Genomic DNA, 60968 nt, shown 5'->3' on the forward strand with positions numbered 1-60968 from the left:
TTTCCTTTTGATCAAAAACAGGATTGTTTATAAGCTCCTTTGTTGAAAAAGTGTTCCTTCGACCATCCAACTGGGCAAAATCTGTGAAATGGCCATTTTCATCGCTAACCTTTAACAAATATTTTGCTGGTATAGGTGCTAGACAAGAGGCAATCACTCATTTTATCTTTTCACCGCAAGAAAGATTTAGCTATGGGTTTGTCGTTTAAATTTCTTGTAGCCTTCAAATGATAAAAATAAGCTACAGCAAGCAAAGATAATATTGAGGGGTTCTTGGTGCTTTCTGAGCTTGGTTGTTTTCTTGCATACATTTCATTATCCAAACTAGGTAACATCATCAAACTCAGAGAGCACCAAGGACCCGGTTTCAACCCTGAGCTACAAATATTCTTCTTTATTGGCACAAAGATAATATTGCAATATGACCATGACTATGAAATTAGGGCATGTGCAACACTAATGTTTTCATTTTGCAGCCTGGGTTCCTCACAGGAATTTCTGGTTTTGTAGTGATAATTATTATGTCAAGACAGTATCATCCATCTACTGTATCCAGAAAAGGAAAAGCACATTCAGAACTCCAAGGTTTGCAGAAAAAAAGAAAAGAAAACCAGTCTTTTCTCAGAGGTGATTCCCCTAAAATTCACAATAGAATGAGTTTGCTGATTAGCTGCTGTAATATTAAAACAAGGGAAAAAGAAAAGGGAGGAATGGAAGACAGTGACTATAAATATGAACAGTACAATGTTTTGCTGTAAATCCAAGTTGTGCTCTGTTGTCTCAGGTGTTCAGAAATGTCTTGGCTTGTTTAGTTAAATAAGCATTAATGCATGTAGGAGGAGAATAAGAAAGGCCCCCCTCTGATTGGCAGAAACAATCTCTGCAGGAAAAAAAATAAGGGGGGGGGGGGACAGGGCAAAATAGTTGTCCATTTTGGTCAGCAGCCTTGAAATAAGTGTGAATGTGTCTATAAAGAAAATCGGATGTCAGAGGAATCAGATATAGACTGCAAAAAATCCAAACAACTCATAGCAGCAAAAACATACGACAGTCCTAATTCTGCTGCCATCCAGTAACCGTCCGTGTTACTGTTTAGAAATCTGTCCTTTCTGGGGAGAGGAAGTTGGAAGAGGGGGCAGCGGTGGCCTTGAACGGAGCGCTGCTTTCTTCGTCCTGAAACTTTGGGTTAGGGCACCTTATCAGTGGCCATGTTGGTCACTAGGAACGAAGGGAGGAGCCAAAATGCCACAGGCAATTCCCAGGTTTGCAGCAATCTCGGTATGGGGATATTGCGCCAAGGACCGGTGATGGTGGTATGTGGTTGCGAGACACCAGGCAGTTATAATAACCCTATTCGTGGCAGATGCCATCTTTTGACAGAACTGCAGGAATACCGAGGGTTCCTTTAGCACCGCTAATGCCTTGCTTTGCAAGGGCGCAGAACCCAGATCCATAAGTGCCAGTGCAAGGCAGGCAACCTGCAAAGCGTCGCGCTGCAGGATCCCTTCGCTTCACCTCCTTTCCTTGTTGGGGCGGCCGGAATAGCCAAAGATCCTGAAGCAATGCCCAGAAAACGGGACAAATCCGCCCGCCAGCGCCCCTGCTGCTGCAAAGAACATTCTGGCTCTCGGTAAAATAACTTCCTCGGGGTGGAGAAAAAAAGAGGATCCCCCGCCCCTATGATGGCAAATCTTTCGCGTGGCCTAGAAAAGGGGCGTCCGTCAGAAGAAGGTGGGCCAGAGGCCGACTCCGCCTCTCCGAAGGACCCGTGGCCGTACATTCATTGGTGTCAGTGCTGCCGGGAGGTTGGAGGCACCTCGCAGGGGGAGGGGAGGCTTCTTGGCTGGGCTCGCCGGGTCGCCGCTACCGCCGCTGGATCCAGCCCGCGCTCGGGCGGAGACTAGCCGAAGAGTCCCTCCTCTCCCTTCCTCGTGGCCTCGGGCTCCCCCGCTCGCAGCCTCGCCTCCCTTCTTGTCCATCGCTCCTCCGTCCCGTCTCCGAATTCGCGCACATGGAACTGCTGTGTGTGGAAGGGGTGATCCGGGCCAAGCGGGATCCGCAGCTGTTAAGGGACCGGCGGGTCCTGCAGAATCTGCTCAGCCAGGAAGAGCGCTGCTGCCTGCGCGTTTCCTACTTCCAGTGCGTGCAGAAGGAGATTCAGCCGTACATGCGGAAGATGTTGGCGTTCTGGATGTTGGAGGTTTGTGCCGGGGGGGGGGAGGCGGGGGAGATCGATCGATCGCTCGATCACCCACCCTCTCTTCTTGGGGGCTCAGCCCGGCTTACCTTTTAGTCGATCGCCTTATAAAATGGGGGGAGGGGGTTTCCCCTTCTTTTCCCACCCCCTCGGAAAGGAAGCCTGGTTAGTTTCAGTGGCATCGATATTCCTGCAAGTTATGCGTCGAGGTCTGTTAGGCGGCTTTATGGCACGTTTTTCTCCGTTCATTCCCTGGAATCTGGTTTCTCCGGAATCCGGAGAAGTTTCCCTAGAAAGAAGTGAGGCCTTGGTGTTAGCCTGGATGGAGCGGGAAAGCTGAGTCTAATGGTAGTGGCGGGAGGGATCCAAATTCAGGCATTTTTGGGGAAGGGTTTTGCAGAGGGAGAGGTCGACCGAAGGTGGTGGGAAGTGTTTGCGTTTGGGGGTGGGTGGGATGTGTGTGAAGGAATCGATGCTTAATAAACGGCAAGGCTATGGTGGTGGGGGGGGGATTGAAAAAGTAAATGAGGCCTCCAAGCCCCTCGGTTTTCGCCTTCTCGATTTAGGCTGATTAAAAGAAACCACCCTGATGGTGCTAAGCCAAGGGAAAGATTCTTATTCGAGGAGCGTTCACCTTTTCTTGGCAGTAAGGCGCGCAACCTCTAGGGGGTCCCGGTCACTAGTCCTGCTTGTACACAACGTTCAGGAACCAATCGAAACAGAGTTTAGAATCTGCAGTTTTTCACAACTAAAATACCCAGAGATGGGTGAAATGGGAGAAATAAATAGCCAACTAGTAAAGGACAAATTTTAACCACCCACCCCCTTCTCTACCAGAAAAAGAAACTTGTAAATCGAAATAGAATAACCTTTCCTTATCTTATAAATAAATTGCATTAGATAGTTGTACAACAAGCATAAATAAATTAGGTAGAGCTTTTTTTCTAAGTGAAGCAAGGGGAAAACACAGTTTTATTTGTTAAGTTTCTTCCTGTGGGAAACAAGATTTTGAATTAAATGGATTTGTAGTCTAGGACGGGACTCTTAACTTTTATATTGATAATATATTTTTACTATCTTCATTTGCAAGACATCAAAGCACTCAGGGAAAATGATCACTTTCTGCAATTCCTTTAATGCATTAGGGTTATTAAATTCAGGCTTATAAAATCTTACTTTCCTGATCATCTGTAATACCGGTAGGTAAGAATTGCTTTTGGGGAAAACAAAGTAAGGAGCCCAGAATGGAAGAGAGATTTGAATTCCTCCACCCATTATACCTTAGGCATGTCATAAATGGAAGCAGCCCTGTGCAGATATACTAGGACTGATTGTGAATTTAAATTCATTTATATGGCTTTAAACTGTTGAGACAGAAAGCAGTATCTTGAACAGGAAAGTTAAATGCATCCATTTTAAAAAGCACCAATTCCTATATGGGAAAGTCATTCAGTAAAAAATGAGTTTTTGTTAAAAGGGCTATAGTCACAGTTTAATTGTTAAGTCAATTTAAAAGATTCAGTTGGTGCAGTAATAAATCAGCATAAATAACTAGCCTAATCAATGGAGAAGATGGGGAAATAGGCTTTTTAAATTCTTGATTAATATTGTCATCATATGATGGTTTCTTCCATGGAAGTGCCATTTATTTCACTGGTATTTTTTATTGGCATGAGATATAAAGGGGTTTAATGTTCTGTAGTAAATGAAATTAGGGTAGTGAGATGCTTTTGAATATTTAGGATGCATCACATGATGCATCAGGCTAGACTTATAAAAACCAAATACTGATTCTGTAATGCAGATTTGACCTAACCAACTGTGTAGCAGGATCTAGAAGCAAAAACAGAGAACACATTTTCACATCCCCTATTCTACATATTAACTCTCATATGTTCCTTCATATTTACAAATACAAAGTGCTTTGATAAGGACTATTTTTGAAGAATTTATTTTCGGTATGGTAGGTGGTCCCTATTTATAAAATTCTTTCCATTGTTACTGATTTTTTAAAATCAGGTTTGTGAGGAGCAAAAATGTGAAGAAGAGGTGTTTCCTTTGGCCATGAATTATGTGGATCGCTACTTGTCCTGTGTCCCCACCCGCAAAAACCACTTGCAACTCCTGGGAGCTGTCTGCATGCTTTTGGCTTCCAAGTTGCGAGAGACCATGCCTTTAAGTGTACAGAAACTCTGCATTTACACAGACAATTCCATCACACCATGTGAAGTTTTGGTAAGTTTCCTTCATTATTAGATGTTATATTTCATATTTCTACAACTCAGCTTGTTCTGTTACTTAATCGTGGATGGGCAGTGGGCAATGTGGTTGCTTCTTAAGTATCATATGGTTTTCCTTTTCCTGCTACATCCTGATCTATTTTTTTCCCCTCTTCTACATGGACATCATTTTTAGACTCTTGATTCTGGCCTGTTGAGTGCAATTGCCCATAAATTATCTGAAGTTAGAAGTGAATAGTAAATTGCCTCTTTTTGATAAGCACATCAAATTTACTTTAAGAATGGATAGATATGAACTCCCAAATGGACATACTATGTAGAAAATGTTATTGGGTGAAACAAGACTAAAGTGATGTGCATGGGACAATTCCCCCCCTCCTCCCAAAACTGGAACTCATAAGTAAGAAGCATAGACTTTTGTACTTGTGAGCTTCCCTTTATGGTGACAATGTTTAGCCACAATGGGTACGAAATGCCCTACTAGGAAGAAATGTACAGGTAGTCCTCGACTTACAACCACAATTGAGCCCAAAATATCTGTTGTGAAGCAAAACATTTGTTAAATGAGTTTTGCCCCATTTTATTACTTTTCTTGTCGCATTTGTCAATTGAATCACTGAACCTGTTAGATTAGTAATACAGTTGTTGAGTGATTCGGGCTTCTCCATTGATTTTGCTTGTCAGAAGATCACAAAAGGGGATTACTTGACCCTGGGACACTGCAACCGTCATAAATATGAGTCAGTTGCCAAGTGTCTGAATTTGGATCACGTGCCCATGGCTGAAACAGTCCTAAGTGTGAAAAATGGTCATAAGTCACTTTTTTCAGTGTCATTGTAACTTTGAACAATCACCAAACAAACTGTTGTTACACTTGCCTAGCAGAGTGTTTCATATGTGTGCATAATCTAGTTATGCTTCTGTGAATCTTTGTAGTTATATTCTTTCCAAATGTACAATGTTTTCCTCCACCATTTTCTTAAGAGATGTGTTACAAAGAAATTCATTCCTTTGTTCATCTGCAATGAATAGTAATCATACAGTAAATAGTATTTGAAGAAAACACATAGATTAGCAATTTCTGTTAAGGGCAGAACTGGTCCTTTGATGCTAGCTATTTGGGGAAGGTTGAGACAAATACAGGTTTTTCAAATTTAGCAAAATCTCATTTAAAAATGGACAGTGAAATGTAGACATGATCGAAGAATAGCCATTTTTCATGGTAGTTATAGTTTCAAACCTGCAGAGTACACCAATTAGAAAAGAATGCCTGTAAATATTTTTTAAATATTTAAACATCAGCTCTCTCAGAAGGTATGGCCAATGTTATAGTACTTAGTCTGGAAACATGTAATTTTTCTATCAGGCAGTTCATCAATAGAATGACCTAAAGTTGCTGCAATCAGTTCTATCAAAAACAATTCACCACTTACATCACAGTCTTTGTTACCCTGTTACAGATTCAAGTTCTATGTTCATTTTTAATAAAGAAGCTCTTTTTAGTGAGACACTCCATATGAATGTAGTCTGTATGCTGAATGTTTATATAAAATATATTTTTGAAGTTCCTGCAGGGGTCTTTTCATTAGATTTCAGACTAGATTGAATATAGTACAGAATTTCTAGAAACCAACACATCTCTTAAGAAAATGGTGGAGGAAAAGTAAGCAAGATTATATATGCTGATGATTAGAACAGACTTATCTATGCTTACTATATTCAAAAGTAACCCAGGGTAATTGGCTTTCCAAGACCTTGGCCATTGCTCTGTGTCAGAGCACTTGTTTTTCATGCAGAAGACCCATGTCATCTCCTGACCAGATGGAAAAATCTTGCCTGAAACTAGCAAGTTGCTACCCATCACCCATGGCCTAATTCTGCATAGCCTAAGAAGCTTCTCCTATCGTGACACCTGGCCCACTAGTTATTAGGTCTCTTCCTGTACTTTACCTTTCTGCCGAGTCTTTCTTACAAAGAAGCAATCATCTCTGCTCCACTTGGGTTCACTTAATCCCAAAATTCTCACTCAAGACTCTGCAGATACATCAAATTACAGGTAGAAAAAAGAGAAATTCAAGAATGAATTAATGAGATACTTGAAGAGTTTGCCTATCCTGCTAACTGAGCTGAGAAATGTATACTAGGCTTTACCTAACTTCTCAGAGTAATAAATTGTGTCTATCCTTTGAGGAGCTTCTGCAGGATTCTTATCCATTGAATGTGACAAGCTCCTGTCAGCAGGATGGGTTGATTTAATTCAAAGGAATGTAATCTATCACTGGAAAATGGCCTGAATTAAATAATTGTTCTAAAACAGCTTTCTACTTTTTTACCCTCATATTTCCTCAAGGAATTTGGATCTGAAATGGTTGATATAAGGATATTATATCCTTATCATATGGATATTGATCATAGCAAGTTGCTATGTAGCCTCCATCCTGTCCCAGATGTCTGTTGGGTGTGGGGTATTTCTCGAGAAGGAGCTCCACTGGCAGTAGAGGGATGCCATGGATCTCCCTAGAAGTATAATTGAACTGTCAGAGCTTGTTTGCTTGTCAGGCAGTGGAGTTATCTCCATTTCAGCATCCATCAATCAAGGCATACAGGGGAAGAATTGCCCTGCCTGCTGTTTTCAATGATCAAAGTTAAATACCGCATAGATAAGTAGCCAAATAATAATAGATACATTGTGTAGCTTACTGTCTCATATATAATAATGTCTGTTCTTCAAAGCCTATTTCTCTTGTCCTTAGTTGCTTTTCTAGGTAAAAGAATGAAATAGCTTAGATTGTTTGACAAAGAGCTTTGGATTCAAATATAAACAAATATGAAGGTGTGTAGACTTTTAACACCTTTGCATGTATACTTTTTTTATTGAACATGTAATATTGATATTCTTTAAAGAAATCAGATTTAAATATATAACAAGTCAGATTTTAAAATTACTTTCCTTATCAGCATGGCACTGGTTCCTTCAAAGAAGCTATAGCTAATGCCTAATGTCTTTAGCTTGGTTGTACTATATGTCTCTTCAGCCCAGCGTTAGTCATGATTACAGAGGATTATGGAGTTGTAATGGGAGAGCAAAGGGGAGCGGGTCAGATATTCTCTATCACTCTGTTTTCTACAGGTGTTCGCTAGATACATTTTGTAGGCCAGGAGAACAGGAATCCTTTCTGAATAGCTATATTTTTTCTTAATGTCATTGGACATTTCATGGATCTCTTTTTTCAACTCCTCAAAGATTATTTACTTGAGCGTTCACTGTCTACTCCATTGGTTTGCATTTGATCAAAGAGGGAGGGAGTTGTATTATCATGGACAATTAAGAATGAAATTATCATTATTGTTAGACATTTTAGGTTTTCTATGAAACAAAAGTTACCCATTGCCATCATTCATTCATACATTTTTAGATTAGCCATGCATTTATGTAACCCATCTACTCATAGAGATCTCTGGTATTCCTCTTGATTTCAGATCACCAATAAGGTCAGGGCCTGGGTCTCATCCTGATTCCACTCTGCTCCTGTAAATGTGCAGAAGTGCAGGAAACTCAGTAGAACCCCAACTGATTTATTTAACAATAATGAAGTTTCAGAAGGAAAAGGTGATAACATCCTTCTCAACTCAGCCTCTAAACTTAGTTTCTTTCCATTTGGATTACATAACTGTTCTGATCAGTATGGTGAATGAAAATATATTTGTTGCCAGTACTTTGAATCTGGCCACCAGTTCTGTTTGAAATATATATACACAAAGGCATAAACATCAAATTGTGTTAGGAGTTTGATCTTCTTACATGGAAGAAGAATCCAAAATCATCTGTGAAACCGATATCCTGTATTCTTTGACTGGACTGTGGAATGCCTTCCATTCTGCTCTTTGAAGTTCACCAACACTAAGAAGATAGGTCAATTATTTCTTTGAGTCATGCAGGATGGCATCTGCTTTTGGGTTTGAGAGTGTTAATTCTTCACTTACCCAACCACTTCCCTCCTGTGTGCTAATAATGTCCCATGCTTCTTTCTTTCACAATTGGGCAGCGAGAGTGATCCAGGGAAAGAAGAGAGAAAGCAACTTTATCATGGTTTGGACAATGGCTGTATCCTGGCAATTTATCTGCCAGCTCCTGGAAGGAAAGCTATCTCACTTTCCTAGCAAGACCAATTTCCTCTTGGGAAGAAGAGGATGGCTGCTTGACACCAGTTCAGCGCTCAAAATCATGCTGAAGTTATTCTTAGTATAAGGAAATGATGCAACAAGGAATTTATCCCCTTGAAGGAAGCTGGATTTCCGTCCACGGGTATTATCTAAGCTGTTGTGCACTTCATTCATTGAGCCAATTTGCTGCATGCATGTTTAGCTGAAAAGATAGTTACAAAGAGTATTTCGTGTCAGCAGGTCACAAGGTCTTCAGCTTGATGGGATTTACTTTCAGCATTTGTTCATTAACCATCTGGCCTGTCCAGCACTTTGGACTGTTGATCTTGAAGTTGGTCCAGTCTGCTCCATAGATAGGGAGCTATTATTTTACAAAAGTCCTTAGACACTTAGCCAATCTTCATTTATGACTTGGGGAACAATAACATTTACCTGGCTTTTTTTCCCAAGGCGCTTTACTGGTATAAATTTAAATCAAAATAATTTTTGAATATTTTTTTAAATACAAGTTTTATTAATTTTTTTCTTTCATCATACATATTTTATGAACAGTGTTGACCGGGTCACATCTTATACATAATCATAGTTATAATGTATTTTAATCTTCCCATTTTTTAAATATCTCTTTTATATAGTCCTTTATCACAAATTAGTAATTTTTCACCCTGTCTTATTTCAACTTCTGCCATGTTCTCTTTCCATAATTCTTTATCATTTTCAATTTTACTTACAATAAGATCATTTTACGCCTTATATTTCTCCTCAGTTTCAATTATTCCAGTTACTTACCATCTTTCTTCATGTCCAGAAGTATGTCTCTAATTCCTTTTTCCCAATCATTAGCATTTGAATTATTCATCTTAATTTACATTGTTATCAAAATTAATAATGTTAAAGTACTTATTTTCACATTTCCATCTGCTGAGATTTATCACAAACAAGTTCTATTCATTCTTCTTTACAATAATAATCGCTTACATGATTTCAACATTGTTCTCTTTACAATTGACATTTTAAATATTCATTTTTACATTGTTATCAAAATTAATGTTATCAAATTACTTATTTTCATATTTCTGTCTGCTAAGATTTAATATAAACAAATTCTATTCACTCATCTTTTTGATATAATCATTTATAGTCATTTTTCACCATATCTTATTTCAACTTTTGCCATATTATTCTCTTTACATTCTTCTTTATCGTTTCATATTCAATGCTTTTACCTAAATAACATCAGAGTATATCCTATAATTCTTCTCTCTTACCAATACAATAGCAATTTAAATTCAAGACTATCAAACTCACTATTATTGTTATATTGTCTACTTTCCCATTCCCATTCATTAATCTACCTTATTATATATATTTACTAATATTTACCTCATCATCTTTAACCATCATCTCTCTATCTTTTCCCATTTTCTAATAGTTTTTTGCTTGACCTTTTATCTCACTCCAACTTCTCAATTCTCTTTTTTTCTTTTTCTATATGTTACATTTCATCTTCTGGATTCCTTTTATCTTTTTTTGTTGTACTTTTTGAGCATCCCTCACCAAGACTTTCCCTTGTCTCTCCCAGATATTTCCCTTTTCCCCTTTTAATTGTTTCTTTTTTAGGGGGAATTTTCCCCTTTTCCTCTCTACTCTTTTTACATTCCCAAAAATTTCTATAATATTATCTATCTGATTTTTATTTTTTAATATTTTCTCTTCAACATTGTTAACTTCTTGCTTCTCGTTTACAATTCTCGTTTACAATTATAATGAATTTTCTGTTTCTTTTTTGCCTAATAAAGATTTATGCATACTTTTAAACATCAAAATTAACTCTTCCTATATCTGCAATTCCATTTTGTAGCAATTTAAAAGATTATTAAGACCTCCCCAATTGTATCTCTTTGCAATTAGCCAAAATTTAAAGTCTATTTAATTTTCTTATATGTCCTCTTTTCTTCTTTTCCTACTTCAATTATTCCTTTGTTCTTCAAATTTAAAAAGATCTCAATTATTAATTGTCCAAATTCAGCAACAGTCAAATCCAATTAAAAGGCTATCTTCCATGAGAGAAGGGAAATGAAACAAAATCTCAGATGTAAAACATAGTCACTCCTTAAATGATCTCACAGAGTCCAAATTATCTTCTTCTATATGATCAAGGTCAGGGCTTCCAGCTGCTATTTCTTTTGTATTGTTTATTTAAGTAGAGTATTACAGTACTTTTTCTTTCCTCCAGCAGATGGCACTCTCCATTTCTATTCCATTACAAAATAGTCTGTTAAGTCCAATTAATTATCAAAATATCCAGAAATGTTTAAAATCCTCATATAAGTTGTTGTTTTTTCCCGAAAATCACTTTTTCCCCCGTTTAAAATATATTGCTTTTCCCAGTTTTCCAGATCTAAAACAACTTCTTAGGCTTTTTATATTACAGTCCCTGCTTTTTCTTTTTTCCGCATGTGTGGGGTTTTTCCCCAAATGCCAGATAGCCGCTAGTCCAAGCTCAGGAATTTCTTTTAAGACTCCAATTTCAATTTTTTCTTAGTATAAATTGGCAATTATCTCATCCAGTTCTAGCACTCTGTCCAAACGCTGCTCCAGCTCAATTATTAGGTCTGGTTGCCCCAGCTTCAAGGTGGCCACCACACGATTCCTCCCCCTCCCCCCTCCGCTGTCGCTTCGGGAGAGCTGTTTCTGTTCCAGCGAGGAAATTGCCAATTCCTTGCAGTCCACGAAACGCATCTCCTTCCTTCACCATCCCTGCAAGACGGCTATGGCTTGAAAGCTCCCGGCAGCAGTTCATCCAGCTGGATTTTGCATGGCTCATCAGAGCCCGCTATTTTCCAGTCCATTTCCACTGCAACATCAACTGGAAGTCCAAATATTTTTTAAAGATTATTTCTTGTAATAGAAAGTATTTTTTCCTCCGTGATTTGTTAGATTTTTTAAAATGTAGGGAACACTGTTCAAAAATGCTCTCTCTCTCTCTCTTCCCCCATTACAACTTGAGTTATTGAAGTCCAGACCACTAGCTAAAGAGCCCATCACCTCATTCTGGATATGCAGAAAGGAATTCAGTTCCTTAAAGTTTGACTTGTTGCTGTCTGCTGTGATCAATAGAACATTGCTTGAAATTCACCAAAGTTTCTTATTTACAGTATTGGTTCTTCCTAATTTTAGGATCTCCATTTGTCACTGAACAAATTTGATGCTAGCTGCATCTGTGGCAGTTGCTCTGCCTTTTTTTCCCTCAGCTTGATGTGGTAATATGCTGTTTTTCAACTGAAGGGTGAATTTTTCCATAAAACAACAGTAAAGTTGCAGTGTAAGAATTTCTCTGAGTCATGTGCAAACTGAGAAGATTAAACCCGAATAAACCAAGAAGGCTTCTCTCTGACCTTATGCTTGAAAAACCAGACAAAAGTCACTTTTGTTTCTCCCATGGCAATATTAAATGAAAGTTAATATCGATACTAGAGCCAATCGAAACCTGATTCTTACTTAAGGAAGAGACTGATAACAATTGCAGACAGTCAAATTGTCTTTAAAATTCTAGCTCTTGTATTTTGAAAGCCACGGTTAATATAACGTGAGGAATTACCTACAGAAAAGGAAACAGGGACATTTAGGAGGTGCAAAACTAGGACATTCCTCACAGAATAGAAGTCTTTCAAAAGAGCCATGCATGTTTCCTAGCAGTTGCCTACGAGTTGATAAAAGCAAGTGTTTATTGCAACAACATCAACAACAAAAAAGAAGATTCCTAATTGTGATCATTATAAAAAGGTCTGTCTCATTCTTGGAAAGTTACTGTCAGAGTGGGATGTCTATGACTTGGAGACCATAGCGCCTTAGCTTCTGGAGGCTGCTTGTACAGTTTTAGGATTGCACTCCTGGTTGCCATTTTTCCTTATTAGCATAAAAACAATGTGTCTATAGAATTCTAAAATTACTTGCTGTCTGAAACTGCGAAAAGTAAGGAAAGGTGAGGGAACAGGAATTAAACTAAAAAAGAAACAAGTGATTGGGAGAATCGGTTGAGAGCCTGTTCAGATGTGATGTGGCCCTACGGGCAGCCTAATAAGGAATTAAAGAAGACATTGCATGTAACCTGTATTTGAGGAGCCAACTTCAATGGGAAGATGTTCTGTCCTGAAAGAGCGAAAGAAAACAGGCTATGTTCAGTCTTTCAAGGAAGCTTGCAAAAAGCACATTGGGACTAAGTCGTAAAAATCTGCAGGCAAATCAGGGGCAGGCACAGTGCCACTTTTCCTCATATAGCTTTTCTGGTTAGTCCTTATATCTGTTTGAAGAACTCTGGGAGTTGAGAAGCAAGTTGTTATGTCTTGGAATCAGTCTTTGAAAGCTAAATAGAAGAATAGAACACGGGCGTGGTGTGGGGGAACATGCTTGAGTATGCTGCTTAAGAACAAGAACTTGGGGAGACAGATAACATAGGCAGTAGCTCTTCAGGGTTTAAAAGAGGAGTTGCTCTCAGCCCTACGTAGGGAGATGCTGGGTCAGAATCTGGAATTTTTGGCATACAAAGAATGTTCTCTATCTTGAGTTAACAGCCTCTGCCTAGTTATAAGAAGAAACAAATCTTTATATGTGTTTCTGAATTTGTTTGTTTTATACTGCTTGACCTGAGCTGTTCAATGTAAAAGGGGAAAATTGAGGTGCTGCCTTTTTTTTAAAGATAAATAGGATACCATTGCTCTTGTTATTCCATTTGCCAAGAAATCTGGTATTTTTCTATCCTATAATAAGAGCATTTAAGAAATTAGGAAGAAATGATTTTGGAAGATGAACCAGAGGATTAAAAATGAGATGGTCTTTTAGGCAAAAGAGGCATTAACAGCCTCTCTGAAATTGCCCTTAAAACACTTGGATTTTGGAAATTTTGGGCCAGATCAAGGCTGATAGGACTTAGAAGTTAATATATGGATGATGGAAGATGAAGAAAGATAAAGAATTCTGATAAAAGTAAGAGAAGAAGAAAGAAAATGGCACCCCTCTGCTAGAATGGGGAATTTATTGAAAATGTTTCCATAGCATTTGGCAAATAAATAGTATACATCAGTGTTTCTCAAACTTGACCACTTTAAGATGTGTATTTCAAATCTTAGAATTCTGTAGTGTGATTGCAGAGTTAAAATTACCAAATTTAAGAAGCACTTATACACGTTCCTTGCCTAGAAAAGGCTGTATTCAGTTGTCCCTGACTACACAGGAGAATGAAGACATAATTGACAGATGAAAATCCTGTATTGCTCTTTCCTCTGGTGTTTGTTTGAGAGGACAAATGCTGCATCCATCAGGTGCAATGACAGAAGGTTTGCATGCCCAAACTGCCAAGAGGCAAGTTTGGGGTGGAAACATACTGCAGTACAGGTATTCCTCAGCTTGTGACCACAGTTGGACCAGAATTTCTGTTGCTAAGCAAGGCGGTTATTAAGACAGTTTCATCCAATTTTATGACCTTTTTTTCTTAGAGTTGCTTTGCGAATCGCTGAGGTTGTCAAGTGAATCACATGGTCATTAAGCAAATTGAGCTTCCTCCATTGACTTGCTGGTCAGAGGCTGGCTTAGAAGGTAGAAAATGATAATTCCCATGACCCAGAATGCAGCAACCATCATTAATACATGCCGGTTGCCAAGCATCCAAACTTTGACTGTAGGGTTGCTGTGGCAGTCACAAGTGCAAGGACCAGTCATAAGTGACTTTTTTCAGTGGCATTGTAGCCTTTAACAATTGCTAAACAAACGGTTGTGAGTGAAGAACTACCTGTATACAGATTCCAAGGACCAGTAATCTTTTGCTGGGATCTTGAGGAAAAGGACAGTAAGCCTCATGGATTTGGCTTTTTTTCTTGTGTGATTTTTTTTTTAAAAAATAACTAAATAATTCTCCTGTTTTTCTTGCATAATCTCCCCTCCCTTCTCTCTTTAGGACTGGGAATATTTGGTTTTAGAGAAGCTGAAATGGGACCTGGTGATGGTAATAGCAAACGACTTCCTGGATCACATTCTCCATCGGCTATCGCTTCCTCAGCATAAGGTGCACTTGGTAAAGAAACACGCCCAGACCTTCATTGCATTGTGTGCCACAGGTATGTTTGTGTTTGAAAGGGTGAACCTCTCTGGAAGGGAGAAGCAGCTTAATTTATGAACTTTGAAAAAAGAGACCTTGTTTTAATTGATAGCTGTAGTAAACTGATTTCTTTCTTCAAAGAACCAAGGATCCCCCATTGATTGAAAGCTGGTTTCTGTCTCTGGAAAGCAAGGATGGTGAATATTTCAGGTTTAAGTGTACCATTATCTATAAAAATGAAATATGACATAGTAATCCCAAAATGATAGTTTGCAAGATAAGGATAAATTTAGTCCTAGAGGTTTGTTCACAGAAGCATTTGGCAATTGGGTTCCATGGCAGAGGGTTTTTTTTCCTAAAATCTGTGATCAACTTACTCTCACTAGCTTCTCTTCTATCACAAGAAAGACACATCCTATTGATCATTTGAGCTGGGCATTAGGTCACTGCTGAATTCTTGTACAGTCTTAGAGGGGAAATGCATCTTCTTCTCACATTAGGTACTTGTATATGTGCAGAGAGAGTACCTGCCTTTTCTTCTTCCAGGAAGAGGCATTTTTGCTTGTTGTAACATGCTATCAAAAAGAAATAGCTATGTAACCTTATAGATTATTCTTAGGTTAGTTAATGAAACATCTTAGATGGATTTCATGTCATACTGTAGGAAGCTGCCAGTCACTTCCAGTGATTTCATTCCAGTTTTTGGTGACTTCGGAGTAAATGGAAGACCTTTTAGGCAGTAATGGGTTCCTTCTTCTGGCAGATTAATCAAATACTAATGTCTGATATGCAATAGCATTGATTGTTAAAATACTGATGAAAATTGATCATGATGATGATGATGACTTGGAAGCTGGGATTTCATCAAATGAAAGCTTCTTCCTGATTCCTGTAAATATGCTGATAATTTTTGTTGCAAAATGATTTACATAAGCTAGGAGTATGCTGTTGTTCAATTTGGGAAGCGCTTTAAAATTATGAAAGTGTGTAGCGGTTGGTCACAGGCCGCAAAATTCTGAAATCTCAAGGTTATCTTTGAATTTTTAATGGAGCAAAAGAATATACTTTATAGAGAAAGCAGCCTACCATTTTTTCTCAACATCCCGTTGAGGCTTCATAATAATAGCAATAGCATTTAGATTTATACACTACCCCATAGTGCTTTACGGCACACATATTGCTCCCCAAAATCCAGGTTGTTATTTTACCAATCTCAGAAGGATAGAAGGCTGAGTCAACCTTGAGAAAACCTCCAGGCTGTGGACAGTGTTTGCTGCAATACTGCATTCTAACCACTGTTATTGTGTCACAATAACAACAACAAAATAACAACAATAATGCCCAAAATTACTCTTTAAAAAACTCATCTTCTCATTTTTTAAATTAGTTAATTAATTAACGTACCCTCCTATTAGGGACGCAGTGGCTAAGACGCTGAGCTTGTCGATCGAAAGGTCAGCAGTTCGAATCCCTAGTGCCACGTAACGGGGTGAGCTCCCGTCCTTGTCCCAGCTTCTGCCAACCTAGCAGTTTGAAAGCATGTAAAAAATGCAAGTAGAAAAATAGAGACCATCTTTGGTGGAAAGGTAACAGCGTTCCGTGTGCCTTTGGCGTTTAGTCATGCCGGCCACATGATCACGGAGACGTCTTCAGACAGCGCTGGCTCTTTGGCTTTGAAACGGAGATGAGCACCGCCCCCTAGAGTCAGGAACAACTAGCACATATGTGCGAGGGGAACCTTTACCTTTACCTTTACTCTCCTATTCCCATTAGAAGACAGTGAACTTAGTGAATTCCAGGAGAAGTACTGTGAATATATTGGTGGCAATAAGTCCCCATATCAATTGCTTCTACTGCAAGTTTTTTTTTTCTTATTTCAAAATTAGCATCCAATTCTACATTGCTGAAATTTTGAAATGAGCCATTTGGTCAGGAATAAGGCAGAGTTTAAATATTTTTAATAATGTTCAAAGAGCTAAAATGTTCTAATCCTTTCTGAAACTTGAAACTCTAATCTGTGCTGCTTAATTTTAATTTGCTTGGTCTTCTATCTTAAAATATCTGCTTAAGCTTTCTTTGTGGACATTTTTCTTTGCTGAATGAAATAACGAATGAATTCATAACTCTTCCTCCTAATACCTCTTTCTTCTTTATTTGTAGAGTACACCTTTGCTATGTATCCACCATCCATGATTGCTACAGGTTGCATTGGAGCAGCAGTCCATGGCCTCTCTACCTCATCTGACCATTTTTCTGGCGAGGCACTTACTGACCTGCTTGCTAGCATTACTGGCACAGAGGTGGTGAGTATCTTGCTTGAAGGCAATAGCATGCAAAATGGGAACTGGAGTTCTGGTAACATTTTCTTTCTTGAGTCAAGGAAAGCCATTGTAGCTTCTTCCCTTTGCATTCCAAATTGGTTCTTGTTTATAAGATGGTCAGAAAATCTGATATTAACAGATGGCATTTAGCATCTCCTTCAGAAACCACCAGGCTGTCAAATCATTTCTTAAGCCTCTATTTGATGATTAGAGACATCTGCCTCTTTTCAAAAGTTTCTGGTGACAAAGCTTTTGAGCTGCCAAATCTAAGCTGATGATCCAATATTACAGCAACAGCGACCTGGATAATAAAGACTCAAGTACTCACATCACAAGTTTCTATTGGTTAATCGAAACATCTAACAACAATAGCAAAAGAAAAATATACAATAATAATCAAACCTCAAATCAATCTATACGCCATAAAATTAGCCACACTAAACCAAGGCTGTCTTTTTAGGAATGTGATAGATGGAGAAAACATCTAGGGAAATAAAGAGAACTCTTTCAAAAGTCGTTTTGAATTATGATTACTGATACTGCTACACAAACAAAAGAAAAGGGCATGAACTAGGACTGAAACTTGCAGTTTATTTTTCTGCCTAAGGAACTTCTTGTGCTTATGACTATAGAGGTGCAATTCAGAGAATTAAGGGGAGATTGGGACAATATGCTGAAGAAAATAAAACCCATATTTACTTGTTAAAATCTTGCTGGTAGATTCATTCAACTATTATTTTCACTTTTTAGTTTAAAGTGAAACCCTCAGGATTCAATAGGAATTGTTGTGAATTACTCTTGCCCAAATCTGGATTAAATATACTTCATTCTATGAGGTATGTTTAAAGTATGGAAGTGGAGTTCATAAATTCCCACCTTTCCAACATATGGGTGTAAAAACAATTCTAAGTATAAAACATTACAATTACAAAAGATTAAAATAAACTTTTAAAAAACCCACAGTTTTTTGTTAATTGTGCAACTAATGGGCTATGCAGGGATAGAATTAGCTAATTTTGGTCTGACTTCCTTACCCTGCATGGAACGTTCACTTAGAATGACAGGAATTTAAAAATTCTTTGTATTGCAAAATATAAGGCATAGGTCCTCTTTACCAGCTTTTTTTTTGGGTTGTTCATCATGCCATCTTTTTATTAAAATAGATAGAATCTTAAGAGCAAGAGAATAGGTTCCTTTGATCATGTGTTCTGCTTAGATTTTGGACATAGTAGATCTTCCAGCTCCTTTTTTCCTGGTTATCCTGCCTGTCAATATTGTACAAGCCATTATGCTAAGTTTCTACAGTCTTTCCTCTACCACAGGAGCTGTTTGTTTATTTATTAAATTTCAGTGCCACCCATTTCACAGATAAAGTGACTTTGGGTGGCTGTTCAAAAGTTACATTTGGAAGCCTAGAATGAAGGCGTGTCTGGAAGAGCAGATGCATTATGAGAAGCCACAGATGAAAGGAGAAATGTTAATTCGGCAAACAGAAGCACCTAATTAGTTTCAGATTCTTGTTCTGAGCTCTGGAAAAGTTGTCACTCATTTTATACATATATAAGCCACCCAGTCGCCCCTGACATTTCAGAAATTACTTAATTTGGGAAAAGATTTTATATGCAGCCACTGACTGTCCGCCACATGTGACTATATTATTAATGTGTCTGAGTCTTGTTTCAGTTACAGCCCAGTGCAGAAAGCCTGTCATCTGCAGAAATGGAGGACAGTAGAGCCTTTCTTTGCTTGGCCAATGCAAAGATTACATGGCTGTCCCTGGAAGACATCTGCTCTCCTGGCAAGCTCCCTCTCCTTGCTCTGCATCCTTGGATTCCCAAGCCAGAGCTGCCTTTTCACTGTTAAGTCAAAACAGTTGTGACTCTGCAGTACTCAGTGGGGTTGCTATACAAATTGGCTGTTCTCTAAAATCCAACTGCTTTTTCTTGTTGTATTGTGGCAGCTTCAGACCTACCACTGAGTTCATGATTGCTGGATATTTGCAGATGGTTCTTCCATTGATTATTTACCTGATGTGCCAGATTAGTTATTTCTTCTTTTCTTTTGCACGTGTGTGTGTGTCTTTGAAAAACAGAAATTCATCCGAACAGATAGATGTTGGAGATTAGGTTGGTGAATGAGGACAGGCATGGAATTGGCTTAATTACTATTCATATGGGTCAATGTAGGATTTTTACCACAGGCAAATATGGAGTCTAGAGAAGTACACTTCAGGTGGCATTCCAGAGTCCTCCCGGGTTGCCTTTTCAGATTGCTAGGAAAAGCAAATTTGACATTCTGAATACTCTGTTACATGACTGAAACCAACAGGGAAAGCAGGAGCTGGTGAATTGTGCCTGTCTTGCAGATCTAGTAGTAAATTGCATGACAACCATGAAGTGAAGAATATGTTTGGTAAGGTTTTTGGCTTTTTGCCCCATGGATTCTGAACTGTCCAAGGTCAGCTGCTTGCAAGCTGCTCTATGAATGAGAATGAGTCTGGAAATCAGGTTTGAATGCTGAGCCTATGAGCAGAGTTGATGGAAAACAGTAAAGGACAGGTGGAAAGTATAGAGGATTACAAAAGACGAACATCTCATAAAGAGAAGAAGTGAGGATTTCAAGGCCCCATGCTGTAGTTAGTTCTTGCCTGAATTGGAATGCCATGTTTTATCTTGTCAATTGGGTTTTTTTTTTTTACTGTCCAGTGCTTTTTAGTTTCTTTCCCACTTTTTGCATTCTTTGAGCTTTTATCTTCTAACTGAAGCTTGTAAGATGCTGTAAAAAAAAAGCTGGTGTTTTTTTTTGCCCTAATTGATATTCTTACTAAGTTTCAGCTGAAGATTTAGTGGGTAGAGGCATCAAGCAGAGATTTGAATTATTTCCAGTTGTTTTGTTTTATTGAACCTTCCTGTTTCATTGAAAATAGCTTTTAAACCTGCTTTTTGCATTTATAGTGAATCTAGAGTGCCGAATGAGATTTATAAGAAGAGGGACATACATTCTTCCAATTTTTGAATGACAGTTTATCATAAAACATGTAATCAGGAACTAGTTTTAAAATTTTGTGACATTTCCATTCTTTTCACATACTTAATTTTTAGATTGTATAAAAATAGAAACAATGAGACAGATTCCAAAACAACAAAGAACAGGTTAGCATTTGGAGGATCTGTACATACTTTCTACCACTTTCATCTTTCACACCTGTCCATCCACTCCCACTTGCATTTAATTCTTAGAATCGCCCATGCCAGTCCCTAGTGTCTCTTGCATACAATTCACTAGATGTATCAGATGTCTAAGATTCTAGAACAAGAGTCGAGAATATATTGGTCCGTGATGGCGAACCTATGGCACACATGCCCGAGGTGGCACACAGAGCCATCTTTCTGGGCACGCAAGTTGTCGCCCAACTCACCTGCAGTTGCGCATGCGCCCCGGTGCACATGCACGCAATTCAGGGGACCTACCTGGTCTCCAGAGCTCTCCTGAGCATTCGCGCAAGAGTACTTTTACGCAGTAAACTCATGCTTAGACGGCATCCACGTGTGTGCAAAACCCGCATGAATGCGCAAATGGTGCAATTGCATGTGCAGCGCATGGGGAGCCACACAAAACTAGTGCATGCAGAGATGGTGTTGTTGCACAGCGCATGGGCGCACACACGAAAGCTGTGCGCATGTGCAGATGGTGCAGTTGCATGCGCAGCGCATGGGGAGGAGCCACAAGTGTGCAAAGCATGCAAAGCACGTACCTGTTCTGTACTCGGTGAGTAAAAGGTTTGCCACCACTGATAGAGGTGCTTTGAATGGGCATGATGTTTTTAAACAACAGTCCCAAGTCATGAGAATCTAGGACATGTTTTACAAGAAATAGACCCTTGATCCATCCAACACTATATTGCTGCATACTAAATGGCAAACGGTTTCAGATCAGTTTTTAAAACATACCCCCCCCCCAAAAAAATACCAGACATTGCTAGTGTTCTGGCAAAGGATCACAAGGCCAAAACATGAGGAAAAGAGAAGCTACAATTATTGTTGCAATGTTCTATTTGAGTATCATTGAAGTTCTTAGAGACTTGTGTGAGAACGTCTTGAAGTAGAACTGAAACACCATAAGATATTTGAGATTTAAGCATTATCCACAAAGGACCACAGCCCACCTGTACTGCTGCCTCACACAAATCCCTTCTAGTTCCCTCAATCCCTGCATGAGTAAATTTAAAAAAACACAAAGAGGGTCTATGTAAATCCTCCCTCTGCTTCAGCATTCCTTGCCTTTGTGGAAGTGGGGTTGTCATTTCAGTCCATTTATTTTTTTCTCTAGAGAGAGATTTTGTTTTGTCACTAAGCTTGATGTTTGACCAACTGAAATCTGGGTTATATACCAAAATAGGAATAATTATTTCCCTCAGAGAATTGTGTTCATGCTTGATCATTAAAGTTTTGTCTGTTGGAGCTAGAAGTAGAAACATACAATAATCCCTTTCAGAGAAGAAACTTATCATGAGACGTCCAACATTCTAAATTCTATAATCAATCCTTCCTGTATTTCCTTATCATCCGCTTGCAAGCTGGCCAAGTGATTTAGGGTGGGCTTTACTAAGCTTTTGATGGGTGTTAAAAGAGGTTTTAGAGGCCACGTTTACTGGAACTGTCTTGGAGGAAAAGAGCTTGGGTGTTGCTATTTTTACTTGCCACATCCTCTGTCAGATTCTAAGAACCATCAGAGGATTCTTTGTAAGATTGTATACAGTACATGGCAGGATCCTGCAAACTGAGCAGCCTCAAGGAGCCTGTTGAGGATCCACTCAAACCCCTAAGACCTGCAGAGAATCGTTGTGTTTTAGGCTAGAGCAAGAAGATGGTCCTTCGCTTTATAGCAGGAGATGCAGCAAGCTATACTTAGGGTTTACCACTGTGATTCATTGCAGAACGGAAGGGGTTTCCACGTTTCCCTGAGAAAAATTGTTGCTGCATATAGGCCCTCCCAAATTGAAGGTCAAGATTTTCCCTTGCATTAAGATAAATGCAGTAACAGTACTCTCTGGAGAACACAGTCACAGGCAATCTAGCACGTTCGAATTCTTGGGAGGAGGGAACTATTGACCATTTCAAATATTATGGTAGTACTTCTCACTAGATAGCTCACCAATAATGTGTATTTCTAGCAGTTTTTCCTCTCCAATCCTGTGCAAGACATACTTCAATACAAGTGTGTCTTTTCTGCAAACATTGTAGAAATGAGTTGCAGACTGTTTCTTGGCATGATTTCCTTAAAGTTCCCAGTACACCAGGAAATACTTCTTTGAGGGAAATAAATTAATGTGCACATAAATAAACGATTAAAAATATTTAACTGTAATCATGCTGAATTCTTGTAGTTCTACTTTTGCAACAATTTTTGATGTGTCCCTCAGCTGTATGAAGGCCAAAATAGAACAACAGTACCACTCCAGCATTCTTTGTTCACTGTTACAAGAATCAGACTTGATCTGGCTATTTGGAGTGACCCTTCTTCAGATGATAAAACCATGAATGGTCTTAGGTGGCCCTATGTTGCCAATTTCTATACAAATCTCTAGTTAAACTAGCTGGTATAAGTTGCATTTATTTGTCCCTGGTAGTAACTTTAACAAACCAGTCATTGATTGTGCTTCTCCCTTGGAACTTTCCAGTGTCAATGTACCTAACACAAATGTTTCAAATATTTGAAGATGTTTGGTTGTGCTGAAAAAAGGCACGAAGGGTACAAAATGTGGACATGAACAACTCTTCTTTGTTCCTCTCCTCTTTCAGGACTGCTTGAAAGCTTGTCAGGAGCAGATCGAAGCTGCCTTAGCTGATAACCTGAAACGAATATCTCAGCCTCAGCAAGAATATAGCCCCTCCAAGAATGCAACTTACCTGGAGAGCCAGGAAGTCAGTTTGACCAGCACACCTACGGATGTCACAGATGTCAACCTGTAACAAGTCCTCTTGGTGACCACCACCCAATTCTCAGAACGAAAAGGGCCCCTGGAACATTCTGCCATCACTGATTAACTGAGGGACTTTCCCCAGTAGATACCATATTTCTAATAAGACTGGGTTGTAGTAGACTTGGGTGGGACTCTTGCAGTAGGACCGTTTGTGTTGCTAGCCTGGGTTTCCAAGGATCAGGAGAGCCTTCTGGGGTAATTATATCAAACTTAAAACTTGGGAAGGATGAGTGAGCATAGCATCCGTTCAAAAGATTCATCAGTTTGGGTCGCTTCATTGGTGGGGCACTGCTGATATACTGCTACTTTATCTCAATCTTCGCTACATGCCTATTGCATGTGAGTCAAGGGAGAGAATGCACTTTCGTTGCCTGAATCACCTTCACCTTCCATAATGACTTGGTGACGTTCACCTGAAACTTCCTTGGCTAAAGCTGTTTTGCTCAGGCTGCCATTGGTGGGCATTATAAGAGCCCAAACAATATAGAGTACAGCACTGGAATCCCTTTCCAGCTTCACTCAGTGCCAAGGATGTCTTAATTCTTTGAACATCTAGAGTAGCACAATCCTTGAGCCCTTCATTTGAGAATGAGTGGGGGGTGTGCTTGCTTTTTGTAGGTGCTTATAAAGGTGCTGCTTGTCATAGTAAAAATGTGGGGAGGCCTGAAGGGATAAATTTTACTTGCACCTGGTTGCCTTTGCTTATTCCTGTGAGATCTATGAGCTGCTTTATTTATTGTAAGAATTCAATCTTGTAAAACTGCAGAATTAAGGGACATTAGCAGTCTGGTCTGTCCCATCTTGCCATATAAAATAGTGCCTTAATATTCTTTCCTCATTCTCCTTCATACCTCTGGGTTGCTTACTTTGATTAGCCATTGTAGAAGTCATTCACATTCAGAGTACACCCAACACTTGCTGCTATACTTGTATGTAAAATCCTTCTTGTCTATACTGCCAAACCCCTTTTAAAAGGCAGGCAGGAGAACTGCATGCAAAGGATGTATGGAGTGGGAGTAAGTAAAAAAAATATATAATGCAATTACCTGCATTAATAATGTAAGGGGGATAAAAGATGAAAAATGTTCCCCTAAGAGTTTACAATATGATGAGCTACAGACTGCACTGGTGTTGAGAATTGAATCCATGATTGTTCAGGAAAACTGTGTTGGGTTGTTTCCCCCCTAAATGCTGCTTTTATGAAAGATCACTTTGAGAATTACTAAGCATAGGTGAACTATAGTGATGGAAGCAAACTTTGCATTTGAGTTCTAGTGGTAGTCCATTCTTCAGTCCTCTAGCTTTACAAGAATAACACGAGTTGGAAGGGACCTTGGAGGTCTTGTAGTCCAATTCCCTGCTTGAGCAGGAAACCCTATACCATTTCAAACAAATTCCAATCTCTTCCTAAAAACCTCCAGTGTTGGAGCACCCACAACTTTGGAGGCAAATCATTCCACTGATTAATTGTTCTATCAAGAAATTTCTCCTTAGTTCTAGGTTGGTTCTCTCCTCGAGTTTCTTGTCTTGCCTTCAGGTGCTTTGAAGAATAGGTTGATGAAAACCGATGCATAGACATCCCCAGTGGGGAGAAGAGGCAAGTGACAAAAAGTATGTGGTGACACAGGTATGAAAGGGAAGAACTTGGATTATGAAGTCATGACATCTTTCACCATTTTGGCATTGTCATGATTGTGAATGAACTCAAAACACCACATATTTACCAAAAAAGGCTTTTTTAATTTTTTATTTCCCCTTTCCCTATGCTTAGCCTGGTTATGTCATAATCAAAGTGCCATCAACATTTCTGATAAATGGAAGTCTGTTATCTATTAGAACTTCATACAAGTTTGGAAATGAGGAGAATGCATTTTAGATATATATAGATATATATATGTTTGACAATATGATATTCACTGTCACTTGAAATTCTGTTGTTAGGACAATTTTTGGTATTTTACCATATTGCAATAAAATATTCTTGAAACTGGCTCGTTCTTGCTGTCTTTCCTGGGCATACTGGTACATAAAATACAATTTTAAAAGAACCAAATAGATCTACAGTGTGATTTGACTACATCTTCTAAAGAAGGCTGTTCCATGGCACTATTAAAAATACAAGCTGCTCTTGGTTTGTCCCTTTCAAAGACTTCATGTTATAATAACCATTCCAATAGTGCACATTTTTCAGCTATGGCAGCTAAAACCAGCAACAAGATGGTAAAAATAGCAACTTATAACAATACTATGCTTTAATATTATAAAAGTAAAATGCAGCATGAAATGAAGCAGGTACTAACTTGAAGATGTGTGTGTGTGGAGAGAAAATGCGTTACCACTACAATTACAATGGCTATTAATTAATTTCCATGCATATTAGTGCTAGATCCTTTAGATTGCATTGAAACTTTGTTATGACACCATTTCTTGTAAAGTTAAACTTCCAGAGTGGTTTTGTTTGTTTGTAGCATGGTGCGGTCAGTAATACTTGAGGTTAACAAATTCTTAATAGTTCTCAGGACTGTACAGAAAACAGGTCATAGTTCTGGACTTTTCCCTCCTGGCTGGGCTTCTGTAGGACTGCAAACATTACCCTTAGTGAAGAAAGTTGAGATCATGCCTGCCCAGTGGATAGCAGTGGGATTTGAGAGCATGTGGTTGACTTAAAAGTATTTTATTTTTTGTTTAATACTTGTATGCCACTCATAGCATGTGGAAATTAAGCAATGGAGAATATATAGCAAGTAAAAAAACACCATTAGCCTGCAGAACTCCACATTCACCATTCATCATCGCCTTTCACCACATCCCTAGTAATAAGTAAAATGAAGCGATAGGTTACAACATGGGGTTTTGGGTTATGGTTGGCCCTTCCTGTGTGAAATGCATTCCCCAGGAAAGTCAGCCTGGAGCCATTCCTGATGCTATTCTTGGCTAGATGTGTCTTTCACCCTGAACTGTTTTTCACATTTTAGCTACTTCGCTATATATTCATGCTACTAAAAAATTCCATGCCTTTTATTTCAAAAGGCAACTTTAGCTTAAAGGAAATACGGTTTAATGAGAAAGTTGCCATTAGCAAAATATTTCAGGACTGGGATTCCTCTGCAAACATCCTGGATATCATTTAAGGCAAAATAATTGAGATCAATTATTTTGAATGATGTTTTTTGCCTTCTGAATTCAGTACAAAGATCCCTGCACCTACTTTAATATTCAGCTAATCTTATTTCTGGCCTCTGAAATTTTAAATATTACAAAGATGGGTTTTTAAAATCCAAAATACCTAGTGGTCCATGCTGTAATTTTGTTTTTTCTACTAACATAACAAATCTGAAGACCAGGTGTAATGTAGCAAATGTAATTAAGGTCATCCAGTGGAAGACTAGTGGGTTTCCTTGTGCTTGGCCACTGTGAGAAGAGGCTGCTGAACTAGATGGGTCAGAGATACAATCCATAAGGCACTGCTTATGTTCTTATAGTTTAGGAAAACAAGGCATGTATTTATGAATCTCAATCTACTAAAAAGCTGCAGTAGAACCATCCTGGAATGAGCATCTCTACATTTCCTTTCAAACATAATACTCTAGAAAACTGGTGCACTCAATACATCAATATGTTAATGGAGGGTCCTTACGAGGAGCTTAGAAAAGCAGAATAAAGAACTGCAGGTAGGAATATATGAGCGCATTCACATTAATTGATCCAATCAAGCATGGCAAGTGAGTCTTGGAAAAACAAATTCTTAAAAAGCCTCCATAGCTGACTAGTTTAAGGGCAGAATGTCACCTTTATGATAAGACAAAATGCGGGCAATAGATGATCCTGCCTATGGTGAATTATGACTCAATTCACAGATTGCTGTTAAGCAGAGGACTTGAATGTCTTCCATGCGAATAAAAGGAAGCAAAACTCTAATGGACTAAGAAAAAATTCTCCACAAAAGACAGACTTCACAAGGAGGTACCTTGTGGAAATGTTTTTCTTTGTACCTTCTCTAAGGTATAGCAGAGTGAGTTTATCAGCTCAGAAGCCGCACCCCTCTTGGCCTTTATTTTTTAACAGATTCCTCAGCCTGAAAGTTTCTGAAACTCCATTCTATGTCATAATGTCATTTGCTTGATTTGCTATGCTGTGTGAATATAGTTAAGTGTAGTTTGTTCAGTAAATCTTGACTAAGCAAACGCTATGAGTGAACTTGGCCAATTATGTGATTAGGGTTAATGGAAACTAGAATTCAATAACTAAATTTTCAGATAGATTGATAGGTTCAAAAAAAAAGGAAATAATTATACCAGTTGCTCAATAAAGATAGCAAAAAGCTTATAGATAACAAAAGGCAGAGTTTATTTTGGCTTAAGCCTTTTCTGAGAAGAGGATATGTATTTCACAATATAACCGTGAAGAGAGATAAAGGAGCATGTTTGCAGATTTTGCTTGGTATAGACAATGCCTCTTGACCTTCAGTGAGGACAGATGACTTGTACCTTAACTATTGAAGGAACTTACTGATCTGGCGTGATCTTTTTTTTAAGAATGAGAAAACAGGTGATTGGAGGGCACATGTTTCAAGAAGGAAAGGGGAAACCTAGGAACTACAGACCAATGATTGATACCTAAATGGATGCTTTCATTTGGATTTCTGCATTGGGCAACAGGTTGGACTCAATAATCTAGATGGCCCTCTCTCTTTTACAGGTTGGACCACAAAGTATTGTGGGTTAAAGTGGGTTAACAAAACACAATGGCTGCATTCATGGAAAATGCTATGTCCAAGAAGTTGATATTTAGCAAATGCTGAACCACAAACAAGCCTTAGCCTATCCTACAGTTGTACAGAGGAAGCCTAACATTCTAAAGACTTAAACCAATTTTTCCTAAGATAATTTTAATGAATGTAAATGCAACCAGAAAACAGTGACCACGAGACACTGACTCCATTCCATTCACTTTGCACAACAATGTGTACTTGGTCTATTCGAAGCCTCCTGACTTGGTTCCTCTGCCTAGGAACATGTTCCAGACATTGCCTCCCTTTGGCTTGGCTTTACTGTTTTCACCCTTCAAGAGTCATGCTAGCAACCTGTTCTGAGTCAGTAGCAAAGAACTCCATCCACGGAAATGGTTTAGGCTGCATCAGCCATTAATTTACCAGCTCTATGAGGCATTAACAGCTTCAGCCTATGACCACTTTCACTGCCAAATAGATGGATGGGTGGCATGCAAAATTGTTCAGTAATCAGTGCTCTAGCAAGTGTCTTGTCCTAAGGGACGTATCGTAACACGAAAAGCCTGCTGTTCAGAGCAGCCACTCAACCAAATCTCCCCTCAAGCTGAAACCTATTCAAACCAATTACTCTTCCATTCCCAGCTGCTGCAGGAATAACCAATAAGCTTGTCCACAGTTCAGAAAAATGAGTTCTGCTTATCAATCGTGCCCAAAAGCATAAAGATCCTAATGCAGCCCTGGAGCTGCATCAGTTTGAAAAGCACAGGGGAAAGTGTCTTGCCGACTCCCTGCCAATAAGTAGGCACTGACCTTTGGTATCCTCACATCTGTGCTAATAATCAGTGTTAGAATAGCAGACCCCAGTTTGTAGTGGGAAGGAAATGTAGTATGGAAAGAAGTAATGTTAACAACCGCTACATCAGAACCATCACAGATGGCATCTGGAGCCAGCTGTTTCTCATAGTTAAAACCTTACATTCTACAATAGTGCCCATCCAACATTCCTGCGGCTTGAATGGTAGCTCAAATATATTCCATTTTGGCAAGAGGGAGCATAAAACAAAACAAAACAGCTGGACGTTGCTAGGGGTACAACATTGAAACAGCATTCTGAACAAATGAGAGAGAATTCAGGACACAGGAAGTATAGAGTACCAATTCTACTTCAGAAAGGTCTAATATTCACAAGTTTTAATACTTGTGGCCATTTGATAATCCTCTGAATCTTAGACTTTGGCAAAAAAAAAAAAAAGTGCCGGAAGGACCACATCATGCTTATTAAGAATATAGTAACAGGTGTGATGTGTAAGTCTATGCATTCAAAGCAGGAAAATTTCCTCTTCTGTCCTAAGGATCCAAATCCTTCTCACCCAAGTTGCTTGAGAGATGTATAGCATCTGCCCAGACCACAGCAAACTTTATATTGTCCTAGATACCTTAAGGGCATTTCTCTATGACAATATTAAGATAATCTAGTTTAGAAGTATTTTATGAAATAAGGCACTTTTCAAGGACTCAACAATAGTATCATTTCCAACTTTCAGTTGAGATGAATTTATTTGAGGTTAATTGTAATATTAGTCAGAGAAGCAAGATAGCGGAAGGCTGCTTCTCTTGACTTTTGAAAAGCACATGACTGTGTAGTAAGATGACCTTTCTGGTTGCATCTGTTAGCCAGAAAGAAAAGAGCAGCTGCAACAAGATTACTTATTGCTTTCCCCATCAGAAAATGTTTAAATGCCACTTGTCCTGTGACTGTACAACTGAAACATGCTGTAGATCTCAACTAGTGCCTCAAATGGCCCCGGTCAGGTCAGCTTCATGGTTGGCAACTACTGAACCAAAGTCGTATGTTCATACATGTGCATGTATGTTTGAGGCAGGCAATCATTTCATCGTCATACAAAACTATCAGGATTCAAAACACTGGCTTTCCCAGTGACGGAAATTGAGAAGAGAAATGGTTATTAAAAAGTGGTGCAAAGACATTCATGCATCCTATGCAACACTCGGACATCCCTCTCAGAAAGCAAAGCAGCTCAAGTTCTATCTCGCATGCTCAAGTTGCACACCCGTCTGGTCTGACCAGCCGCCCTTTCATTCAGCACTTGAAAGGGGTAACCCAAATCAGCAACATACACCCACCACTTCTGAATCCCTAGGGACTGGGTAAGGTGGCTGGGGTCATGGGTCACTATGTGATCATTCCTATTTTAAAGGAACAAGATCTTGATTATCCACACTTATAAGGGGCCCTATTCCACAAAGCAATGATGTTTCTCTTCAGACGTTTCGTTTGCCTCTCAGAATTGGCACTCTTTTTATCTTCCCATTAATCAGAATTGCAGCTCTTCAGCTTGCTGCTCTTTATTAATATTCCTCTATCAATGCCTTCAAAGGACATGTCGTTATCACAGTCCTTTCTGAGAGAGGGGTTTTCCGAGAACCTTATAATTTCACTATTAACATTATTTAAGGAGGGCTTTCATCTGCAAAAATAATCTTATTTTGTCCCAAGCATAGTGTTGATTTAAAAAAAAATCTATAAAAGCCTTAATTCCTGCAAAAAGACTTGCTAAGATCCAATGCTATAGGATCATTTTATTCTTTAACTTACAAGTCCCATCATAAACAAATCACAACAACTGAAGTGAGCCATATACAGAGTCCTCCATCCCTTACTTTGTTTACTCCATTGCAACTGGTGGAATCCCCTCAATGTCCCGACATTTGGAGTTCACCAGTTCCCTGCGGATTTCTGGAGAAATCTTGGAATGGTTGTGAAACTTCAGCAACTCCAAGAGAGCTTCTTTCTGCTCAGAGGACAGGTCCTCTTTGTAACGCTGGGCAAACGTCAAGAGGCACTGGTGCCAAAGGACAGGTAGGGTTCGCTGATCTTTCTGAAAGGCTAGAAAGTGAAAAACTAGAGCATCTACAACACGGAAAGGCAAGGCATATTTCTTGTCAATCAGCAGACGGAGAAAAATGCTGTTGGCACCACTGTATTCCATCTCAGCAATCTTTAGCATAGCAGCTCTAGCACAAGAAAAGGAGAAAAGAATGGAAATAACATTTGAATGCATGTTTATATAACAATTTGATCGTCTGATTGCAAAACTTAAGCGAAGGGTGATCAGGGGCCAAAGCATTAAGGGAATTTCCATGTGCTTTCAAATTTGCTTTGAAGGAGAAAATTGGGATTCCTAGTGATGAAGTTAGAGGAATAGCAAATCCTGTCCCTCTGCCTCAAATCCAATAGCTCCAGGCATGGATTTGGCCGTGCCAGCTGGGATTATAGTTAAGTCTAACACATACAGAGAACACCAAATTGGGGAATGATGAGTAAATCTGACGGGCACTGGCCAAAAAGCAATTTGGGTTGTGGTTGGAGCAATGAATTGCAACATGTCCACAATTTAGGTTGCTAATGTCTGTTACAGATGGCTCTTCTGTGCTTCGGAGGTAGCCTGATTTGTAGAGATAAGAATCTGAGGCTTTTCTTTTGAGCTTTACCTCCTTCTTGCATGGGTACCTGCTATTGTCAGGGTATCAGAGTGGAACCAGTGGAAAAATTGGCAACCCTATTTCTGGCATGATTTAATTTTCCCAAAACATTTAGGCCACAGCAATCATATTACATTGCTGAATCCAAGGAATATGTAAACGCTTAAATTCAAGAATATTACAAATCAAGCAAGGATTTTGTAGCAGGCTATTTTTATAATTCCCATTGCAGATTATGAATACAGTCTGAAATATTTTTTTTCTTTCAAGACACTAAAATAAATTTTTGCCAGCAAGATTTGAGAGCCAAGGATACATTTATAAATGGCAAAGGAGACCTTCTCCACATTCATGGCTCAGGACCAGGCTATCTTCGAGACCGCCTTCTACCACATAGCTCCCAGCAACCGGTAAAATCCCACAGAGTCGGTCTCCTCCGGGTCCCGTCAGCTAAACAATGTCGGCTGGCGGGCCCGCGGGGGAGGGCCTTCTCTGTGGCTGCCCCGGCTCTCTGGAATCAATTACCTCCTGAAGTCTGGACCGTCCCCACCCTATTAGCCTTCCGGAAAGCGTTGAAGACCTGGCTCTTCCGGCAGGCCTGGAGCCGTTAATCTCGTTATAGTGATCTTGCGAGACCCAGCCACAAATTGGAGTGTATGTGTTTTAACATTTTAACATTTTAATGTCTTCTTTTAACTTTTGTATGAGATATTGTTGCATTGTTTTATTCTCTGTTGTAAGCCGCCCAGAGTCCCTTGGGAGTTGGGCGGCATAGAAATGCGACAAAATAAATAAAAAATAAATAAATAATTCACATCCAAGGACTATTTTCTTTCCATTGTTAATTAGCTCAGCTCTCTTACCCTGAATGAAGGACTGGAATAGAGCACTTGGTAAGGATGCTGCCCACAATGATTGCCTCTCGCAATGTGCATGTTCCAGACTCACACAGAGGGATGAGAATTCCTGAGAGGAAAGGGAGGGTCAGAGATAACATAGCCTCTTCTAATGTAACACAAACAAAATCCCCATCAGAAGCTCAAACAAAAACAAAATTCCTATCAGAAGCTCACACCAGCACTAAGTTGATTTTTCATGCTTCAAGAACCTGAAACTTCAAGAATTACATTGCTCTTAGGTTAACCAATGTCCTTCTACTGACCTACTACCTTATGGAGTATACCAACTACAGGTAATCGAGTTACGAATGTAATGCAGCCTGCCAATTATATTCGTAACTCAAGGATTCGTAGGAGTTAATCATGTAACTTGAAAGTGATCACTCCCTGCTTTCGCCCAGTCTCACTAATCAAGTATGCAGGTCGTTAAGTGCACAAGCATCTCAGGGTGGCGAAGGCCATGAGTGGCTTAGTGATGGAACAGGCCACCTGAGGCCTCCTTGACCCACTGAGATACCTCATGCTTCTCCCCTCCCATCCTGCCGTGCAGGAATCATTTAGTTTGCAAAGATCTGTCTCCTCTCCCCTGCATTTTCTTTGCTTTTGAGTGAGAGGAGAGCAGGACAATTTCCCTTCCAGCGTCCAGTTGGCTTGCAAATGCTTTTCGTGCCAAGAGTGAAAGGTTCTGGGGGCCTTGATCCTGCTTGACTTCAGGCACCCATTCTCTGCAAAAACGGATGGGTGACTGAAGTTACACAAGATCAGACAGCAGAACCTTTCTCTCTCCGCACGAAAAGCACTTGCAAGGCGACCGGACAATGGAAGGGAAATTGTCCTGCTCTCCTTTCCCTGAAAGGCAAAGAAACCATGGCAGAGTGGAGACAGATCTTTGCAAGGTAATTGAGTCCAGTGTGGCAGGATGGAAGGGGGAAGCAGTTATGAGGAATGGGAGTGCAGGGGAATAGGGTGAATGTTGCAGTGCCTCTGTGGTCGTTCGTAAGGGCGAACACTGCCATGGTGCTGCAACATTCATAATTTTGGGACTTTGTCGTAAACATTTGGGAGGGGTTATCTCATAACTTCGAAGGATCACTAATTGAACTGTCATAACTAGAGGATTACCTGTACAGATCCACTGATCACTTTCTGCTGTTAGTTATAGCTAATTAGTATGAACAGGGTTAGCCAGCCTTGGTCTCACCTCTACTAATTGTCTGTCTTTATCAATAATCGTATGTTTTAATCTTTTTCAAACACTATGCCACCTCATTCATCAAGAATCATAAGATACAACACTTAGTGATAGTCATAGAGTACTAATAAGCAATCAAATCATATTGTAAAACAAATCAAACAATATAAATTGTAAAGATACAAGCAACAAGGTTATAGTCATATGTGGGAGGAGATAGGTAATAAGGGGGATGAGAAGAATAATAGTAATACAGTCTTAGTAAATAGTTTGACAGTGTTATGGGAATTAGTTGTTTAGCAGAGTGATGGCATTCGGGAAAAAACTGTCCTTGTGTCTAGTTGTTCTGGTGTGCAGGGCCCTATTAGATTGCAGAGGGATATCAGAAAGCTGGATCCCATCACCTCTGCAAAAGAACCCTCCTCCATCAGGTTCCTCCTTCTATCTTTTGTTGCTTGGTGGAAGCTATTCTGAGGTTGCACTGGAGGAAGTCAGCCTCTCCTCTGATCCAGCTGAGGATTCAGCAATGCCAGTTCCTCTTCCTTTTGAACCATTTCTTTTTCAGCTATTTGGACTGCAAACAGAAATGGGTGCCCCCATCCCACAAACTCCTTGATCTCAGATTACAATCCTAAAGAAAGAAATTTGCCTCACTGAATTTGAATCTGTCAGAATCTTTTTTTTTTGTTCTTTCTAAAGTGGTGCGTGATATAAAAACTATTTATTTATAGTAGTAGGGGAAGAAATACTGTCTGACAAGCAAAAACAGAACAAAGGCGAACACATATTTCAGATCAAAATGAAACTTCTAGCTCGCATATCCTATCGTATTGCCTTTTAAAATAAATGTATTACAGAACAATGGTAGCAGTGAAGTGTAAGAGAATAAATCTGAAACAAATACTCATGAGAACATTAACAATGTATTTTCTAGCTAATACCAAGAAACTTAAGAATTGCTTGACAATTTTATATCTTAAATTACCATTCAATTGTAACCAACTCACCTTTGAACCATGCTCCGGGTTTGAACAAGGCCTTCTTCAGTGCCATATAAAGATGGAAATTGAGGCGTTTGTATTCAGCAATATCATCTCTGATTCGTGGGAGAAGCACGAGATTGTAGAATCTCTGGGCCATCCTCTCTTTAAGATTAGATGAAAAAATTCTAGAACAGATAATAAAAGCATGGAAGGTAGGAGAGAAGGTGAAAAAGGAAATATTTCAGCTGGGAAAACTAGATAAGTGAAGATCAACTGTTTTATAATACAGTTTAAATATCATTTTAGTATGTTTATAATAATCTCAATAAACTTTTTATACAACCACCAGGCTTCAGAGATGTTCACACATACAAAAGGCAAAACCTAAAAAGGCCAGAACCTATAAAAACCTATAAAAACTAGAACTTTAACATATCTGGATCTCATAAAATTCTCACAACTATCTTCAACAAGAAAATTAATGTTTGCAGGGGCTTTAATATTCAGAAGAAAAGAATGGATAAAAATGATTGATTCAGGAATAGAATTCCAGAGAATTCCAGAATTTCTGTTCCCCTTCCAGGTCATGTTGAACCTCCCCCAGGCTGATGCATTTTTGGTGAATTCAAAAGGGCTCTGGAAATATTTCTTCCCCAGAAATGATTGAAAATGTCTAAGATATAACATTCTGGTCAAGATAAACCTGTTTAATCTGTGAGAAAAAATATGGAATGTCCCTAAACTGAGTCATCAAAGTGGATTTCATCTACTATTACTTTTATAATTATAATGGTCGCGTTGGTGGATGATCTCTGGAGGGTTCGGGATAGGGGTTGCTCCTCTATCCTGGTCCTGTTAGATCTCTCAGTGGCTTTTGATACCATCGACCATGGTATCATGTTCCACCGGTTGGAGGGGTTGGGGTTGGGGTTGGGGGGCACCGTTTTGCGGTGGTTCTCCTCCTACCTCTCTGACCGGTCGCAATCTGTGTTGGCAGGGTGGCAGCGATTGACCCCGAGGCGCCTTGTTTGTGGGGTGCCGCAAGGGTCGGTCCTCTCGCCCCTTCTGTTCAACATTTATGTAAAGCTGCTGGGTGAGATCATCCGTGGCTTTGGGGTGGAGTTCCATCAGTACGCTGATGACACTCAGCTGTACATCTCCACCCCAGGCCACCCCAACGATGCCCTTGAAGTGATGTCCCGGTGCCTGGAGGCCGTGCGGGCCTGGATGGGGAGAAACAGGCTCAGACTCAACCCTTCCAAGACCGAGTGGCTGTGGCTTCCGGCGTCCCGATATAGCCAGCTGGTGCCATCGCTGGTTATTGGGAGCGAATCATTGGCCCCCCCGGAAAGGGCTCGCAACTTGGGCGTCCTCCTGGATACACGGATGTCTTTAGAAGAGCATATGATGGCTGTGGCCAGGGGGGCTTTTTATCAGGTCCGCCTGATACGCCAGTTGCGTCCCTTTCTAGATCGGGACTCCCTACACACGGTCACTCAGGCACTCGTCACTTCCCGCCTGGACTACTGCAATGCTCTCTACATGGGGCTCCCCTTGGGGTGCACCCGGAGGCTCCAGTTGGTCCAGAATGCGGCCGCGCGGGGGATTATGGGAGCGACGGGGTGCTCCCATGTGACACCTCTCCTGCGCGAGCTGCACTGGCTTCCTGTGGTCTTCCGGGTGCGCTTCAAGGTGTTGGTGACCACCTTTAAAGCGCTCCATGGCTTAGGGCCGGGGTATCTACGAGATCGCCTTCTGCCGCCAATAGCCTCCCACCGGCCAGTTCACTTGCACAGAGAGGGCCTCCTCAGGGTGCCGTTGGCCAGACAATGTCGGCTGGCGACCCCCAGGGGAGAGCCTTCTCTGTGGTGGCACCTGCCCTCTGGAACGACCTACCCCCAGAGATACGCACGATACCAGACCTCCGGACTTTTCGTCGGGCCCTGAAAACACATCTATTTCATCTAGCCGAGCTGGCTTGATCCCATCCTTGCGGTTTTAATTTGTAATTGGTTTTAACTGGGTTGTTTTAAATTGATGGCAAAAATTATTTAATGTCTTTTAAACTGCTTTTAAATTTTATATGTTGTGTTTTACCGTGGCTGTTCACCGCCCTGAGTCCTGTTGGAGAAGGGCGGTATACAAATTAAATAAATAAATGAATGAATGAATAAATATAACACAAGCTTGATTTAATGTGTTGAAACTGTCACTATGAATGTATCCAGATCAGAAAGGAGCTGCTAGTAAATGAAAACCAGCATAGCAGCATTATTTATAGCAGAATCCCACCTTGTGGCCTGGTACATGGCAGCTGCCGTCCATGTTTCTGGCTCTGTGATATAAAGCATCTGCTCCCAATTGGATAATGCTGGGACAATCTTGAAGGCTTTGGGCAGCTTTCCACTTCTGTATTTTGACAACACCTTTAGCAACATTTTTAAAGTGATTAATTATATGGTAGCAATAGACAGCATTGCTTAATTACAGGCTATATTTATTGTTCATAAAGTCTTTATAGCAAAGAGAGATATCGGAGATCCTTCATGAATATCACTCTATTTTTTTCACATCAGCTATGGTTGTGCTAACTAATAAAGTAAAGGTAAAGATAAAGGTTTCTCTTGCACATACGTGCTAGTCGTTCCCGACTCTAGGGGGCGGTACTTATCTCCATTTCAAAGCTGAAGAGCCAGCGCTATCCAAAGACTTCTCCGTGGTCATGTACCCGGCACTAAAGGCGCACAGAACGCTGTCACCTTCCCACCAAAGGTGGTCCCTATTTTTCTATTTGCATTTTTTATGCGCTTTCGAACTGCTAGGTTGGCAGAAGCTGGGACAAGTAACGGGAGCTCACCCCATTACGTGGCACTAGGGATTTGAACTGCTGAACTGCTGACCTTTCGATCGACAAGCTCAGCATCTTTTTTTAATTTATTTATTTAATTTGATTTATATGCCACCCTTCTCCGGAGACTCAGGGCGGCTTACAATGTGCTAAGCATCTTAGCCACTGAGCCACCGTGTCCCCTGTGCTAAGTAATAAGCTTCATCAAAAACATTTCTAATTAATATTAAAAGCTATAATAAACTGAAGTGCAGTATTAGTTATGAACATCACGCAACTGATGTACTAGAAGTTTTTTTCCCCCAGCAATTAGCTCACAATTATTTATATACATGATTTACAAACTCACAGCTAGCAAAACACATACCCATTACACTTACTTCTTTGACACCTTTGTAGACTTCCAGGACACGTGGGTTAAGCTGTGGCATGGGTCGGCCAGATATTTCTGACATTACTGTCTCCACCTCCGTCTGTTTTTCTGTTAGCTTTTCCATGATAATGTCTGCTAAGGTGCGCCTAATAGGTGCCAAATGGAGGAAAATGGAACAGATAACTTATTCAGCCCCTTATTAGCAAATTAAGTAGGAGAAACAGCATTAAAGATGATTCTTAATCTGACTTAATCTGATCAGAATAAAGTTTCTTAGGTGGCCCTTCACCATTACCTGCCTATGATTGTTCAGTTCAGAAGATTTTGGTTAAAAACAAGCAACTTGAAAGTGGCAACATCTTTACTTATATTATCATTTAATACTCCTGTCCAATCTCTTCAAAAAATACAAGCTTATTTTCTACATTTAAGGTAATTTAGGTATTCCTTTGTTCTCCCATGAGAACAAAGCCTTCTTCAGAGCAGATTTGGGGTGTATACAATGGTTGCAATGGGAAGAAAACAAGCAATGCATAATGATGAAATACAGTCACCACTGATAAATATGTTGTACTTTTGAAAATGCCAATTTTACAGCCTCTCATACATCCACATACTATTTAATCCACAAAAGTTAAAAATGAATATACCTAAAAAGTTACATTCTAAAGTTATGCCAATAAAAGTAAAATTCTAAGGGAGATAAACTATATAATATTTGTGTTGGGTTTCAAATTTGTAAGGATAGTATACACACACACACACACAAATATTATAATAGATTTGAATCTCAAGATTCTAAATGCAATATTCTGTACCCAATAATTAAAGCACCATCTGCTGGTTAAACAACAACAACAAAAGGAAATTTTAGAATTATAGAGTACCTTGTTGCTAGCTGAAGCATTGGTTTCACCATCTACTAAGGAATACTGAGGCATTAGTGAGAGAACATCCCCAACCCCTTAAGATTTGCATCTGTATATCCATTACTATTGGAGGCTCCTGAACAGGTAAATTTTTCTGAGGTAGTCTGAAGCTGCTTAGATCCATTAGGAGACACTGACATGTGGAGAAACTGTCATTCTGATCTGTACCATTTGAACTGCCCTATCTGAATACAATGGAGAAGTTCCTATAGTGGATAAGAATAAAATGTGGCCCACATAATTCCTACGGTAAACATGAACTATAAGAGATTATACTAGTGACCTAAAATCTGTTCATCTCCTGCACTTACTTATATGAGGAATTATAATTAGAGAATTTTCTGTGGATAAAGGGAAAGTAAAACCTCCTTAGTCTTGATGAGAACCACTCAATGAAAGAGTTACTATTTAGGATGGGGCTACTGCAAGATGGACCAGGGCTTGGATAGTAATGGGAAACAAGTGAGTTGGCTGTCTAAACATGACCAGGATCTTATTTACAGTTGGTAGAAAAATTTATTTAAACAAATCTATCGTTTTGAACATTGTAAGACTGAATTTGAAACAGAATTGTGTTCAAATGATGAACATGTAGTTGCTAAAATGTATGAAATTTTATTGAAATTTTAAAAAGAAGTAAAAGCAAAAGAACGTTTGATAGAATGGGTTAAAAATCTGGATTATAATAGATGGAACAGATGGAAAACATGATAGAAAGCATTTAAATTTACATTGTGTTATAATCTTAAGGATGTGTGTGTGCAGTGGCTCAGCAGTTAAAAGATATTGAGTTTATCAGCTGGAAACAAGGCAGCCTGGGTTTGAAAGCCATGCAAGTGATATCTATTTACTTGCATTTGCAAGCTTTCAAACTGCTCCGGTCCACCGAGCAGTTTGAAAGCATGCAAATGCAAGTAAATAGGTATCACTTTGGTGGAAATGTAAGTGTTCCATGTGTCTCGTGTTGTGATCCGCCAGCAGCCTACAGAGCTGGCAGGGGAGTCGGACAGTGAGGAGGCTGGGAAGGAACATGGGCCAGTCCTGGAGTCTGGGGAAGGCCCGGATGAGGGCTCTGCGTCCGAGGCAGAGATGGGGCCAGGACCACCTGGGAGTGATGCGTGGACTTTGGAGCCCCCAGAGTCGGACAGCAGAGAGGCAGAGTAACAGGAGGAGCCTGTTCCTAGTGCACACGTGCGCAAGAGCAGCTAAAGCAAAAGGGACGACTCGGGAGTAAGGCCAGGAGATAATTGGTGCCTCCCATAAGGCTTAAAAGAGAAACAAAGGCACTTGGGCCTTTTGCAGGAAAGCAACATTGCTAACTCTGTTTCCAGTCAGCATCTCGTTTGTTTCTGAACTCTGTGGGGCTTTGCCAAGTAAGGCCCTTAGCAGGGTGTCAAAGGAGATAAAGGTTGGTGATTATCCCGAAGGAATTCTTCCGAAGGACTTTTTTGCAACTAATTGAGACTCAGCTGGGAATAAACGTAATTCTCAGCTGTTACAATAAAATAGGTTTTTTTGGGGACTAATTGTGTCTTGTAGTGACTCATTAAGCCTAGGTCACAACATCTTGGCATACAGTCATACTGACCACATGACATGGCAATGTCTTCAAATAACTCTGGCTCCCTCCCTAGAGTCAGAATCGACTGGACAGGGTATACCTTTTATCATCTTGAAACTCAACATTAAAAAAAAACTAAGATCATGGCATCCGGTCCCATCACTTTCTGGCAAATAGAAGGTGAAGAAATGGAAGCACTGTCAGATTTTATTTTCTTGGGCTCCAAGATCACTGCAGATGGTGACTGCAGCCATGAAATTAAAAGACAATTGTTCCTTGGGACGGAAGCTATGACAAACCTAGATAGCATACTAAAAAGCAGAGACATCACCTGGCTGACAAAGGTCTGTATAGCTGTGGTTTTCCTAATAGTAATGTATGGCTGTGAGAGTTGGGACTATAAAGAAGGCTGAGCATCGAAGAATTAATGCTTTAGAATTGTGGTGCTGGAGAGGACTCTTTAGAGTCCCATGGATTGCAAGGAGATCAAATCAGTCAATCCTAAAGGAAATCAACCTTGACTATTCTTTAGGATAGATACCGAAAGCTGAAGCTCAATAATTTGGCATCAAATGAGAAGAGACAACTCATTGGAAAAGAACTGAGGCTTCTGTTCCTTTTTACATTATTTGTAAATGCAATTATAAATTTTATCTTACTCTGTGATTACAACCTGTCTCCCTTCTTTCTGTAATTTATCCAGCTTAATCAAAACCCTGAATCATAAATTTATTTTTTCTGTTTTCTGCTAAAAGTCCTTGAGGTGTTGCCAATCAGGAATAAACATAGATATTGCCTTTTCTCGGCTCAAATTAGCCATCTCAGCAAGTTCTATTTACATCATCCATTCACAGTTTATCCTAGATGTTACCCTAATATCAGTAGTTGATCATTTGGCTTACCTCACTGGTGGGTTCTTGCTCATAAACATTTCAATGGCTTTTTCGTCATCTGGATTTACAGTCATCTCTTCACAATACTCTTCCTTCTCCATGGCTCCAGCTGCCCCCAGCTCTGGCCACTCATCATCCTCTGCATCGGAGTCTCCATCCTTTGAAGTAGGTCCTTAAAAAGAAAGAAAATATTTTAGAGGAAGCAACTTTAGATTACATTTTTCATTTAAATGAGTAAAGTAGGAGATGGGGTATCTGCTACATTAGAATGTCCATTAAATCCCAATGGTATTTAATTAATATCTACCTTACCTGTTAGGCCTACATAAATTGAAATGGGATTTTATAGATGCATACTTTATGCAAATCAACTAAATCACAATATATTAGAGAGTTTACCAAACCTATATAATGATTAATTGATTATGTGCCATGAAACATGCGTTGACTCTTGGCCACCACATAGATTTTCTCCAAAATGATGTCTCCCTAACCTGGTCCTTCAAGTCTTATATATAAAATACATCATACAATAATATAAATATGTAACAGCAGTTAGAAATCAGCCCTGTACTAGATATTAAAAAACAATGTTACATCGAATTTTATTTCACTATCCGGAATAAAGAAAATAAGAGCTCTAGGTAACACAAGCCAGAAAGATTTCACATTTCTATTATTGACTGCAAAGCTAATCATCCTTCTACTAAAAAAAATGAAAACAACCCAGGAGTTATGGTCATAAGTTTAACTCCAGCCTCCCTCTACTGATAGTCTGTATGAAGGAAAAACAATGATTTTTTTAGTCGGGTTCAGACATAATTTTAGAATTTAGGCAGTTTGTGTTTCTCTGACAGTTAATCTCCTTGAGGGAGGCTGATCAAACTCCTGCTTGATCTCTCACAGCTTCTCATGGTGAGGTCTTGGGGTCAATTGAGAGATTTATATTCTTGGTGGGGTCAATTGAGAGATTTATATATCTTGCAGTTTCTCATAAGTGGCCTTTCTCTGTTGTGACTCTCACAACGGCATTCTGGAATCCCGGAAACCTATGCCATTATACCAGGGGTGAAATCCAGCAGGTTCTGGAGAACCGGTAGCGGAAATTTTTAGCAGTTCGGAGAACCGGCAAATACCACCTCTGGCTGGCCCCAGAGTGGGGTGGGAATGGGGATTTTGCAGTATCCTTCCCCCAGGAGTGGGGTGGAAATGGAGATTTTGCAGTATCCTTCCCTTGCCACGCCCACCAAGCCACACCATGCCCACCAAGCCACGCCCACAGACAGTAGTAAAAAAATTGGGTTTCACCACTGCATTATAACTTTTAAAACCCCTACTAAAAATCTTATGCGTTCAGCCTTGCCACTCCGTGTAAATCTTATGGATTACTCTCTCCCTCCCCCCAATTTGTTGCACATTGTGTTTAAATCATTTATCATTTTCGGGTAAACCGCAGCAAAAACGTTCTTTAAAAAAAAAAAACCACGTGTTTTTCAGAACACTTTGGCTGAGCAAAGGAAATACTTTGTCCCGCCTTTCCAGCCACAAGCTTCCTAGACACACTCACCCAGGACCGTCGTCTTCTTCCTGGGCTCGTGGCTCCTGCCGGCGCCGTGCTCGGCCTCCAGCTCGTCTTGCTGGATGCGAGCCTGCTGCAAGATCCGCCGGGAGAGCTTCTCGTCCACATACTCGTCCTCCACTTCTCCCCCACCACCACGCTTCCCTGCCTGGCCCCGTCGCTTGACCCTCGTGACGGGCTTCACGGCATCGCTCTGGGCAATCTGCTCGGCCAAGGGGACGCTCGCCGCCGTTGCCCCACCGGAGCCTCTCGGCCGCTTCACTTTAGGCATGTCCCCCGCCGATGGAGCACGCAGCACCGGGAAGAAATAGGGCTGCCCATACACGCATGCGCTCAATGCGCGTCACCCGGGTGCGGAGCTACAGCTGAAAACAGAGGTGACTCCGGAGAGCCTGGAGACTTTTAAAAACCTCCCCGAGAGATATAAGTGGCAATTTCCAGCTTTTTTTCTTGGAAGCTGTTTTTTGGTTATTATCTTCGCCTGACCTTTTTTGAGAAGAGCGCTGCATGTGGCATTGCAACACAGTTGCCGTGCGCTGGTCTCAGGGGGAAGAAGGAGTGCGGCTAGGCAGAATCAACGGTGGCCTTTCGTGTAGTACAGTGTTTCTCAACCTTGGTAGCTTGAAGATGGGTGGACTTCAACTCCCAGAATCCCCCAGCCAGCGGTGCTGGCTGGGGGATTCTGGGAGTTGAAGTCCACCCATCTTCAAGCTACCAAGGTTGAGAAACACTGGTGTAGTAGTCTTTGACCTGTCGAGAATTTAAGATGAAGGTGCCCGAGACTCTGCGGTGTATTGTTTATTGCGAATTGAGAGCACGCCGCACACTTGTGCTTAATCAATTCAGAACTGATTAATTGGTCAGTTCTGAATTGGTACTGATTCAGTACCAATTGGTGATTGGTACCAAATTACCCATTGGTACTGAATTGGTAATTCCTGTCGCCCCCATTGAAAACAAAGTAGCCTTTCGACTCAATCTAAAAATTATATAAGTTTATATTTGAGACCGTCGACTTGAGGAGAGGCGGGAGCAAAGCCCTTTGTCCACCTCTTTATATCCGTGCTCACTTCCTCAAAGTCACAAGGCGTTCAGATTGTCACTTGCGTGATCCTTAAGATTACAGTAGTGTGGTCGCAATTGCCCTAGATATAGTTAAAACCCCACACCCTTCTAACACTGATGATGTTACCTAGTTGGGTAATGAAACGTCTGCAAGGGAAAAAAAACCCCAAACTCAAGGTCCCCCCGGTTCAACCCTGACCTACAGATATTCTCTTCTATAGTTAAAACAGTCAAAGCGATACCTAAATGAAACTAAGTTTAATGTGCCCGTTAACGCCGAAGTGGGAATCCACCGGTCTCCAGGTAACAGACCAACTTAAAATGACCAAACTGAGTAATGCTGGAGGCGATAATTCAGCAATGCATGGGAGAACAAACCTCCTTCGCCTACTTTAAAATTTGCATTCCTCTCGCCTCCGTTAAAAAAGATACGCGCACGCCACAAATGTGGAGGCAGCTGGTGCAACTGAGGCACATGTACAAAGCACCACTTTGGTTTAATGTGCTATTATCGCAAACGACCTCCTTTATTTATTTATTTATTTAAATCTCCTTTATTTATTCTTATCGGGGTGTGTTTCTTGCAGAGTTAAGTGGGATTAATTCTCCCTAAATATCACAAAGGGAATAAGCAGCGTTTATTCAAGCAAGAGACGCTGCTCCCAAAGCCACGAGCGCCCCAGTCGTCGTTCGGCTACGTCACTTCCGCTTTGGTTTCTTCTGTTGGAAGCGAAGGCAAGGAAGGCGGGTCTGGCTGGGAAGTCGCTGCACGTTGAACAAGCGGAGAGGAAGCAACCCGGAGTTGGGGGCGCCCTTGGTGCAAAAAAAAAAAAAAAAAACCCGACCCCCATCGCCCGCGGAGGCCGTGGCAAGCATGGGCGTCACCTGGTAGGGTTATTTTGTTGATGTTACGAAGCTGATAATGTAGTGAAACGCTTTGGTTTGAGAGCCCTTAAATGTGCCAGGACGAGGTTGGCGCCTAACCGAAGAGGATCTGGGACTGTAATAGGTTTGTATCTTAAATCGCTGCCAATCGCAAGTAACGAGAGAGGCCGTGGAACAGCCCGAGGAAGCTGCAGACGCTTTAAAGAGACTTTTCCTACGGGTGGTGGAGTTTCTGATTCCTTTATACCCTCTTGCTGTCAAGGAAATATTTATAGCGCAAGATGCTCTAGAGTCTAGACTACCGCCCGTTGCTTTCAGTCCGCTCGGTTATAGAAGGTGGGGATCGTCGCCCAACACACCCGGAGGGCGCCAGGGTTGTCACAGATCGCGATACCGAAGAAAAGACGCGGCTAACATGGAAAAAAAAATAATCCCCGAGAGCCTCACGTTCCGTGGTTTTATGATGGTTTGACGGCTGCTGCTGCTGCTTTTATTTGCAGCAACGGTTAGCTAGCCCACGGTCGCATCCTCAGCCAATTTTTTAAAAAGTGTTCAATTGTGGTGGTGGTGGATTTCCTAAATGTTCCGGGTATTTCCTCATGAGCGTTTACACCTCCAGAAATAGAATTATGAACCTACATCTGATCTTATTCTATCAAATCAAAGTGTTATATCTGAATCGTTCCTTGAAGTTGCACCGGTTGCAGAGAGAAATAACTTCTTACGTGCTATAAATTTGCTTGATATATTTTTATTAAGTAATCCGAATCTAAAACTGCTGTAAGAAAAATATACTTTATTTAACTTTTATGTAGGCTGTTGCTCAAAAGTAAAACTAATTATATACTTGGGAAGGAGCATGTTTAATGTCGGCTCCAAAAATGTTTTTTGTGTACTAATGTATTAGTAAATCGACTGTGTGGGATTGTAGGCTTCATTGTTTTCAGTTTTGTTTGGACCAAACATAATTTTTATCTTTATTTTCGTAGAAAAGTATTTGGACAACGACAGACTCCAAGAATATGAGGCTATGGTTTAGATGTCATTTATGTTTAACCGGGGAAAATATTGACAGCTTAACATACAGAGACAAAGACTTCAGTCATATGCTGTCTTTGCCAGTTTGCTCTGAGTCCTAATGTATTATCTGAAGGGATCACATGTATGGCTTACCTTGTATTTTAATTTTGGCTTCTCAGGATCAAAAGGACATGGGTGGGAAATTAAAGTGTGTCTCTCTAGGTAAACTCTGTCTAGGTAAACTATGTTTTCTTCCTGTTCCTCAATTCATACTCACAGGAAAGGAGATAACAAGGACACAAAAAGCGTAAAAGTGATTTTGGACACATTTGGGCAACTGTGGCTTTTTACTATAGTGTGAAATCAGAAAATGTTATTGGCTAGTCACTGCGAATACAGGCAACAATGTTGCCTAACAGCTAAATCAATCCTGATTTGTCTGTTATTGGACATAGAACATTTTCTTGCCTATAGTTAGTACCAGATAATGTTTAGTGAAAGTGCTATTGCGATATAGAAGCAGTCTTCTCATTTGATGCAAAGTAAGGATGTTCCATTTCTTATACTTATTTCCTTATGTGTGTTGTCTCCCATTGCATTAAAAATAGGTTTTTTGGAGGTATTAGTTTTTCATAGTTAAAAAGTCATATTTCTTGTGCTAGTGTATCTCAGATGCCAGTAGCAGAGGGAAAAAGTGTTCAGCAAACAGTTGAAATCTTAACAAGAAAACTGGAGCTACTTGGTGCAGAAAAACAAGGAACATTTTGTGTGGATTGTGAAACCTATCACACTGCAGCCTCCACAATGGGCAGTCAAGGTGAGTTTTTTCTGTCTTCAAAAATTGGTATATTCAGATCGTTCCAGTACATTTCTATTCTTTAATTGGAATATGGAGACATTTAGATGCATCTTAGCAAGTAACTTTATAGCCAACTTTTTCTGCAAAGTAACTTTTATCATGCAAAGAGTAACTTTTGGACATAAATATAATAATTAATCTTAACTTCATATACTAATCATGAACTAATGAGGTTGTTAAGAAGCATGTTGGAAATCTAGTACATAGTGTATGTAAAATATTTTATCACACAATGCTCTCCTATTGGCTGTTTCATTAATTTGGATACTTTACTGAAGTATTGTAAGTTTCTGTGCTTTAGTTGTTTCTTTGTCTTACCTCAGTCATATGAAGATGACATACTATTAAGTCTTGGGCGATAGGAAAAGCTAATAGTTTAACAGGAATCTTGATATTTTACAGCAACGCTGCATTTTTCCCAAGTGCAAAAAAATTATTGTCTGCTCAAATGCACCTGGTCAATATCAAGCTTTCTTACTTCTTACCTGGTTGCCAGAAAGAATTATTTACTATATAACTTGGAACTGTAGTTGATCACAAACAGTAGCAAGATGTGGCTGAAAACTCAGTCTCAGTTTTGGGTTCCATTACTAGAAATATAATTTCCTAATGATTGGAAGGAATAGTTCCATTTATTTTATATAGGCCAGTAAACTCTTGTCTTACATAACCAGTTACAGGAACCGTATTTTGCACATTTCTGTTTGATATAATCCTTCCTAAAGAAGACCAGTGAGGATAACTGTCTGGAAAGTAAATCCTATAAGGAGAGACTAAAGGAACTGATTAAATATTCCTTGAAAAACAGTGACTGACATCTGAAGAGATGTCTCAGAGAAGAAGGCCATGATCATGTTAGAATAGAAAAAATGAAATTATCTTAAGTTACAAAAAGTCAAATTCTTTTTGATATTAGGAAAAAATTCCAAATGGTAAGAGTAACAGTGGAACCAGTTACCAGTTCTGCTCTAGAAGTATTGAAGAAGAATCTAAATAAGCTGTTGGGAATGCTTTAAATAGGATTTTTGGACAAAGCAGGATTGAACTCAGTGATTTAATTGTCCCGTTATAAGTAGAATGCTATTTTAATACTTTTCAGAACTATTTCTGCATTTTCATCCTGTTTTTATGTAAATAAATATGCTTTCCTTTTTGGTACCATTTTGTTTTAAAAGTTGCCTTCTATGTGCTCAATAGAGCAAGCAGAGAATTAACCTTTTATAAGGTTTAAAACACTGCAGTATTAACAACACTTATTTAGGGAGTGTTCTCCTGATCTGTATTAGAAAAGATAGGTAGATAGTATTTACCAGTTCTAGATGCTAGCTGTAAGGAAATTCATGTCAGGATTAAATATTCTGTTTAAACATTTGTTTATGTGGCTGTCCACAGAACATACTGCTGCTTCTCCTTAGTTTTGCTTAGGCCTAAACGTTCACAGCAGAGAAAATCCCCTTTCTTTCAAGTCATCTGGAAGCAAGCTCTATGCTTGTTTGAAAGATACATCCTTCACATTTAAGGCTAAAATCCATTAATCTGGAAGTAAATTCCTACTGCATGAAGTCTCTTCCATGTTTTGCTAAGTTATCTTCCTTTCCTGGGTTGTATTGTTAAGCTTTGCAGATATTTATTAAGGTTCTGTGCAAGAATGATTCCTGTCGGTTTTGTTTTCAGGCATCTTAAAGTATGCCCACTAGAACAGTGGTCCCCAACTCCTGGACTGTGGCCTGGTACCAGGCCATGGCCTATTTGGAACTGGGCTGCACAAGCAGCAGGTAAGCGTGCGAGTGCACACAGCTCCACTTGCATGAGTGGTGGGTGAGTGTGTCTACCACTTGCGCAAATGCAGCTGTGCACGTAAGCATGCTTGCTGGGGGGGGGCTCCCCCCGCTTCTTTCAGTTTCCCAAAACTGGAAAGGTTGGGGACCAGTGCATTAGAATGTCAACAGAAAAAAAAAATCAGTTCCATACAAAATAGTACTGAACAGAGTTGAACAAGCAATAGTTTTCTGAATTGAATAAAGTAACTCAATTGCTACTTTAAGATTCTAGTTAGATAAGGTAAATGTTCCTCTAGCTTAGAATAGTGTTTGAGGTAGCTGAATAACATAATTACATTTCACTTACATAAATCATCAGCAACCATCAAATCTTTTATGGAGAAAGAATCAGATAAAGATTCTGTAATAAAATCAAGTGCTTTGAAAAAGGGACAGTGATGTAACAGATGTTACAATTTTTTTGGTTTCTGAGAAAAAAGAAACAGTTTTCTGTTGTTTTGCTATTGTTTCAGGACAGGCTGCCAAATTGATGTATGTGATGCACAATTCAGAATATCCCCTCAGCTGTTTTGCTCTCTTTGAAAATGGACCATGCCTCATAGCAGATACCAACTTTGACATACTTATGGTGAAATTGAAAGGCTTCTTTCAAAATGCCAAAGGGAACAAAATAGAGAGCCGTGGCACTCGATACCAGTACTGTGATTTTTTGGTGAAGGTCGGCACAGTCACCATGGGGCCCAGCGCCCGTGGAATATCTGTTGAGGTAAGGGTTGGCTGAAATAAATAAATAGCATTATTAATATTTAGAATAATAGCTTTTTATTTGAGATCATATCCTGAATGCTCCATCATGCTGCACATATAGCATAGTTAGTGAAAGGTGACCATAGTATGTTGGTAGGGAACCTATCTTGACTAGAACAGCATGAATAAGCTTGGGATAAAACTGGAGTTTGTCTTGTGGCAAACTGGCTAAAATATTCAAAACTGACATCTGTGCCTTAGGATTATTAGCAGGGAATACTTAATGTAGCATGGATATGATTAAAGCTGATAACTTACGTGTTCCTCTTATTTACTATAAAGTGTTATATAAGAACCTGAATTGACAAAAGTCACCACCAGACTAGAAAGTTGACCAGACTAAGAGAAAGTGGAAGAATGATATAAATGTGGATGAAATTGCTCTGATCTTGGAGAGTAGAATATATACGTGGAAGTGAAAATATAGATTTAATTGTAATGAAAGCTGCCTAGAGTCTAAAATTTAGGTGACTTAAGTCAGTAAATAAATAACAGGGTTGGAGCTAAAACGTACTGTATGTTAAAAATTATGTTTTTCAATCATCTAGATCAGGAGTATCCAACCTTGGAAATTTTAAGACTTGTGGATTTCAACTCCCAGAATTCCCCAGCCCAGCCAGCATGAGAGTTCTGGGTGCATATGAAAATAGAAATTTGTAGGTTGGTGATAGTTGAAGGGTAATAATGCAAGAGCCAGGAATGAATTTGGGGGGGGCGGATTGCAACATTCCAAATGGATAGAATCCAGGGTTATTTCACTGACTTGCCTGAATGGGTAAAAAAACAAGATGAAATGACACAAAAAAATAGTGCAACGATAACATTAGAGATATATTGAGATCTTGAATATGCACGCTCTTTCGATCACAAACAATGCCATGGTGTTAGTTAACAACAAAATAGTTTGTAGTGAGTGCAGGTATTGTTAGAATGCTTAGTAAAAAAGTAGGAAATGCATGGAGAAATTTTAAGATATGTTGGTAGAGAGATATTGGGACAGTATAGGTCTGTAGCAAAGAATGAAAGTTTGTGAAAGGATTGCTGTTTTTTATTATAATTTTGTAGAAAATTTTAAAAACTTACTTGCTGAGTCATTTTATAAGATGCATATTTGCATTTTGAATCTTATCTGCAAGAAAGCCCTGTATTTGTTTTGTCACAGAACAGCAATATGCTACATGCCCAAATTTAAACGTAACTACACTTGGGAACATCAGTGTGAAAATTCCCTTTTCCCTCAAGTTTTCTAATTGTTGTTAGCTATGGAGCTAATTATGATTGATTCGTAATTTATTTTATTTTTTTTTTGTTATTGTTGTCAGGTGGACTATTGTCCATGTGTGGTAGCCACTGACTGTTGGAACCTTGTAATGGAATTCATGCAGAGCTTTATGGGAAATCATGCCCCCGGTATCCCCTCTGTGTTCAATAATAAGCATGACAGCATCTACAATCCAGCTGATACAATAGTTCAATACATGGAACTTTTCAACAAAATTCGCAAGCAGCAGCAGGTGCCTGTTGCAGGTATCAGATGAAGAAGTGTCAGAAAATGTTCTTCAAGTAAGCAACCACTTGTTGAATAGCAAATTCAATCCAGTATTCCAGATGGCAGTTGTTATCCAGCAAAGCAATATGTCTGTCTTGTAAATATCTTCTTGTTGAAGATGAATGCTGTCTCATATCAGACTCTCAGAAATGTGTGCCATAGTTTCTTTGCCCTTGTTTTAGATTCAGGGAATCTGGTCATGGAAACCAATATCTGTACTGTTATACATAGTTAAATAATTTGATATTAATGAAAACACAGAATCTGTTTCTATCGGTTTTAAATTGTTGATTAATTGTTATTGTATTCTTCTATCTAGTAGGGATTATCGTTTAGTTTGTATTTTACTCCTGCAAAACTTTTTGCTAGTTCTCACATAAATATATTAATCTTCCCAATTAAAAAGCTGTTAAAAGCTATTTTCTAATTAATTGAGCGAAGTCTTGATAATTAACTGCCTATGTACTGCAACTGTCTCTGTACAATAACCTTTCCATATACTCTGTTGAATTTTAAGTTGTTCGATGCAAGAAAAACAAGACTCTAAGTTTTAATGAGACCCTAGTAATGAATTCCCTTCCTAAATAGAAATGAATTTCCTTCCTTTTAAAGAGATAACCATAGCCTTTTAAAAAAAGTTCTAATTATCAATTGGACCAAAGAATTTAGGCATATGTTTTTGCTAAGGGGAATGGTAGCCATTAATAACACCTAACAGTACATCTTAAATATCACTGAACCCTAATATAAATCAGGTACACTAATATTTGTAGAATGGCTAAACATATGGTTGAACCAAGTTTCAGAATGTATTTTAGAGATTTAAATATACCTTAGAGATTATCTTCAATTCTGAATTGTCAGTATCAAATCAATTCCATATAGATTAACAACTTGGCTGTGAAAAAAAGTATATTTCAGTAATTGATTTTTATTGCCATCCATATAAAGACTCTGGTGTGAATTTAAAATGCAACCTGAGCTTTTTGATTCCTTGCATATGGGTAGCTGTTTTAACTTACAGAACTAGAGAATAAAAATACAGTATTTTAAAAGAAATTTCAGTTTTTCAATGTTAAAGTCATAAACTTGCAAATTTCATTAGGATTTTATATGGATATTTTTTTTATTCAGTCAGAGACTATATAGTTAAAGTAGTGACTCTTCTTTTATAACTGATTTTGGAATGTAATAACTTTTATTTGTCTATGCATAATAAGCATTGTCCTGTTGAAAAAGAGAGTAAACATTTGAAGTTTTGGTTTTGTGCTGCAGTCGTTAATATTTGGTCTATGTTTTTTTTCCATTAGAAAACATTAAAACTATATAGAATTAAACATTATGGTCAATATTATTGATTGGTTCAAAACAAATATTGCCCAAATTATTTGTTTTTATTGGGTAAGCAACTGTCATTTTAAGTCTATATGTTAAAACATTGAAGTACATAGAAATGTTTCTCAGTATTTTTAATCTTACTCATTGGCTACGAGCCCAGAAAGTTTTGACAAATTAATTGTTAATATATGCAGAAAATTGTCTGTATTGTAAGCAAATGAGTAATTTTAACGTAAGATAATTGAATCTGATCCATGAATCATATGTAACTTTAATATGTTGGGATTTTCGTGGTTGCTGATGAACTGCAGGCAAAAAAGACTGAAGACTCAGGCCTTTGGGTTGTTGATATTGTGCATTTAAAGGAGTTAAATATTTGTTCTAAATGTATATACATGGAAGTAAAACATTAAAAGTCAAAGACTGAAGAATGATACATGTACATAGAGCTTGCTTTTTACCTTTCCAGCCAGACTGCCTTTGTAAATAAAATCACAATATTCATATTTATCATGATCTGGACTCCAGCTTTGATAATTCAGTATGTAAAGGTATCCAAAGTATTATTTGATTAGATTGCTTTGAATGGGTTTACATTTTAAGACATGAGGATATAGATAAGCTTTGCTCAGCTAACTACCTATTTGATCCTTGGTCCTAATGGCTTATTAGATCTGGAATGGGGAGTTTAACTGGTTCAGGAGATTTTTTTTTAATCCTTACAAAACAATCATTGCATCACCATCAAAGACTGTAATGTGATAAGAGGAGAAATTGGCCTAGACTTTTTCCCCCTTCGCTAAACCGGGCGTGGGCATGTCCAGAGCGTGACACATCCAGCAGGCCTGGAGTTTGACAGCCCTGGCCTAGAGACTTGTGATCAGCATCCTCTTTCTGGGTCAGATTTAAAGGGTGGCTGATCAAATCCAGTCAATCTTGGATGAAATAAGTTTATTATTGCTGGCAGAGGCATTGTGGGCCAGTCCTCCATTGTTTCCAGGGTGGCCCCATGGGCCAGGCCTAAGCACTCTGCGGGCCAGATCCGGCCCCGGGGTCTTGAGTTTGATATTCCTGTAGTAGATGGTTGTTATGTCTGGTTGAGGTGTTCTGAAAAAGATTGTATTTCTCCTGAATGTCTATGGAGATTCTCAGTCATTCAGGTCATGGTTGTTTAGAACTGAATAAGCTTCTTGGATGAGAAGCAAAACGTTTTCAAGGGAAAAAAACCAAGAAAGTCCAGTTACCATTTGAAAAGCACCTTTGAGATATTTCCCTAAAGTATCAAGTTTGTGTTCTGGGGTGCTTCTAGATTTCTTCAGCAATTACAGGAACAAGTAAACTCTGTAGCACATAAAAAGCTTTAAGCATTTATGATCTTTGCACGGGATTGGTCTCATTTTAATTATACACAGCCTGGTAACTTCCTCTGGACTATTGCTATACTGTGAGGCTGCCATTGAAGATGGTCTAGAAACTTGATTCTAAAAATTATTGGAACAAGGTTCTATTGTTGAAATTCAGCTTTGCATGCAATATTTTCTATATTTATGAAGCTGATTACTAAGGGCAATAGATGTAGAGATAGCTAGCAAAAGTATACTTACTTTTATTTCCTTTCATCTTAAAATTTTGCATGTTTTATCCACGTGTAACACTCTATTTATAGTGGTCTTCTTAAGACTGTCACTTTCTTAGCCTCTCAGTTCAGTCCTTTTTTTCTTCTGCCTCTGACCAGCTTCTCACCTGACTAGTCTTCTCTATATGATGGACTGTGCAAGAGCACAGTACAAGTTATTAGCTATAGACAGACTTAAGACCCTCAGCTTCTTCTATCACTGTTATTTCCTGGATAAGTTTACCTTTGTTATGTTTCGCCCAAGGAGCTTTCTTACTAAAGTTATTCTGATGATTTTATTTTTTCTTCCTAAATTCTTTAACTGTACCTGTTAACCAGCAAGGGGGTTTTGACCAAGATGAGAGACAGCTTTCAAGATTAGGAAGAAAAAAGGTTTGTCTTCTTAAAAAAAGGTGCTCATTAGTTTACAAATAGACAAATTAAGCAGTCTGAATGGATGTGTTCAACACAGGGAACTGAATCTATTGAAGATGCCCTTCACACATTTGGGGCCCCAGACCTGGGGGCATTGGCAAGTTTTTAAGGATTTATTAGAAGACAACAGAGTCTGAGCCATTCTAATCTCTGAGGGAAGGATGTTTTTAAGAGCAGGGACTATACCAGAGAATAATATCAGTTTAATATAAAATTTTATTTGAATATCCTGGAAAAGGGGTTAGAATAGGATTATCGGGTCATGATGCAAAGCAAAATAAAAGATACAATACAGGACCATGTGTTCATTGACTCCAAGGCCACAAAACTCTTTTGGAGGGAGTAAAATGCGGGTAAACTGCAGGGACTATTTCAGCAAAGCAGCAGGATTTCTCAGCTATATAACTCTATAACAAGAAGCTTTCAGTTGCAAAGAATTATCAACTCATATGGATTCATTTCTGGAAATTTTAAAGCACTTAGAAAGCCAAAATAAAATATTATCTGAAGCAACTAAAAGAAGCACATTTTGCAATTTGCCTTCAAAACATCAGGGGATTAATATTAATATTTTTTGGACGGAAGAAACTAAACATTGACTTTGTTTGTAAGAATGTAATTTTAGAAAGCAATCTGAGAAAATAAGTAAAATCAGAAGCAGTATGATTTAAATTAGCAGGCAGGAAGTGCTTCTGGAGAAGCAATCTCCATATGAAAGACTGTTGCACTGTGTAGAAAAGGAAGAGATAAACTCCAAAGTGATGACTACATGACTGGAAAAGAAGTGGGAGCAAAGCCAAACCTTGTATTGCCAGAGAAAAAATCTGTACCATAAATCTTAATAACCTACTTAATGAAGTCAAATTCACTTGTGCACTAGGCTAATATTCTAGTATTTCAAGAGCTCAAACTAGTTTATTTAATTAGTGAAAGTTAAGTACCTGTTGTCCTTTGCAAATAGACAAAAACTAAGGAACAATTTGATTTGTAGAACTAATGAGAAACAGATATAAAAATGCTGATTCATGGTGTATTAAATACCATGTTTGGAAAACAGTCTTTCAATTACAAGAACAGACAAACTGTGGGTGTAAAATGATTTTCCAAGGAAATTACTGCTTGGTTTATCCAGATAATGGGCTACCATGTTCAATATATAACTGAGAAATTGAATACTGTAAAGAGTATTGGCATGAAAACTGTGTAAAACTATGGAGTCCAAAATTTTGCCACAGAAATACAGTACCAGTATGTATTTCAATTTAATAAAAGGCAAATTGACAAAGGAACTGAAAAGACATTGCTAGCCTAAGGGGAAAAAAATGTAATGAAAGCCACCCACTGGCCATCTAAGGGAAAAGTCAAAAGGATAGGACACCACCTATCTCCAGTCTATAACACAGCTCTTGCAGCAGTGCCAAAAAGATTCCACAACCAATTGCACACCAAGAGCAAAGATAAACCCCCAAGTAGCCTCGAGCTCTCAGAGACCAGATGACCTAACCAGATGATACTAACAGACCAGATGACCGCAAAGAAATACAATCCTTCCATCCTGTCAGAAGCTATCCTTCCATCCCACCACCCAGGCTCAACTCTCAGTGCCTATTATTCCTCCCCCCTCCCCCCCCACAACTGATGAAGTTTCTTGGATGAGAAATGAAATGTTTTGTTCCTCAAGGAAAATAACAGTCCAGTTGCCTTTTGAAAAAGGACTTTTGAGACAAATATGACCTGGATGACTGAGAATCCCCACAGATTGAATCAAAAGGGTATTGAAATTGAGCATTGAAATTAATGCAGACATCTAGAATCTTGTAATTCAATGAAAGGACTTTTATTTATGGACATTATTGATGATTTAATGTTATCACTTTAATTACTTGAATCTGAATAGCTGCTTTTTCAAATTCTACTTCTGAAGCTTTGAATATGAATAGAAAAAATGTAACCTTTTATATTAATTTAATTCTTGATTTGATTCAGTATTGTCAATATAATCTAGTTCTGTCACATCTTAACCACTTTCTGTATTATTTAAAAACAAAATATTGGAATTGTTTCATAATCTATTACCCATTTGATGAGAAACAAAAATGTAATCCTGGGGTAAAATTTCAATTTGTCCTGTTTTCCTGCACAAGCCTTAATATGTTAATTTACAGCCAGGTACTCAAGCACCATGTTGAACAATTCCACAAATGTGTGTCTTATTCAGGAAGCTAAGGATTGAGTGAGCAAATTCTGTAATTCCTGGGGTTTTTTTTTCCAATCAAAACCATGATTTTAAACTTGGTTCAAGGTATTTTCAAATAATCCAAAGAGCAGCTTTGCTAGGTTGGTTTGGTATAGCTGCCATAAAACACTGATACCCAAATTCTAAAGACTGTCATTGTACTCTGACAGGTTAATATTTTGCTTTCATCAGCCTGTAGTTCTTCTCTACAGATTCTTGGTATTTATGCCATGAAGTTCTACAGCATTTCTGCTTTGTGTTCTTTGAAGCATATTTTCCAAATAGATAACAGGCTTGAGTCCAATATAAATTTTCTATGGATAGAGTAAGAGTCTCATTTGCTGTTTCTTAACTGTCTTTCTTGAAAAGTCTAGTCTACACATTGCAACAAATATTCTGCCTCTTATTTTAGCCTCTTACTTTAATGAAAAAGCTATCATAAAAACGATGTGAAATAGGTTTATTTGGGACTTGGCTTTGGTGTTTTGTCGGGTGTGATGATAGCCTTTCATTGAGCAGTACAGGTTAAAATTAAAATTCCCTTTTTAATTTTAATTCTTGCCACACAGAAAAAAGTTTCTCCCCTTCCCCCCAAAATACCCAGGGAAAACATCTGACAGAGGCGGCTTGCTCAGCATGTTTGAAATGAAAGCTGTGTGTGGCCCTTCCTCCTCACACTATAAGGCAGCAGCTAATAAACCAATGAAAGGAGATACAATTGGAAAGACCAAGTTTTCCAGATCCACTCTCTATGCTTTTCTAGTTCCTTAATGGGCCATGTCAACCACGCAAAAGCAGCTTTGTGATTTTTACAGACCTCTATTTTGATGGGTTTTTGATAGAGCCCTGGAAAACACAAGGGGAGATGGTTCAGCAGAATCCTTTGCCAAAGAGGTGGCATGAGGCAAAGGAAAGACAGGTTCTCCTTTTGGGGTTTGCTGGATATTGAAGGAGGGTTCAGACTCAAAGCCAACCAGTAATCTTTATTCTTAAATTAGATTATTTCAGTTGCCACTAATGCACCGTTTGGTTCTTGACTCCCAAAGAATCCCACTGGGTGGGCGGGTAAAGGCCTTTACATCTTCAAATTCTAGAGAGGAGCAAAGCTCATCCCACTGAGATGAAAAGGAATCTGGAAGGATGGAGGCCAAATGATTTTCCTTTTTTCCCCACAACTCCCCAACCTGTGTAAGGCATTTTACTGTCAATTGTATCCTTGAGTTGCCAGCTCTCAACCTTCATTGTTGCAGCTTCTGAACCTGCAAAGTACTGAGTTCAGCTGGATTTTAACATAGTTGTTCTCCTCAAGTACTTTGCTTTCCAGTTCCCCCTCATATAGAGGAAACTGAACTCTTATAAAACTGAGACATATAATTTTTAGATAAGATTTTCTAAGATTACAGCTATATCTTTCCCATATTATCATTTTCTTCTATATTTCTTTGTTCACCCCTCCCCCAAAGTTGGCCTCTTTTTCTCTCCCTTTCTATTCACTAGTTCCCATAGCAACCAAAACTATCACAGCCTGCTTCTTATCCTAGGTTAACTTGATTGGCCAATACTTCTTTACTTATACATAGTAGAAGTGAAAAGTAACTTTTATGTAGTAAACATTTTTTTTGTATGCAGACCATTCAGAAATATCATTATAGTACACACCTCTGATTTGTATACATCTGTTTCTGCTGCTTATTATTATTTATCTAGAAGACACAATAAAGCTGTATAGAATTACTTTCCTATTCTATCATAATGAGAAAATTTAGTAGGGTCAGATTGTTGCAGACCAATATAAAAAACTGCAAAGATCAATTTAGGTGGATCCACAGATGACTTAATTCCATACCTAAAAATTGTTCATTGGGTTGGAAAGTAGGCATTGGCAAAAGCCTACCTTAACACCAGTCGTCTGGTTTATAAGTAGCAAATTTAAAAATAATTCATACTGGACTAGGCATAAAGAAAAACAGGGACTATAATAAGAACACTACTAATTAAAATGTACATCTGTCACCACTGTGGCACAAGAATATATCTAGGAGATGGATTTTCATAGATCATTTTTTTAAAGAAGTACTTTTAGATTTACTATCTGAATTCAACATCTACCAATGTTAAAAAATGTACAATAGAGGTAGATGCTTGATAGAACCAATATGATCCAATCAACCTTATTTTGAATCAGAGATCTTCCTACAGCTGTTTACATGTAGGTCAGAAATAGCATACTTTATGGTATCAGAGTAATTGTGCAAAATTAGAGATTAGGTCACTGTGATATAAATCCAGCTCTCAAAAGAGGCTGTTCAGGATGTTAAAAACTGGTTAAGATACATATCATAAATCAGGAATAAGAATGGATATGCATATGGCACCAACATGTAATATACAAATCACAAATTACCTTTGTGCCATAGACTAAATACCAATATTGCAATATAGTTCTTTGTGGGATGACTGTCATGAAAATGTTATTCTAAAACAACAGTAACCTAAAGACTGTTAAATTACAGTTCATGTCTATGCCTATGTTGCATCATAATGCAGCTGCTTATGAAAGAAGCTGTATGATAGTTATTACATTTACAAATACCCAAAATACACACACACACACACACACACACATATAATGTATGTATGCTCTGATGTTAATGACACAAAATATAATAGTCATAATGAAATCTCATGTATGCATCATCTTATTGCAGATCTCTCATATGTACGTATTATGCAGCTACTACACTAGTGTTATCTCTGATTCAGTTAAATAGTGAATATTGTATAATAGTACTGAGTAAATCCAATCAAAGGATCAAAAACTACTATGATTCATTGTTTTAATTTTGATTCTGTAATATGTATTCAAACATGGCTATTCCTTTAAAGTGATATTCAAGAAATTAATTTAGCATCTATTCATGTAGGATTGCATGACACTGCAGGACACCATATTGCAATGTCTTAAAATCAATCCATTGTTTTTGTGTTGCTATTAACAGCAGAGACTGTCAAATGGTTTTAATCACTTATGTGTTCCATTGTCAGGTTTCTGTACCGTGACACTGTTGCAAATTGTGAAGCCTGAACAAGAGATATGGTGGTGAACTGTGTGCGAGTATTGAGGGGGGAGGAGTCCTGTTAAGAAAAAACACTCCATGCTTTGGAATGTGCAGTGATCCCAGATATATACAAAGCAAAGTTAATCCATTAGAAATGCTCCAAAATATAGTCAGCCTCTATCTTTATTAGGACAAATCAAAACAAAGCAAATTTGCAAATTATAACGTCTTTCAAGTTTTGAATAACTCTTCATTGAGCTACTAAGCAAAATAGATTTGGATTTTATGTTGGAATAGTGGATGCAGGTTGGAATTAGCTGTTTTTACTTCACTGTCATATCACAAACTATGGATCCTTTGTTTGCAATTCAGGGCATCATTTGGAAAATAAATTGACCATATATAGATCATATGTAATAATCATTAAGATTCAGTTTAACTTCATAAAGGATCACAAAGCATCACATTTACACTATACTGACCAGACAAGGATGTGAGGTATAATTTGATGGATTATTAGAAACCCAATAAATGCCCCATTTAATTACTGTAACATTTTCTTCTGAAAATGAAAATGCATTTATGTTACCACATTTTAAGGTTAATTTAATTTTAAGGTTCTTTTGAACAAGCCTTCTAACGTGCTACCTGATTCATGGAATTTTACAAGGAAAGGGGCAAAAAAATAACACAACCTTCGTTTCCCATCACTTTTGTCTTTAAAACAAAACAAAAAATATTCTATTGACAAAAAAATAAATAAAAACATAATACTGTTTGACACTAGTGTTGGGAGGCGTTTGTCTGGCAGCACTATAAAATTCTGGGAACACTATAAAAATTAAGCTACAAATAAGATACTGTAAAGAAACTAACCAACCAACCTTCTACAAAGGTTTTTTTTTCTTTTTGTATGATGGTGAACCCTCCCTATTACAAAAAGGAATATGTATTAATTGAAATTGATATGGGCTGTTTAAAGACTCCACTCTTCACTCACTGATCGCAGCCTGCCTGATTCAGACTAACCCATCTACAATAAGTCTTGCTCAAGCCAGACAAAATGTCGCATTTAGTCCCCTACAGATGCGAACTATATTAAAAGTAGATGTCATATTAAAACAATTGGGTTTTCTTAATGCCTTTAACAAGGTAAAACCATTTCTCTCCCCCCCCCTTATTAAAACCCAAATATTCCCAGAAGAGAATGCAGCGCGTGAAGCACAATGCCTTCTAGCTAGACGAGAAACCCAAGCTTAACAGATTGATCACCTGCCAGGTCGCTCAAAGACCTTGCAAGACGGCGCTGGTTGTTATTATATTCGTGTGCTTACACCTGTGAACCTGTCAGGTAGCAACCCTGGTACCAAGAAGCCGTCGTCGAGCAGCAGATATTCGGCAGACTCCTACCCTCCCCGGGCCCGAATGAGCCACGCTCCCGCATACACAAGGCTCTCTACACACGTTTCAAGCAAAGTCTGCGCTGCTTGGAAGGTCTTGAGGCGAAATATCCCCTGGCAAAGCCCTCCGCGAAGCTCCAGAGAGGCGGGCAAGCGGAGCACTAACAAAATGGGCCACTACGACTTTAAGAGTCCCTTTGTCTCGGAAACATCCTTATTTACCCTCCTGCGATTCAACCAAACTTAACCCCATTTCCTCCCCCCCTCCCCGATTCACAAGTCGGGGGATGTCCCAGTTCCTGGGCGGAGCTATATGTACACCCCGGCTCCGCTTTTGAGAAACGGCTCTCGTCCAAAGCTTCGAGTTTGGAGAACGGAGCTAGGATTTCCCAGATTCCGCCCATGCCACCAGTCAGCCATTTCGTTCCAT

At 39.1% G+C, this 60968-nt stretch overlaps 3 protein-coding genes across 4 annotated transcripts; 2 read left to right on the plus strand and 1 right to left on the minus strand.

The window, feature by feature from the left end:
- Window positions 1-1677: 1677 nt before the first annotated feature.
- On the plus strand, window positions 1678-24989 carry CCND3 (cyclin D3). The gene is made up of 5 exons (XM_060689806.2): window positions 1678-2200; window positions 4217-4432; window positions 14555-14714; window positions 16856-16998; window positions 22818-24989. The coding sequence occupies exons 1-5, from the start codon at window positions 2012-2014 to the stop codon at window positions 22986-22988; spliced, it is 879 nt and encodes a 292-aa protein (XP_060545789.1). The 5' UTR covers window positions 1678-2011; the 3' UTR covers window positions 22989-24989.
- A 2333-nt stretch (window positions 24990-27322) lies between these two features.
- BYSL (bystin like) lies at window positions 27323-43091 on the minus strand. Its single transcript, XM_034414539.3, has 7 exons — window positions 42478-43091; window positions 40920-41082; window positions 37535-37673; window positions 36599-36732; window positions 34331-34491; window positions 32096-32198; window positions 27323-30764 (listed from the first exon to the last, which is right to left on the minus strand). Exons 1-7 carry the CDS (start codon window positions 42758-42760, stop codon window positions 30416-30418), a joined length of 1332 nt encoding a protein of 443 aa, XP_034270430.1. The 5' UTR covers window positions 42761-43091; the 3' UTR covers window positions 27323-30415.
- Window positions 43092-44289: 1198 nt separating this feature from the next.
- On the plus strand, window positions 44290-52309 carry MED20 (mediator complex subunit 20). 2 transcript variants are annotated; one of them, XM_034414543.3, is made up of 4 exons: window positions 44290-44563; window positions 46122-46276; window positions 48612-48865; window positions 50229-52309. In XM_034414543.3, the coding sequence occupies exons 2-4, from the start codon at window positions 46132-46134 to the stop codon at window positions 50442-50444; spliced, it is 615 nt and encodes a 204-aa protein (XP_034270434.1). In that variant the 5' UTR covers window positions 44290-44563; window positions 46122-46131; the 3' UTR covers window positions 50445-52309. The 2 variants fall into 2 exon arrangements, with proteins under 2 accessions (XP_034270434.1, XP_034270433.1); XM_034414542.3 differs by having other exon boundaries at window positions 44290-44442.
- Window positions 52310-60968: the final 8659 nt, after the last annotated feature.

The sequence above is a fragment of the Pantherophis guttatus genome, chromosome 3 (genome assembly GCF_059756535.1).
Source record: "Pantherophis guttatus breed Tessera chromosome 3, ASM5975653v1, whole genome shotgun sequence".
NCBI lineage: Eukaryota > Metazoa > Chordata > Lepidosauria > Squamata > Colubridae > Pantherophis > Pantherophis guttatus.

Excerpts from the sequence above, each read along its gene's own strand:
- CCND3 (XM_060689806.2), top strand. The coding sequence starts at position 2,012 with ATGGAACTGCTGTGTGTGGAAGGGGTGATCCGGGCCAAGCGGGATCCG. Across the intron at positions 2,201-4,216 it reads TGGCGTTCTGGATGTTGGAG|GTTTGTGAGGAGCAAAAATG; the intron begins GTTTGTGCCGGG and ends TTTTAAAATCAG. Across the intron at positions 14,715-16,855 it reads CATTGCATTGTGTGCCACAG|AGTACACCTTTGCTATGTAT; the intron begins GTATGTTTGTGT and ends CTTTATTTGTAG.
- BYSL (XM_034414539.3), bottom strand. The coding sequence starts at position 42,760 with ATGCCTAAAGTGAAGCGGCCGAGAGGCTCCGGTGGGGCAACGGCGGCG. Across the intron at positions 41,083-42,477 it reads GAAGAAGACGACGGTCCTGG|GACCTACTTCAAAGGATGGA; the intron begins GTGAGTGTGTCT and ends TTTCTTTTTAAG. Across the intron at positions 37,674-40,919 it reads AGCAAGAACCCACCAGTGAG|GCGCACCTTAGCAGACATTA; the intron begins GTAAGCCAAATG and ends GGCACCTATTAG.
- MED20 (XM_034414542.3), top strand. Across the intron at positions 46,277-48,611 it reads CTCCACAATGGGCAGTCAAG|GACAGGCTGCCAAATTGATG; the intron begins GTGAGTTTTTTC and ends CTATTGTTTCAG. Across the intron at positions 48,866-50,228 it reads CCCGTGGAATATCTGTTGAG|GTGGACTATTGTCCATGTGT; the intron begins GTAAGGGTTGGC and ends TATTGTTGTCAG.